The 58897-nt window shown below is 42.2% G+C and overlaps 2 protein-coding genes across 2 annotated transcripts; both read left to right on the top strand.

The window, feature by feature from the left end:
• The first annotated feature begins 20149 nt into the window (after positions 1-20149).
• LOC309877224 (p53 apoptosis effector related to PMP-22-like) lies at positions 20150-30577 on the top strand. The gene is made up of 3 exons (XM_082758450.1): positions 20150-20499; positions 27423-27566; positions 28207-30577. Exons 1-3 carry the CDS (start codon positions 20289-20291, stop codon positions 28440-28442), a joined length of 591 nt encoding a protein of 196 aa, XP_082614576.1. The 5' UTR covers positions 20150-20288; the 3' UTR covers positions 28443-30577.
• A 7101-nt stretch (positions 30578-37678) lies between these two features.
• LOC309877118 (p53 apoptosis effector related to PMP-22-like) lies at positions 37679-52434 on the top strand. The gene is made up of 3 exons (XM_082758218.1): positions 37679-37923; positions 51726-51869; positions 52137-52434. Exons 1-3 carry the CDS (start codon positions 37713-37715, stop codon positions 52349-52351), a joined length of 570 nt encoding a protein of 189 aa, XP_082614344.1. The 5' UTR covers positions 37679-37712; the 3' UTR covers positions 52352-52434.
• Positions 52435-58897: the final 6463 nt, after the last annotated feature.

Below are 58897 nucleotides of genomic sequence, written 5' to 3'. Positions count from 1 at the left end.
TGACACTTATACATGTAAGGCGTTCCATCTCCATGAACAGATCATCAGTCTTTGTTGTCTCTAGTAAGCACATGAATACACAGTAACCATGTTCTAGTAGAAGTCCAGGTACAGGGCAGGGAGAATGAAGCATGGTCACACTCTCGTAGCTCATAAATTCTCCTTGCCATGGCTTGGCTGTCAAAAGCCAGCAACCTTCTACAGTGGGAGAAGCTACATAGGATTCATCTCTAGCCCCTTGCACATCTCGAGGTTTGTCCAACTGGAAGTCAGAAGGATCTATGCAGATCTCATATCTGCAGGATGCGGTAGTTGTATATCACTAACTCGCAGAGGCAGGCATGCAGGCCATTTCCAGAACTCTCACTTGGCAGTGCTACTGATCTTTTGCATTACATGAATGCAGGTTATATTCCAGGATATATCTGTGACTGAAAACAGCTTGGAAGTGTGTAAGCAACACGATGCTACTCAACATACCTGAAGAGCTAGAGTTGTATTAGTGCAATTCTCCATATAGGCTTGTAAGCAGAGTTAAGGAGCAGCATATGCTTGCCTCTGTGCTACTACAGCTCTGCTGTTTCCAGTAGCCAAGGAAGGCTATGTGATGCTCGTTTAAATCTCTACAGCATATGGCTGTAACATCCATGCACCCACCTGCCCTGTCACTGTAGTCTTTGAGATCCTAAAAAAAGGACTAAATGTACAGTTGAAAAGCCAGGAAAAAAGCACGTTAGACTGAGATGATGACATGTTACCTGTGCTTTAGATAGTTTAACAACGTGCTTGATCAGGATCTCATTGTACACTAACAGACATTGGGCAGTATGAACTAAAGAGGTGGGCTGTGTTCCTAAAAAAATCCAGTCTAAGTAGGAAATGCAAATAAATATCCTCCAATGACACAAAAAAACCCCACCCAGTTCCGTGGCTCAAAAAGGGGACAGAGCCAGATTTCTCAGAATTAGTCCTCTCCGAGAGGTGCTGCCTCTCCCTCCCCTCCATTGACCAGAGTGACCAGACTTGCAAAAGATCCTTGGGCTCAGTTTTTCTCAGGAAGCTCTGCACATGTGGCTTCACTTATGCTGGACAAATTGCTCAAAAATGTGTAGTAAAATGGGTGTAGCTGGAACATGGGCTCACCCGCACCTTTGTGACACCTGATAACAGAGGAAGGTACCCTTCCTTCCCTCTCCTGAAAGGCAGTAAGACTTTGGCAAGCAAGACCTTTGTTGGGGTTTGCTTTTAGTCTTGGTTAAATAGACTTTAACCACGTCATTGATGATAGGGTGGCATCTGTCATTTTTTGCTTGATTACACAGTGAGTTACCAGAGGCTAGCTGAATGCTCAGTGAGGTTGTTCCTTGTCAGGTGCTGCTTTCTGCACTCTCTGCAGCATGACCTGGCTAAACAAAGGCAAAATACTACAAAGTGCAGTGGCAAAGGGTGCTGCTGAGAGCAGGGATTATAGAGTTAAGGAGAAAAACCCTCCAGGCTGGGAGCTGAGAATAAAGCTAGCATATATTCAGCAATGTCTGTTCAACATAACCTTACATTGTTTATTCTGTAAAGAACACTTGAAGCAAAAGTAAAGTCTTGAGATCCATGTCAGGAGAGAAATATGAGACTAGACTCTCTGGCTCTGCTGAGACATACTTTCTGCAAAGGCAAATTAAAAGCAAAAATCCCTTTAACTACCTTCAATCTACCATAATCTTCTCATCTCCCCATAGAATTGCAAAGGCAATCAACGAGGGTATCAAGAACACGAAAGAGCCATTCTGGGTCAGATCAAGGTCCTTTTTACCCAGGAGCTCATTTATGACAGAGGTTAGTTGGGATTCTTATCAGGGATAGAAGGAGTATCCCTTCCTCTGGTATCCTCTGGTAAATTCCCTCAGTTTCTATTAATTTGCAGACTGGGTACTTCCTGAGACAGGGCTTTTCTCTTTATCTGTTCAGTAATAGCTGACAGATTTTTCTTCTGTGAATGTGTCTAATCCCTTTGAACCTTTTTCATGCTTTTGACCTTTACAGACATCCTGTGGCAGCAAGCTGCATAGCTGAGTTGCACATAAACAAAATAAATTGTTTTTGTACGTTTTTTTTTTTTTTTTTTTTTTTATAAGCATTCCCTATTCACTTTCTCCACACCACTTACAATTCTTTATTCATTGAGCATGTATTTCCTCAGCTGCTCAGCCATTTTTATTCCAGCCCACAGTGCACTATTTTATTTAATCTTTTTTTCCTGTATGATCTTTGGTCATACTAATTGACCTTCCTACCATTTCCAATTCTGTTCTACTGTGAAATGAGAGAGTTTGGAAAAAAGAGTGAATATGTAGGATACAGTTAGCATGAAGATTTGAACTATAAAAGCTCTCTTTCTTTGGTCAGAGTCTACTGAAAAAACCTCAAGGGGAAAGAAAGTTAGAAATAACTATGGAGTTAATATCACAAGAGTTCCAAGTTGGCCAAAAGCTAAACTCCCATTTTTCTCACTTTAATCCAGAGGATTCCCATAGTCATAATCTATGGAAAGAGAGCTAAAAATGTGTAACTGCAGTACGTTCATGGGCTAAATGCAAAAGCAGGGATCGTACCATCTAGCTATCATATATTTACAACATCCAAAATGTTCAAAAATAATTGCCTTAAGCTGTGTCTAGAAAGAGACTGAACTGATAATTTGTCATATTGCCGTATGAAATGTAAGGCATTCAAAGTTACAAATGCATTAAACATATTTGGCGCCATATACTGTTGTGGCCTTTGGTGAAAGCATGACTCTCATTATGAGGAAACAAGGACATCATGGCATCTACATCTGTCAGATGCTTGTGAAGAACAGTTGAGAAAGGTCAGCGAGACCTGAGTGCATCTCTCTGCTGGCCAGGAAATGGATTGTGATTTACATACTCTGCTAGGTGTTAAGCGTATAAATAAATGTGTTGAAGTGCTAGAAATACAACCAGAAAGGCTCAGATTGTTTTAGCATTCAACCTATTTATTTTTTTTTTAAACAGATAAATAGATATTCATATCACTATTTCAAATTTTAATGTATGGCTCATCTGAGACAGATCCCTAAATTTGTTAAGTATAGTGAAAAGTAAATAGAATTACAAAGAGACAGGTTAAATAGAAGTTTATTTAATAGTGTTGATTTGCAGATTCTGTTCTGCCACAGACAGATCAGTTTAAAATTAATTTTCTGGTTTCAGGAGAATGTTGCCAGTTTTACAATGCAACAGCGATGAAATTCAAACCAGAGTCTTCATTGTATGCATTCATATATTATTCACATATGAAGATTAAACTTGAGAAAAATTTCTGTTTTCTTCTCTGTGCTACTCTCAGAATGCTCAGAGGTGTAGTTTGACTCTGGGAGTTGATGGTACTTATTTGGCCAACTTTGCAGACCAGCTTAGAAGATTTAAAAGCGAAAATGAGCAAGTTAGCTCCTGAACATACTTTAGCTCCAGTTTAGTATATTTTTTTTCTTCACAATAACATGTAGAAATTTATTTCAAGGAAGGTAAGCCTTGGACTCCAAAAGCTCTTCCAAAGGATCTGTTATTCCCCACTTGCTCTCACCCCTGCAGACACTACTTGTTATCTCAAAGCAGAGCATGTTCAATACTTCCAACATGCGTCAGACTATCAATTGCTTAAACATCTATTTCTGCCACATGACTAAGCTCAGGACTGAATTCCTGAATTTGACACTTATATCTGCATATTAGCAATAAAGTTGACCTGTGGTATAGCCATACGCTTGGAAATTTGTCTTGGAACATTCAATAAGAGTAGCAATAAAGCATCCGCTATAATCTGACCAATGAACTTGCACATTGAGTGATGCCCTTTTGTATTTCACTACTACTATTAACCAATGTGAGGTCAATGCTCAGATTGCTATTGGCATATCCTTTCTGGAACTGTAGTTGAGGCAATATAGCATTCAGCTTTCAGCTTGCTAAGAGTAAACAGTAATTGCCTTGAAGTCATGATCTGAAAATCCAATGCAAAGTGGCTATTGACAGACAAAAGCTCTTATTACAGCAATAGGCACACAAGCGCACAGACTTTTAGGGTTGGGGGAGAGCACTAGTATCCAAGTGTGTATTTTTAAACACTTTTGGAAATTCCTAATAGGTTAAATGGAGAATCTAGCAGAATGACATAGTGTTTTCCAATATCTATTTGAAAAAAAAAAAATAATAATAATAATAAAAATCTAAGAATGGCATTGCAGAGTTCTGTGTTTGGATTTCAGGAGCTTCCATCTCAAATATACTCTGTAATGAAAAACATTGGGGAAATAGGGATCAAATAAGGCTACAGATTCATCTAGTTTCTAGTAGTCAAACTGGATTTCTTGCTACCTATGGTATACTTGAGGGTAAGCAGAAATAAAAACAGACAAAAGTGGGAGATTATTAGAATGATGGTCCTCTAAAGCATGATGACTATTTATAGGGATACTGTCTGAATGTATTTAGTTGGCTTGATCTTAAATACACCTAGCAGAAGCCTTGCTTCCAGTGCTGTTGTGATGTAAGCATCACTGATTTCAGTGGTACATGATAGGACCAATGTTACTCTTTTCCTTGATGTCTTATTGTCACAATTGCAGCCAACAGAACTGTCTGATTTAAAGTCTTGATATGAAAAAAAGAGTGTTTTTGTTTTGTTTGTTTGTTTTTGTCATAGCTCTTTATCTTTGCAATCAACACAGAAGTTCTCCTGTGTAAAATTTAAACAACAATGAATGTTTGGACATGCACAACAATATTTGAGGTTTGGCTTGAATTAATGATGTTCTGAATTAATAACACCATGATTTGCTGATAGTTAAAGAATAGGTGACGATGACTCTGTCCTTCTTTCTTTTTCACGTCTTTTGCTACAAAGACCTACCTTCATAGATCTTTAAAGACAGATGACATATTCATGTGTGCAGGACAGTTCTACTCTCAATTTGGTTAGAATAACTTCAGTACTCTCCTATTAGGACAAGGCAACCAATTTATGTCTACCTTGTGCATTGCTCCATTACTTGGACACCATTATGGTATAAGATAAACAAGTCTACTTGCTCTCCTGTGTCACACACAGCCTGCAGGCGTGCAGATTTACAAATACAAGAAAATTGGTGTTTAGTCCCTTACAGTGTAGAGTATTAGCACATAACTATAAAAAGACTCTTCAGATATTTCAGCCAATAAAACATGTGTGAACTGTTTTTCTGAAATTTGGCAAGATTTGGGCAAGTTTTCAAAAATGCAGCAAAAAGCATAACTATGATACACAAGCCACTTGTACATTTTATTTTAATTCTTCATGCCAGCAAACAGTGACAGCACATCTTCTCATAGAAATGTTATCAAATTGTATTAATACTGGCAAAACATTATCTTCTTTCTTTCACCTGGAAACAGTGAAACTAATCTGATCGAAATGTAAAGCAGTCACTCCTGCTCCCATCCAGATGGGAGATTTCAGCCCCGGTTAGTGTTTGGCAAAGCAAGTGAAAATGAGATTGTACTCCGGCAGTTGCCAGGTAACCTTCAGATAGTCCCACCTATGATGCCAGCCAACTTCATACATGCATATATATTGCAGATACAATCTTTATTTCATACAGCCACAACATGTCGTTAGGAATAGCAATATTGTTCATTTCATATACTGTGGCTTTAATGATCTGTGTAGAAGATGAAAAAGTTATCTTCTTGAATACTAAGTGCCTAACTTGAATGATTGCTTCATTCGGGAGCAGATAGTCCAATAGTTGCCCATGTGAAGGGTGAGATAATTTTTATGGTGCAGAGGAGCAGAGCATTGTTGACTCACTAATGAATAGCAATGCAGATATCAGAATAAGAGGATTTGGGCATGTTGCATAGGGAAATATAAAGGCAATATATATGAAATATAAATCATTCTCTCTCTCTTATTTATTTTGTAATTAAGTTCCCAGGTTCTATTTGTTTCAGTTTAGCCTTGTACAAAATGTTGTTAACTAATTTGCTGTTGTTGGCCAGTGAATCAAGATCTCTTCCTGCAGCAAAGGCCAATCACCATTACAGCACCTCTCATCAGTAGTGGAAGTGAGTCCTGTAGTTGTTACAATCCTCCCCAATAACATGAGTTAACATACCTCACGTATTTCATGCAGTTGCTGGATGCTGTGGGGTATGTACATACACTCTACCTTCTGAGGAGGACAACAGTAATTCCTCTGTTCTCTGCCCTCATTCTCAAAGGCTGTTGCTTTAAATAGAGGTTAGCCACCGTATGTATTTGCAAGACTGTCTGTATGTATTCTGCATGTGCCTCATCATTGATCAAAATGTAGCTGTGAGACAGAAATTCAATGCATATCCCAGAACTGTATCATAGGCAATCAATCCCTCGGATGCTGTGGTTGACACAGGGCCTTCAAAGTCACAGAAGATGGTCCAGTGGAGTTACACCAGCAGAAGAGGTAGGCTTGCATTTTTTTAAGCTGCAGCATATGCATACCACATTTTAAAGCCTCTAGTTTCATAATCCAAAGAGAAAACCAAACGCCTTGATGCTTTCTGTTTTATTAAAAACAAAAACAAAAACAAACAAACAAACAAAAAAAAAAAAACAAAAAACAAAAAAACCCTCAGAAATTCAAGGAATATCTATTTATATATTGCTTGTTAATCTTTTTATTAATGATCTTTCCCCATTACAAGCAATATACATCTAGTTCTGCAGGAATCTGCATTCCACAGATGAGCGCAACACATTAGATTATAATTTCATTTCTTGATGGAAAACCCTTAAGTGGGCATTACAGTGATTCAGATTATGCTGTATGGATGATTCACATCTTTTTCTTTGTGTTTGACAAAGCAGCAAGAATACCATAGTGGTGGGTGCACTCTACTCCAGCACTTCACACAAGTCTTGCTTAGGCTCATGAGCCATAGTATGCCTTGATGTGACTGTTCCTTGGACTGGCAAAGCCATGACCACGAACAAAGAGAGGCACTGTCTAAAGCAGGTACATGTTGAAATCCCTCATGGGAAAATGATGGATTACACCAGAGTCCAAGAACAGCGTGGTAAGGAATCTGAGTTTGACTACAAGTTGGTCACTTAGATCCCCCTGTGAGCTGGGACGAAGCTCAGGAAACCCCTGAGGTGCACCTCAGGGCTGACCCCTCAGGGAACAAGCTTATCTGTGGACAAATGCTAACAAGAAAATAGGGTGAGTAGTTCACCTTAGGGAGTATTTTGGAAGCATGCAACTGGAATTAGAACCTGGAGTAAATCTCATGTGAGCCTTGCCATTCTCAGACCTCTAACTAAATCGCTGTTTCTACTGTAGCAAATCCTGTTGAGATTGTTGTGTTAAATTGGCTGATGATTACATGCTGATTAAGTGCTGTTAAAATCATACAATCTAGCCTTGTTATTTACAATGAAAGTAAAAAATAAATCCTAAATTGCTGCTACATTAAAGTCGTGTAAAATCTAATTCCAAACAACCATGTGACAAAGCTGCATGTCATTATATGGATTTATCTCAGAGTGCAAAATGTAAGATTCCCATGGATGATACATCTCCATTGACATCTGCATGGCTGAAACTCATCAGTTATTTTTTTTTCCACTCCTAATTATTTGCTCCATTAATCTGTTCACCTCAGTGCTCAGTGCTTTCTGATGGTTGCTCACTAACAAGCCAGCTGAATAAATTTCCCAAGTCCTCATAAGGCCAGAAAGCCACATTTGTATTTGTTTAACTTTTTCCTTGTTGAACATGGCACTGGGACATATTTTCAACAAATAAATGCCTTCTGTGCTTCTCAGATAACTCGCGGCCTTGCTGTGGTGTTCATTTACCTACAAAAGCCATTTATTGCCTCATGCATTCCTCCAACATGGGCATTATCCCTTAAATAATTCACACTCCATTGTGCCTTACTGCCTGAGCTGCAACCAATATAAAAGATATTTAAGGACCGTCTTTACATAAAGCTCACATAATTTCATATAAGCACAGTTGAACCCTCTTGTGGAGTCAGGTTGGCTTCAAGAAAACTCCAGCTAAGCAGGAAATTTACAGTGTCATGTGTGAACTGTTTTCCTCATGATTTGTTTCCGAATCATGAGGAAGAACATCTTCACTGCAAGCTGCATTGTTAGAGGAGCATATACAGGCAGTTAAATCACATTTATCTCCTTGATGCTCTTGTGATTTGTTTTCGTGTTCCCCCCCCCCTTTTTTTTTTCTTTTCTTTTTTTTTTTTTTGCATTTACAATTGGGGCAGAACAGATGGCAATGGCTCAGCTTGCTGTAATACACCCATAAAATAAGCAAAACTGTCAGTGAGCCTTCTCTCCATCAGGAGTTTATTTCACTTTCAGGAGGATTTTTCTTTGACTGGAATGAACCTCAAAAACTGTGTCTTTAGGAAACAATGAATAGAATTTAATGATTCTGCAGTTCTCTTTGAGTTCTCTGTAGAGCTTCTCGTTTAGGGGAGGAAGGTGGTACTTTGGGATTTTCTCCTCTACAGGCATTGCATTCTGACAAAACTTGTAGAAATTCCTCAGTTTTGCTGCTTTTGCTCTTTTGTCATTAAAAATGTTTTTGGAAAGTATGGAGTGGCAGGAAGCTATCATAGAGACATCAGAAGTGCATACATTTGAGACTTGACAGAGCCAATGACATAAGGAACTGTAATCTCATTAAGTTCTTCTCATCAAGTTCCAAAACAAACCAGCACACCAAACAAACAAACAAATAATCTGAGGTAATTCCTAATTATCTTATGAAATTGTAACTAAGACCTAGAGATGATGGAGATTTGTTATTTCTGCTACCAGAAGTGCCCAGAATGTGCCAACATAAACAACCCTTTACAGATAGACAGTAAGGACAGGCTTTGCCCCCAAACATGATCTAAACAGAAAGGACAGGTTAACCACATTTTAATTTTGCTTTTTTCTTCCCTAAAGAAACTATGGCATAAACTGCTGAAATGATTTGCCTGAAGCCACACACACAGACTGAGGAAGAGCTGTGTCTGAAGCAGAGCTGCAGGCAGAAAACCTCCTGAGCCACAGTTCAATGCATCACCCACAGTTCATCCTTCCTTTTCAGAGCACTACCATGTAATAACATATTATTCAAAGTTGCTGACAAGTCTGAATAGCTCTTTTTCTTACAAATGGAGGAGTGGCCATTGGCAAAAGGTAGTAATAGCACTGGGCAGCAAAGATTATAACTGGCCATGCCGTGCACTGTGCTACATATTTTGTCTTAAAAGCTCCCTTGGAGAAACACGTACAAGAATACAAAGGAAGCTGAAATCTGACCTGTCTATAATTTATAGTACTCATTATATTTTTGGGACAGCCATCTCTTGGTAAAGGTAAGTTCTTTTATTTATAGGCAGAGGCTGCTCATGATTTGCATGCTAATGCATTCACATCTGCAAAGCCTATAAATTAGCCTCCAGCTCATTATGGCAATGCCATTGTCCTACTTGCCAGTATGTAATCTGATCCCAAATGTTTCATATGACCGCAAAATAAAACCAGCCTGAGGGAAGAGCTTCACTCTTGCAGTAGTAGCACACAAAAAATGTCTCCCCTTCCCTTCGTGGGGAGACACCCCCCCCCCCCAAAAAAAAAAAAAAAAAAATTTCACCATAAAATTACTGGAGGAGAGGAAACCACTAAGTGTTTCAGAAAGATGAGCACAAAAGCCTAACACTCTAAAACTCAAGAAAATGGAATGCTGTTGCTACGTTTTGAGGTGCTAATGCATCAGTTCAAACAAAAGGATGAATTTATGGCAGCTTTTTAATGGGCTCCCAAATAAAAGTATCTTCATAAAAGATTAAGTTGCTTGGTTGTCAAACTGGTTGCATCCTAATGTGTCATACAGGAACACCCCTGTTATTATTAATGTTTAACTTCTGCCTGAGCCTAGCTATCTGGAACAGACACTGAGGTCCTTTTTCTGTGCACTTGATAAAAGCACTTTCATAGTCAAGAGTTTAGAATTATGTCAAGATTTTGCTCCTTCATTAAGCTGGCAAAAAAAACAATGTGCAGTGCAGACAAAATAGGCACACGTGCATGGCTCACACTCCTGTCCGGAGGTGTGGATGCCTCCTATATCAATTCACTTTGTCAACGTTAACTGGATGGTACAAGACCACTTGCTTCATGCTAAATGTTCAGCTGCTGAAGGCTCTGCAGGCTCAGCTTTGCTGCTGCAGGTAAGGTGAAGAGTAGTTTCACCTGATCTCAAACACACTTCCACCTACTCTTGTAATTTCCATTTGGTTATTTTTAACTGTGCTGAGGCACACACATGTGCCCATCCTTTAAAAAGAGAAAAGTGAAACCCTTATAAACAAACCCTAAACCCTTCCCATATCATTGGAAAGATCTTAAACAGGGTGCAGTGATAGAGCTGCTGTCAGCAAGCTCTTACCCACTGCCCAGACTTGCCTCTGCATTTCCCTACTGCACGCATCACATGGCCTTTTCATCTCTTTCTCCTAATCTCTCTACCTACTCTTCCCTGGCTGTAGATTCCCTAGAAACGTCCATTCTTCACTGGCCTATCGCTAGAGGTAGACAACCATATATGAGAAGAAGGCCTGAAAAAGGAGAACTTTGACTGAGCCTTCAGAGCAAGAGGGGGCAAGGCTTCAGGTCATGGCACAGATGTGATGTTGGATTCAGGATCCAGATGTACCTGCATGGAAGAGATGTGCTAGTACCTTAAATTAATTTCTTTGTTGAATTCTGGTTCATAATAAGAGCTGGTTATTTATTTATTTACCTGTAAATCTCTTGTTTGTCACGGTAGGTTGCAGAGTACTGGAAAAGTAGGGCTCTGCATGAGTCACAACCCAGAAAAAAGCTCAGCCAAGAACACAAATCACAGCACTTTGCAGCCTAGCCCAGGTGATAAGCATCAGTGTTGTTGTCTTCATGTTGTCAGCCTTATACTGCCATGAATGACAAGATTCACTGTGATGTATTCAAAAGGAGCTGTAGGTAGGGATATATCTTCATTTAATTTTCCTATATATGTCTTTTCCATACTACCATAAGAAAGGGGAAATATAGCATAAAGAGAAATAACTACTTGTTTAAAACAGACATAGGAATATAGAATTATTATTTTTTTGCTTTTAAATTCAGGGTTTTCAGCTCAGTTCTGTTCAACTCTACTTTTGATCTTACAGAGAACTGCACAAGACTAGATCCAGCTCTGAGGCCCAGAGGTTTATACATCTGTTGCTTAGCCTGTTTCGTGGGTGGGCAGTGCTCATGTTCAAGCCACAGCCCTGTCACCCTCTGCAATGCTGGCAGCTGGCAGATAACTCCCAGCTCTATCTTTTACAAGCAGGACAATCCCACTGAGCTCTGTGGGACCTTGCTAGCTAAGCTACTCGTATGAATCATGGAATTCATTGGACCTCACTGTTTGGCCTCCACTGAGTATAGTACCAGTGCTCACACAAGACAATTCCCCTCTGGCTTCTAATTGCATTCACTTTCTATAAATGGCACTAGCCCCTTTACAACAGTGTGTGGGAAGAAAAGATCTCAGTTGCATTTTTTATTCAGATCAGCCGTAATAAAGCCTCTTTCCCTCTCTCTTCTATCTATTGTGCTTTTCTTTAAGCTTTTGCTGAACCTACATTTTGGACCTAGCTCCTGCATGCTTTGTACTACAGACATCCAAGGAATTGTTTCTTCACAAATGATGGCAAGTAAAAGCATGCAAAAGCTAGAAACAAGCATTCTGCAATGACGGTTTAAAAACAAACATTTTCCTCTGTGTGTATTTAACACTTTACATCTCAGCCATATGTTCCTCCCCTCATCAATTTGCCTTTTAGATTGTTCTTTAACACTTGCCTATTTTCTTGCTCCTGCAACAGAAGGGAAGTTGATCTTTCATTTGTTCCGCAAATATCCCTTATTGTCCCGGGTTTTATTACCCCATCTGTTATTGTGTGATCACTTGAAATCTCCTGTGGTCTCACTTTTCCAACCGATCACATGGTACTGCAGGTTATATTTCAATTTAATTGCTATCTACTGTATGATGTGTAAACTAAAAAGAGAGGAGCAGAAAGATGAGGATGTTTTTCCCCTGTCTACCATTCCTCTCGTCCTGTGTAAGCATACATCGTCAGTGCTTGCTTATTATTGGTGACAACGTTTAAGCCAAATCCCCCATCTCCACTCTTCTACTCAAAACTGATAGTTCCAGCTCAGTGTTTACTACTTTAAAAAGCAAAAGTGTTTACAGAATACACTCACCAACACTTGAGAGAAATGAGCTCACTTCATGAGCTAAAGAAACACTTCCCTGCAGCACACTTGTCAAGATGGAAACTTTCCCTCCAGGCATGGTGTTTCCTTTCTCCTTCATCTCCCCATCTCCAAGCCTTCTCCTACTGCTCCTAACACTTTTACTCTTGCTCATGCACGGTTGTGTTAACTCTGCGTATCTGTGTATTTTTAAAATTATTTTTCTTCCCATTCATTTAGATATTTACAGATACTATCTTCTGCAATGCCCTCTTTCATCTTCCTGCACTCAGATACTTCTATCAGAGCAATACGTTCTAGAAAGATGCTTTTCAGATTTCAAGAGGTACAGTGCTGTTTCTGCACGGGGAAGTAGATCCTGTAAGTGTGATTAAGCTGAAATGAAGAAAGTTTTGGAGCTGAATGAATAGAGAGTTCTGCTATCTGTCCAGTGCTATGGGAGAGAAAAATCAGCATTATTTATAAACATTGTTTTGCATAATAGAATAGCAAAATGAGTCAATGCCAGGAAGGAACAGAGGCATCTCCTGATGCAACAAAGCTTGGGAGAGAGTGCGTAAGAGACGGCACCCCTGACTTGCCCCTGCAAATAATGACTCAAAATCTTGACGTTCATGCATGACGAGTGAATCCAGTGCCACATCCACATGTGCTGCTAATTTGGTTTCGTGATCCCTCATTTGAGAATGTACTTAAAGACCAGACTGTCTCTTAGAAATCAGGCCTCAGTGGACTGAGCTATTGGATGAGTCATTTATAAAAGCTAAACAGGGTCTTTAATGTGGAGCTGTGCAATGAAATGTACCCTGTCTGGTTCTCGATATGCACATGGAGATTAAATTTATCCCAAAAGCTCCTGCTGCTGCTGCTGGGAACCAGGACAGCAGTTTACAAGAGCTGCCTGTGCTGAGGCTAAAAAGAGTGAAAAAAGATGACTGTCTTCTACAGTGCTGTGTGGGTAGACTTGAGATGTGCGTGGCTTTACAAAGGGGAAGGAAAAACCAAAGACAGTAAATATGGGTTAATGCAAGGAAATGCAAATATCAGTAAAATAGAAAGCTTCTGTAAATTTATTTTTCCTCAAAATATTTGAATGATACACTCTTTCTGGATTTGACTTGATCTTTCCTCAAAGATATCAATTTAAACACGTATATTAAAAGTCTTGGTGACAAGAATGGACTGCAGAATAGCAGCTTCCAGCTCCCTGATCAAACTTGTATCCACAATCACAAGAAAGTGCAGATTTCCCAGTGGAAGGTATAAAGGCACAAACATCATGTGAGTGTCCAGACAGGAGCAGGCCACGCAGCCCTGTCACCATCAGGGGGACAGACTGACAGATACTGCTCTTCACTGCACCCTAAGCCTGAAATGTGAGGCGAATTCCAGTTTAGGTTTGAGGTCTGCAGTTTTGGGGGAATTAAGTCGGGATGACCGACTTCGCGGCAAAGGGCAGGCCAGGAGGGCTCCTCCGGGCTTTGTGGAGCTGCCTGGGAGGCCCCGAGGAGCCCAGCAGGCTGCCATGCCTGGGGGGGATTTAGGCATTAGGTCAGGGACGCTTCAGGACGGCCGAGGCTGCCCTCCCGGCCCCCAGCCCCCAGGTTTTGGAGGTGTTTCCTGCCCTCTGGTGGTAGCAGACATCCCTGAAGCACGAACCCCGATTCCCCCAGGCTTGTAGTAGGTAGTCAGCACCATGTGCATAGCCTCTTCTGTTAACATTAACATGGGAGCCGCAGGGAAAATCCCAGGTCTCACTTAAACAGAGTTTCAGATTCGAAGCCAGCTCCCAGAATGACACAGAGACCTGACGGTGTCCCCATACATCAAGCTGAGCTGCAATATTTGCATTTCCATGTTTGTGTTTGATATTGCACAAACATGACATTTTCCAGAAAAATCTTCTCTCAACTTAGTTGAAGCGAATACATAATTCAGAACAAATATGAGCGTGCTGCTCTCCAAGAATGAGTAAGCCTTCCCTGGACCTCCGTGAATAAATAGGAAATGTTAAAAAATAAACAAACAAACAAACCTAAAATCAATGAAAACCTGCAAACCCACACATATAGGAATACATTGAACCATGGGTTTTCTTTGAAGGGGAATTCATAAAGAAACATTAGCAACTCTGGAAAATAATTTTCTCATGCTGGACCAAGTTCCCATTCCTGAAGCAATAGTTCCAGTGTCAGCTGGGCAATTCCTAGGACTTCATTGCCACATTTTAGCATCATGCACAAAGATGGTCAGTTTGCAGCCTTGGAAAAGGACTTACAGACAAAACCTAAATTAGCATGCAGGTCAAAGGTGATACAGCTATTTATTTTATGCTTTCCTCTTTTGTGTTTTGCAAATACAAATGAAAGGATGAGTTAAAGGAGGAAAAGTTGCAGTGACAAGTCTGTAGACCTTGGATATTGTGTGGACATGATCCAAGTGAACCTGAGGCCTCTAGAGAGCTCTGGGGTAAAATCCCAGCCACCAGGGATTCTGTCATTTCCTTTAATAGAGGCAGAATTTCATCTAACTGCAACACAGAGCGTAAGTGCAGAAAACTTGTTGCTGAGTCAGTGACCTCACAGGCATCTCTCTGACCATCTGCATGGCAACTAGAGGCACAGTCTGTGCAGAAAGAGGAGGGCTCTTTACTGTCCTTGTATTTATATGATTTTAGGTCTTCCCAGGCAGTTGGAATCACCTAAGATGTCTCAGGCTGGAATGAGAGAGTTAGTCAGCCTCTGTGGGCCGTGCTGATATTCTTGTGCTGCTCATCCAACCTGGTATTTTCACAATGTGTTTGAAGCAGTTTCAGTGGCACATCAATTGCACAGAGCCAGTTTATTTCAGTAGTGCCATCCCCAGATGAGTTTCTAATGTAAGCTGAATTCAACCAAGAGCTACTGACAAAATCTGTTCAGAAAAATTGCTTTCTTTTAAATTCAGATAATGGCAAAGTCTCTGCACAGATAAGGAAGGAGAAATTTGATTTGGAAATACTGCTGGAGCTGTTGGTATGGGTTACACTACCTCGCATCCTTATCCTGTTTTATGGCTTGAATGACTACCTTGTTTTGGTGATGCTAATTAGTGTCTAAATAGAGGTCTTACCGCTGTGATGCCTGAAGAAAGATTAAGTAGAATTAGGGCACTTGAACATTGAGGAAAGTGAGCATAAGACGCTGGTGAAGGACAACACCCATGAATTATAAAATAATTGTATTTACAACAGGTATTCAGTCTGTGGACATTACTTTTTTCCTAAAGGCTTTAGCTGAGAAGTAAACAGGCTGGAAAAACTGTCTTCAGATAAAATGGGAAAAGAAAGGGAACCCCAGCCCTGAAGGGACTCTGCTGTGCCCCACAGCTGTGATATGGGACAGAGCAGTGACCTCAGCACTGTGCCACCCACCAAGTCCTCCCCAAATGCACCCTTGGGAACCAACCTGCAGATTCCCACCGCCCCACTTCAAAGCCGTACCCATGAGAACCTGTCTGGACTGGAGCTGATCTCTGACCTTCACTCAGCTCTGCCTGGTTTTCTTTGATAGCTTGGTGAATGATTGCCAGCAGTAGTAAATGATTTACTCTGTGCACAGCACCATCTACTAGAGGGGCACATCCCTTGTTATGCTGCAGAGAAAAGTATTGCTATATAGTCCCAAAGATTATGAAATTATCTGATGACTTGCATAATAAATGACTAAATGTACGGATAGTGGCTGTGAAACAGGCTTATGAATCCTGTTTTCCGTGCTAAAAAAAAATATTAAATAAATAATAAAAAAAAAGAGACAAGTATTTAGATTTTCATAATAACTACAGAACATGTAACTATCTTCGTAGCTGAAGGTAACATATATTTGACAGAGAAGCTTGATCTAGAGTGCCCAGATAGAATCAGGCATTTCTAGTCATTTAGTAAAGGAAACCTTCAGTTTGTTTTGATACGTATTGGGCATCTTTTCCTTGTGATCATAGTAGTATGTGCTTTTCATGCATGTATCTGCAGCACCATGGAACTGACTACAACCATCTGGTCTCTGTGCTTATGCTGGCTACACAAGCTGGAGGTGACAAAAACTACATATGCTGCTGGAGCTGCTTATTTTGCTGCAGGAGGCATGGCTTTATTAATTTGCTAGATTTTCTCACTACTAAATCGAAGTAACATTGGAACCAACTGCAGATAACTGCTGACTGTGTTGTAAGCCCTTGGTAAACACAAAAAGAAATCTTTCGTATGCTGTCTTTCAGCTTCAGATGGATTTGCTAGTTGGCTTTTCTGTTCCTTATATGTCATCTTCATAGCCTGGTGGTAATGCCTCCTCACATGGAGCAACACTTCCATCAGTAGTACCCAGAAATGTGAAGAAGTGTAAGGGAAATTTTCACCTTAAGCTGTTCCCGCTCTGTAAATGGTCAGTGCTGTGCTTAACCGCAGGCTTTAGTGGCATACAGAGGGCAGTGCCACTAAAAGGCAGGACATGAAGCATGGGTAAGAGGGTAAGAGGACTATACTCTGGTCTCCAGTGAAAAAGCCAGATATTTGCAACCAAAAAGGAACGCTGATTGCATTTCCCTCCTCATGGGGTCACTGGGGAGAGGCAGGACAGGCCATGGTGGCTGCTGATGCCAGAGGAGGGCTTGGTGGGCTCAGTGTGATGTGACACAGCGGGGCCAGGCTGCACTCAGCACCCAGTGGGAGTCTCATCGTGACCCTCCGGACACCACTGCAGGGCCATATGCTGTCTTGGGGAGCCAATTAATGCTACTAATAAACCTGGCAACCAGCTCTACATGCATTTCTGAATCGGGGAAACTCTCTAACTTCTGACCTTGTAACAAAGCGGGCAGTTTCCTGAGCAGTGCATTCCTGCTCTATTTCTCACAAAATGGATGAAATTTAACCTTGCTTCTCTTCCAGCTGTAGAGAACAGCTCTTATTTTTTGTACTAAAGAAAAAAACTTCTGTACCTGCTTCTGAGTGCTGCTGATAGTGAGCTGCCTGAAAATCACCTGTCAGCACTGAACAAATACAGTTCTGCTATAGTTACAAAAAAACCTAGTTCTGCCTTTCTCCTCTATGCAAACATTATGTGTTGAAGAATTATGCACGCTGGTAGATTAAGTAAAATTTATTTACAGCTCTATTTGGAATGAACAGTGAGCATGGATGTCAGGAACAGACGAGGAAGACTATTTTGGTTGCTGTGTGCTGCCAATGATGCAGTTGGATTTGAGAAGGACCAAGTTGTGGTAATCAGGGCTTCAAGAACAATACACAGGTAGTTATGATTTGAATTGGTATTGTATAGAAACAGTGGTAGGAACTGAAGGGTGAATGAGGAGTTATGAACAAAAAGTACAAAGGTGACAAAAGTACAAAAGAACAAAAGTGTTTTTGTGCATATATATGTACACAAATGCACACATTATATGTACATATATACATATGTGCATGTTAATCAACCTTCATGTACATATGTATGCATATATGCATATGTTTATCTATGTATGTATATGTATGTATGTATATTAAACAGTAAATTGATCCCTTGTCACAATTCAAGTTAGTATGCAGGTACAAGCAGGCCATTACATTTTTCCAGATAGGTGACTCAAAGACAGATTGGATTTTAACACTAGCCCTTCATTATTTTGCCAGACAATATGAACTTGACAGCAAAAGTCCTTGAGACAGTGAAGCAGTAAGTGGTCCTTCAACAGTATTCAGAAATGGAAATTCTTAAAACCATCAACTTAAAAATAACCTTCTTCAGTTTTCAGCAAAACAATAGCTCATAGCTATACCCTTTTATTTGTACACTTTGGAAAGCCACATGCTGTGCAACAAATATGCAAATAATCTTTAAAGCTACTTTTAAATATAAATTATGTACTTTAATTATCATTGACAGAATTAATACTTCTCACTGTCTGATTTTTCTCTCACATTGTTTTAACAAGTACATACAAGTACATACCTTTTAGGTATGCATAGTTCTTTTTGGATTTTTCTGGTAGGAACTTTGAAGAAAATGCTGAGGGGGTTGGTGAAACTTCTTATGGTTTGAGCTAACCTGCTTGAGATTTTTGCAGCTTCCCTATGGTGATATCATCTAGTTGTTTTGTTTCCAGCATCACAATCCACTCCCTGGCATTTGCCAGAAATCAATACTCATATGAGGTTCACCAGCCCTCCCCACAAGACAACTCCTCTGAGTATCTTCTGAGGAATTGACATGGGTCACAGTTTGAGCATGTTTGACATGACCATAACAAAATTTGATGCAGTGCAATAAGACCTTAGCGCTCTGCATCTTCCTTGAAAGCCATGTAATCCACCCTACCCAGTAATCTTTTTCAGCCCTTCAGACCTCAAATATTTGCTGTCCTACTGACCTCTTTGCTGAAGCCTTGAAGCTGCTCTAAGGCTCAACCAAATGTATGTGAGTTATGTGCCAAAAACACATGCATCCTGAATCCCCTGTTTGGCACCTGTCTGCTCATATGACAAGAGTTTGCATTGGAGCTGGGCAATGGGATAACATGATGAGATGTGTGTAGATATTACTGTGGAGAAATGTTTCTCCCATGATCAAAATATTGAGTCTGCATTTATGTCATGTGGTGCGGAAACCTTTGTTTTGGTCACCTCTGGGGTGCATTTCCAGAATAGGACGCGGAAATATCAGGGCATAGGGTACAGGGGTCCTGAGTACGGCTCGCAGACTGTGTCTGGCACAGCCTGGTTGAAAGTCAAAGCACAATTGCAATCAAGCACTTGTTAGATGGCCATTAGGAATCAGGCATTTATTTAATGCTAAGTTTAATGCCAGACAAGTGTTGTTAGCTATGATGAGCTGTTTCCTTGTCAATAATGTCATGTTCCTATCCTCAAATAACACCTCTCTTTCTTCTTCTCATTTGCATTAAAATTGTCCAAAAACTGGGCAAGGAACTGACTACTTGAACTGTTAAGCAACATACTGTATGTGTTCAGTACCTAAAATGGCTAACACTATTAGTATTATTAACATTAGGTAACGATGATCTGTCTTTATCCAGTGAGCAGAGAGGAGAAAAATGAGTTTAACTACCTGGAGAGAGGACAGGGCTTGTGAAATACAGCAAGAACCTGAAGCTGTGGCTATTTACAGCTACCAAGAAGACACATGCAGAGGTGGTGAGAAAGATAGAGAGACAGCCTTTTGGGAGGGTCTGCTGGGTGTAATGTAGGGGTATCAAGCAGAGGTCAGGTATAAGGTAAGTGACCCACCATGTAACACTGACAGCAGTCAAAACAAAAGTCAAAACAAGGCTTACATATAGTGGGAACCTGAAAAGCAGAATCTGTTTTTGAACATGTCCCTGGCCAAAATGCAGCACTACACGTTTTAGGACACCAATTCAGATCAGGCATATTGATGTGCCCTGACTCTAGAGCCATCTGAGGTGTCCATCCAAGTGGTTCAAGTGCCTCGTGAGAGTCTTGGCTTTCCCTGTGCCCTGGTGAAAGGCCAGCAGGACACAGGACTGTGCCACTGACCACGACCAAAAAGTGGGGTTGGACATGGGAGGGAAGCAGATAGCAAGGAGTTAAGTGTGGGACAGGGAGCGTAGAGGACGGTGGTTTGCTCCTCACTGCACCGAGGGAGCAGGGGCATGGTGAGGAGCAGGACCCAGCCCTGCGTTCTCCTCTCTTCTCCTCTCCTCTCCATTCCTCCAGCTCCACAGGTTGCCGCCGCCACGCTTAGTCACAGGAATGTGGGTGGGACTCCCTCCTCCCCCGGCGCGCATTAAAACCCAGCTCAGACGGACAGACCGGCAGTCTCTCTTCTCAGAGGAGCGTCCCTACGACACCCCACCCTGCCCTACCGGCGAAGCTCGGGCTCTCCAGGTGCCCCCGATAGCCAGGCAGGATGGTGGTGTGCAGCCTCGCCTGCTGGAGGTGCCGGTGGCTCCTGCCCCTGCTGCTGGGCCTGGCCATCATCATGGGCATCATCGCGCTGGCGGGCAGGGGCTGGCTGGAGTCGGAGTCGGAGCCCTACGTGCACCAAGCGTCGCTGTGGGAGAGCTGCACACGGAGCGAGCAGGACATCAACTGGAACTGTGAATCCCTCATGGACTATGGTAAGCGGGGGGCCCGCAAGGGGCCCTCCCCTGCATGGGACCTCTGCAGCCGGGCTCCCGGGGGAGCTTTGGCTGCAAAAAGTGTTGGTTCAGCAGATGGTAGCAAAACCCATGGTCCCAACACTTCCATGGTGGTGCAGCTGCTCGCTGGGATGGGGTTTTCCAGGCAGAACTAGTACCAGAGCTTAAACAAGCAAAGAAACACAGGTCCTCAGACTGCTTCAGAGCAGGCTTTTCTGTCAGTAAGGAGACTTTATTTTTTTTTTTTTCTCCTTAAGTTCTTTTATAATCAAAGTAAGGGAGCCAACTGGCCACGGGTTTGCTTTCTATCAGTTATTTGCAGGCTGCGGTGCCAGCAGCCTCGCCCTGCAGTAAGCAGCTCCCTCTCAGCCTTGCTGATCGAACGGAAAGGGAAGAAGTGTTTATGCAGGGCTTCCTGCGCACCTGGGCAGTAGCAAAGGTGCCTTTCCCTGCCTCCAGAGAGAGGACCTTAACCCTGCCTAGCTGAGGGATGGATGCCTCCCGACCTGCAGCTTGAAATGGCCCAGTATGGCTTTGCAGACAGAAAAAATACCATTTTCTGTATATACCTCTCCATTGCACTGGGACCTAAATCAGGGAATAATTGTGCCGCTGTTTTAACTTGCTTAGCTGCTTTTCTATCTGACATCGCACATTCTTACCACATACGGATTCTGTTTCCTGGGGACTTTCTTCCCCCCCCCCCCCCCGCCTTTCTTTTTTTCTTTTCATAGCTGTGGTCTGATTACGTCTGCTTTTCTCTCAAACAAAGTATTTCTGGACAAATAAGCAGACCCGCCTTAAGATCCTGGAGGAGGGTACCTTGGGGACTGCAGCTGGAGAGCTGGAAGGGAGCGTTGCAGCCTGCGCGAGTGCAGGCAGGGAGGCTTCCCTGCACAGATCCCCTGCCACCCGTGCACAGAAGGCTGCCGTTGCCACACTCGTGCCTCTGCTAAGTCCTGAATGTTTTGCAAAAGCACTGGCTTCATTTTAAGTCCAGGTAATGGCTGTACGTTTAACTGAAGGTGAAAGAAATCTGGCTGGTGTGATGAAAATACCCATCTCCCCCACTACCCAGAGCAGAAAAGCTTGTGCGGGAGCGTGGCTGAAATCTGCACTGCACGGAAAAGAACTGCTAGTGCAGAGGAGCTGCTGAGGTTTGCTTTCTCCGGCAGTGACCCTGCCTCACGTCCCCGAGTGCCGATGGGTGTGTGCTTCGCTTCAGTCCCGAGCGGCAAAGTGACTTTCTGCAGTTTTCTCTAGTTAGCAGGAGAATAGTATCCTTGACTTTGCTTATTTAACCTTAAGCCAAAGCTTATTTATATCCCTGGCTTATTGAGACCAATTTGACTTTGCCTCTACTGTAATTTTGAGGAAATCAATGCCACTGTCTTCTCAAACACTATTTACATCTGGAGACAGGATGTAACATATGAGTTCAGGTTTGATTTATTTTGTTTCCTTTTTTCTATGCTAATGCAATTAGGCTCAAAGTAGGTGAGGGCATTTACAAAGGAAAAAATGCCTAGCAGGCGTTTACAGCACTGCTGCAGGAAAATAAAAGCAAATTAATTGAGATGCATAACTTGTGTTTTGCATATGATAACTACTGTACTCTAACTAGCCTGCTAACTCTCCTGATGAGAAGAAGACTTCAGAGTGAATCTCCATTAGTAGAAAACTGCATTAGACATTCTCTTAATTGAGCTGTGGCATGTATGCTAAAAAGAGAAAGAGAAAAAGCAGTTCGGTCACTTGTTTTAAATGGGGAAAAGGAGGCAGGAACAGACAAACAAAGTTTTGCAAATAGGAATGTCTCCTAAACTGAACAGCTTCTTAATGCATATTTACAGTCCGCATAAGAGGGAAGAAGTGGCAAGGGAAAAAGAAGAGTAAAGTATCATTCAGTAGGGAGGTGGGGAAGGGATTTTGATTTAAGCTCTGTACTGGTTTGCATCTGGGTAGTACCTGCCTGGCAGCATCTGTGTATTTATCAATATGTTGCAATGCATGGCTGCCGTACTGCACATAATATGACTCAAGATGACTTAGTTTGGGCCATGGCAGGATAAAACTGTTGACTGTGTGTTTGAAACATATCAGCAAGCCATCAGATATGACGAGGATTGTTGGCAGCGTGGATACTTGGAGAGGGTGTTTGCCTGTGTCTTTACAGTGATGAGCCTGTAAGGTCAGGAACAGTAATTGTGGGTGTAAACGTCCTCCCAGTCCTAAACGCCTGTTCCCAGTGACTTTGTCTTGAATTGTCACTATAAAAGATGGGTGTGTTTGTGTGCAGTTAAGGTGATCCCGAGGTGGTGAGCTCTTTCATATTACTAACAGCTGGCTGGTGTTCATGAAGTATGCAATAGACAACTTAGAAAAATGGAGGCATTCACCTGGAGCCTTAACAAGTGCTGAAAGGGAAGAAAAAAAAAAAGGTGGGACTTAGAGGTAGGAGCCCAGCCTCTGTGAATCATGTTTCCCTGCCACTGTGCCCCTGTTGCCAGGGGACTGGACTTTGATACCACAGATTATTGGTGAAACAGCAAGCATGTACCAAACTTGGCTGAGGGGCCAGGCAAAAAAGGAACATTATGGGTACACTCATTGCACCCTCACCTCTTTTCAGGCATGGGTTCTGTCTGATTTATGTTGCCAGGATGTGTTCCAGACAAACAAACTTAGAGTATCAGCGGGGTGAAGGCACTCGGAGAATGCTAATAGAAAAGAGATAGCAGTCAGCATGCCTGGCTACACCCAGAAGACGCGTCCTGAGACTCCCCGGTGAAAGATCCCAGCGAGCAGGACAGGCTTACTTCTGCTGTAAGCAACAGGGAGGCATTAGAAGCTGGAATCATGTGGGATTTTGCCTCTCCTGACTTCTGACTGGTGTCAAATGTCAGAAACCAGGCTTTTGTTTAAGTTCGGTTAGAAAACAATTGCTTTTTCTGGACTGCTAAAAACAAGGGAGAGCTGGGATCCCTAGTGTTAATTCCCAGCCAGCTCTCCTGGCAAGCCTGCAGTTCTGGGCTGCCCTGTGCTCTCGGTGGGTGTGCACATACCTCTCCTTCAGCACGCATGTCGTCATGGAAATTCGCACATTATGTGAGCAAGAAAATATTACTCTCAGTGCTCTCGTTCTCTCAGTCCACTGTTGTTTTGTCAACAAAAGCATATTTTTTTGGGGCATTCAGTGCTATGAGCTCTCAACGCCAAGCAAAAATTGTCACAGTGATTTATATACAGAAAACTGTTATAATTACAATGTAAAACTGCATCTCTTCTAAGCATGTCACAGTAAAAGCTTCCACCCTAATATTCTAGTTATTCACAAGCTGACAAACTAGCTTCTGGTTTTGTAAATAAATGAACAAAGACAAGAAGGGCTTGTTACTTCAAATCTGTACCGGTCCATCTTCCTGCTAGACTATTTTCTCAGTCCTTTTATTTGTTTCTATAGGGAAATGTAGATGTAAATGTCCTACCCTGTAGAGCTTCCATCTCTTCCCTGTCGAGGCTGAGGCCCAGCCATATAAAATCAGGAAGTACAGCTAACACTAAGGCTCTTGTTTTATTTATTTTTTTATTTTTTCCCTTTATTTCATCCTTTTACTGATGCTCACCATTAACTTTAAACATTCTGACCCCTCCTAGTTATTCACATGGCAATATTTGCAGCTTAGTTCTTTTGCATAGTCACCATTGATCAAGCTGAATAATAAAACTCTTAACCCTTCCCAATAATTATAGCCCTTCAGCTCATGTACAGTTTTTTAATGTTCTGTAAACACCGCCTAATTGATAATAGATACTTTTCTGCCCATTAGATGCAAAGAGCTCAACTCTGCTTTGAGGCAAAGCTGACCTGGGGAATAGTAACACCTCAAACTGTGCCACTCTTCTGTTCTCCCATTCTTCTGTCCTGCTATTTATGCAGCCCCAAATTACTTTGGCATTATTGTTTGATTTCATAAACAGATGTCATATTTATGCTTGGGTTGAGTAAGAAATTGTCTCTCTGCCCAATGAAGGGACTTTCTATTTCTATGGAAAACAAATTCTGGTGAAATCTCTAGTGATTACAAGGCTCTTCTGAGCACAAACCAGCTGGACGTTGGGGCTGATCTGTCTTTCTCAGACTGCAAGCAGATCTCTGCAGCTCTTAGGAGAGCAAAACCAGTGGGAGACAAAATACACAAAATACACACCTCTCCCCCCAACAGCCCAGAGCCGCAGGACAGAGGCTGGGTGCCTGCAGAGCCAGGACAGCCTGTCTTAATAGGTGTGGGGATGATGAGGTTAATTTGGGGAGATTTCTCTTACACTGTGCATAGCAACACTTGGCTACTCTTGCTGTTTTCCCACCAGTGCTAATGTGGCAGGCTGGCCGTTCGATAGCTGTTATCTAGTCCTGCTGAGAGCAGATCCCATCCATCACCATGGCCAGCACCAATGGCTCGGTCTTATCAGCTCTTGTCAACATCATGCCGCTGATAACTGCTGCTGGAGAAGATAATCCAGCAGGAGAAGGAGGGAAGAGGCAGGCTCACCAACACTACACTTCACTCCATGTGAGCAGAAAAAATGTGGTGAATTACATAGTGGTGGTGCCTGCTACTGCCCTGTTTCTGAAGATGTACAGAAGCTGGGTTTGATATCAATCTTCCTGACTGGATATCTCCTACAGCGAAGTGTGTTGTCGCTCATTTTGCCAGAGACGAGCTAATAATTCACTGTGAGTGGAGCCAAGGCTGAGCTGTGTCAAAAATCTCTTTACCCTTGTAAACTAAGCACATAGGGTCTGGAAATAACGGAGATAGCACTGAGGGCTTTCCAGCCTGTATCTCTTGCAGGCTTGTTTGTGTTGCAGCAGACTTCAAGGTGTCTAGCCTGATGGTGTATTTGAGTTTGCAATCTATCCTGTATCGGGCAGATGCCAGGCTTGGCTTCCTGCACTGTGCTAGCATATGTAATGCACCGTGGGGGAAGGTACTTTGGTAACTGAAAGTGTTTCTTGCTGTTGTCACTGTTTTTGTTAGGTTGGTTTTTATTTTTTTTCCCTTAATAGGGCAGATATTGATAAACAGCATTCCTCATTTGTTCAGTCTGAATCACTTTTCCTGGGCTGGCTCTGTGTAATGGCTAAATGCCCTTTAATATTCTTTATCCCTAAATAAATCCTGATGTGGAGACAATGCCCAATACCTGCATTAGGTATGTCAGAGAAGATTTTGAAGGAAAAGATGGTATCGGACCAGTGACATAGCTGTGATGTCCAAACACCTGTGGGGTGTACTCCTTCCCTCCTGCCCCTGCAGCACTCCGCTAGGCAAGGGGCATGAATCACACAGAGATGCCTGCAGGAGGTACGGAGGCTGAGGAGAGCTGGTTTAAAAACATTTCACTGTCTCGAGTCTTGTTCCTCACAATAGCTCCAAGAAAAGCCTTTTCTTTGCCCTCTCTGTGCCAACCTGACTGTCTTCAGGTGGTGGTGGTGTTGCATTCTCTGTCTCAAATTACTTTTTTCTTTTTATGTCACAGTAGAGCACAGAGGTAAAGGCAGGGGACTTTAACTCCTCAGGAAAATGTTCGCTGTCTCACTGTCTTTTCCTTAGATTTTACACAAACAAGGACTTGTTTGACAGAGGTTACGTAAAAAAAAAAGGTGTCTCCTTGTTTTTGTCACTCCAGGTGTGCTGGGACATGAAAGATTTTTTTTTTGGAAAATATTCTGGCCCAGACCTCACTGCTCCCTTTAAACCTACGTTAGAGGGAGCTCGGGATCTGGCCCTGTGTGCATCTGAACGCATGCATGTCGAAACCCATGCTATGCAGACACAGAGAGCAAGCTGTGATGACAGCTCACTGAAACCCAAGCACTGGAGGTACAGTTTAGGCCATGTGGGTAGGTATCCTGCCTGCAGGCAGGAACACCTTTGCTGTTATTTGCATTGGACTCGCTCAAACTTCTGTCTAGTTTTTAAAGAGAATGAGGCCTGGCTGTAACGGGTGCCTTTTCAGAAGCCTGTGTCACTGTGAAATGGGAATTACCCTTGCCGTGCTGGTGCGTGGCAGGTGAGTTGTGAGCTTGGCTGGGATCAGGCCCCTCTCTCCCCCTCTGAGCCTCCCCAGCCTGCAGCTGCCTGATCTGTTGCTGAACCTGGGCATCTGTGTGGTGCCCGGTCCCACCAAACCTCAAAGTAATGACTCTTTCACTTTACCTCTGACTCTGCTATTTCTTCTCCACCCACAGGTTTTAGCTTTTTCTAAATATTTGTGGCTGTGAAGAGATACTTATCTTCGAAATTATTCTCTTCCTCTTCGTCATCTCTCAGCTTGGCTATCCCAAATCTATTTCTTTTTGGTCATGCTAATTTTACTTCATATCCATTATTCTTATCGGAAACAAGCAGACAGGAAGCTGTATGCTGACTGCATTTTTATTTCCCAGCAGTTGTGGCTGTGCTTGTGGTTGTACCTTCCTGTCCGCTCTCATACTGCCCCGTGTGTGGAAGTGGTTTTGTATATTTGTATGTCAAACAGGGCTGATAATGATAAAGTACATTCTCAGAGGTATGTGCCCTATCTGCTCAGATGGCTGTGGGTCTCTTACAGATACTGACTTTGGAGATGTTATCTCCATTATCATGCTATAAGATATCCCTCTTTTAAGCAGGACAAATCAGTGGGCAGAGAGTTCAGCACTGCTTGTCCAGTGATGGTGCCTTGCTGCTCTGCAGCTGTGTGCTTTGGAGAAACCCAGGATTGCTTTGACACAGGGCACGCTTCTTACAGTAAAGCATTTCAACAAAGAAATGAGTAAAGGAAACAGAAGAGCTGCAGTGACCTACAGTTCGGTGCACTGCTGTGTGTGACACCTTTCTTCTTTTCTTTACTAGGATGGGGGAGAGCAGCAGCTGCCACGTACCTCGTTGGCTTTGTGATCCTGGTCATCTGCTTCGCCCTCGCAGTCATCGCGTTCTCCGTGGAAATACTCCGCTTCAACTTCGTGCGGGGAATTGGAGGCTTGCTCTTTGTTGTCGGTAAGGCTGGGTGCAAAGACAAGGCTGTCCTAGATGTAAAACGGACATCAGCAGAAAAGCATGCTAGATGGAGCCTTCCTCATGAAATAAGATGCCTTTGTCTGGTTTATGACTCGTTTTCATGGGAAAAAAAGGGAAGTTTGACATATGCTGAGAGGAAAATGATTAGGGAAGCTTCAGCAGCCTTTCTCAGTGATCGCTTTCCCAAAATTAGTGCATGGGAGCAAAACCCAGCTTTGGCCCTGCATGTCACATGCTAAGACTTCAGAGCCGAGAACGCCAGGTGCTTCCCACCTTCCTGGGGAGAGGAGCAACTGGGAGGCTGTGGTACAAGCCGGAGGTAACTGGCTCCACGAGGACCAGGGTGCCTGGCAGCAGGACAGGGCTGGTCTGGGCGTGCAGCTGAGTGCCTGAGCCAGGTGGCAATGTCAGCTGTAGCTGCTGCTGCCAGGTAAGTGGGGATCTGCCTCGACCACAAGTCAGGCACCTCTGCAAGAATGCAGGTGTGATCGCAGGGCTGGAGCTAATCCTTATATATCGGGGAGGGCAACGCGGTTATCTCCAGGTACCGTTGTTTAGTGGGAAAAGTAACAACATTCACTGTCATTTACTCTTGGTTTTCTTTTCTTTCTCTCCTCAGCTGCATTCCAGATCATAGGCTTGGTCATCTATCCAGTGAAATTCACAGAAGAAATTCCACTGATAGGAGATAATATGTTCAGCTGGGCCTATGGTTTTGGTTGGGCCAGCACTGTTGTTGTGATAGGTTGCGCTTTCTTTTTCTGCTGCCTCCCCAACTGGGAAGATGAAGTTCTGGGAAACATCAAGCCAACCTATTACTACTCCTCCCCAGAGAGAGCACCATACTTAAATTGAAAGATTAACTCCAACTACAATCAACCATCAGAGCAACATTACAGCACCTCTGCTGTGAATTTTGGTGAGATTAAAAGAGACTGAAAAAAAAACACACCTTATTTCTTCAGAGTATTTCTTACTAGCACTGGTAAAAAAATAGTAAAAACATTGGCATCTCTAAGCAAATAGCTTTTACCTAAAGTATTATTTATGTATTCTCATGTCAGTTCTGTTAGGTGGTTTACTTGCTCCTTTCCCTCCTAATTAATTGAGTCACCCTTATTTTATGCAAACATTTGCTTGCAAATAAAGACATAGGGTTTCAAGTCCAGAAAGGAGGGAGAGAGATTTTAAACAACCCACAAGGGGGACCTGCAAAATATTTTTTTTTTAATTATTTTTTTATCTCTAACAAAATTGTCTTATATAAAACTAGGAAAAAAATGCAACCCTTCTAAAGAATGCTTTTTCTTCCACCAAAGTCAGTCCTAAAGAAGGAACTTTACTGAATCTATTACAGTCACATGCTGCCTAAGAATCTCTTCTCATTCCTGTTACTGGACTTTATTGACTATTAACTGTATGAACTAAGGGGAAAATACAAATATTTTTTTCCTCCATCTGTTGCAGTTGGATGGAGATTTTCTCTAAAGCATGGAGCTAGTGTGTGTAATGGTGGCTAGTGTAACACTTATTGGTGTTTTTGTGGCCACTGCTGTGCTTGTGATGGAGGCACATATAATTAAACATTAATTGTCACAGAGAGAACCAATAAATCTTCAGATGTTAAAGCATGTACATTTTTACACAATATTTGACAGATGCTGATTTAGAAAATGCTTTTCAGAAGAAACACACACTGTTCTTTATGTCTGCCCTTTAAAAACTGCAGTATTTTAATTATCAGACATGCTTTGGAGGGAAACCTTAGCATAAGGTGTTGAAAACCTCCAAAAGTTTCTAAAACACACTGTAGGTACTCCAGGGATTGGTAAGCTTGGGAATGTTTTGTGAGTCACTAGGGATAGCAGGTATACATAGGAAAGCAGTCTGTGAACAATATATACATGCAAATTTCATATGGACATGTCTCAGGGAGTAACCTGCTGGGCTCCCAGCTTGTCTTTCTGGAGCTGGCGACTGTTTTCCAGTGAGACAGAGCTGCGTCTGTGTCTGTCATGGACCAAAGCAGCTTACAGCGCATTTAGTTAAGGTCTATTATCTTTGTCAGGGATTTCTTCAGCTGGGGAAGAAAGACTGCTTTCCCCTTATCATGAACCCAGCACTCAGGAGATGGCAAATGTCTGAGTATATGTATTCATGCACATGTACAACACAGAGCTACAATGCATTAATCAGTATCCTGTGAAACGAAAGGGGTGTAGATCTAAGCTTTTTCAGTGCCTGATGTATCTTGTATTATACGTTGTATATCATTCTGTTTTGTAAAACCTCTTCTAATTGGGTAACTCTGTATTTTGGGTGTGTTCCTGTTTTGGAAAGGCCAGGTGATGTCTTAACACCCCTCGCAGGCCTATATTTTATAATTTTACAGAGTATAAACATCTGCAGACTTCAGAACGGTGTTACAAGCTCAGTCAGTCATGGCATATACAATCAACTGTATTTCTGATTCTTGCTGAAGAAGACAACTCATGACAAACGTGTCTTTAAGAACACACTTTTTTTTTTTTCTGTACAGTACTGGTGGGGGCGGGGGTATACTGTGTAGACATATCTGCATTTTGAGTAACGTTAGTACGTTTCTAGTGAATTCAATACACAGAAGAGAATCTCAAGTCTGGAAAATCCTTGCACAGCAAAAGCTGGGAAGGAGAAAAGACATAAGAAAATGAACACCCTTCCTAATGAAAGGGAGGATGGTATGGTAATAGGGTTTAGCATAACTTAAGTCTTTTGTATGTTTTTTATAAGCACTGTCATAACTTGTCAAAAAAAGCACAGATGTAAAATAAATGTGGTTCTGAATATACTGGGTAGGTGGAAGCATAAGCAGCATGTTACACAATTAAGATGTCTGGGAGAAAGCTGTTGCAAATTGTCATTAATTACTCTCAAGTGATACTAATGTATGTGGCACTCCTTTCAAATGTGGTGGCTTAATTAAAATTTTTAATTGATAGTTGTAGAAACTTGGTGTCATTTGTGTTTCATGGATTCGATTCATAAACTCAAGAAAATAGCCATTCTTTTCCTCTCTTAATGTGAGCATCAGTATCTGTGAACTGTTGGGTTCATAAAATGAAGTCAAAGACCTCATCTATCCAGGAGGCACCAACTGCATTTTCCAGTCCAATAAGCTTGAGTATACACTGTGAAACACATCTGCCTGCTTTGATCAGAAGCACCGGGCACTGCAAACTCTTGGCTAAGCCAAAACCTCCTAAATGCATCACGACTTCAGGAGGAACCCCAAACATTGTAAGTACATTGTGGTCTACAGGAGGTCTCAGATGTGGGAAATGTGTTCTTTGTAACCAAAACTGCCAAATAACTTCCCTATACTGATCAAGCACCTTCAGTAGGGAGACAAAGATCAAGTACTCACCTGGCAGTTTCAGTGGAAGCCTGCACTTCTCCAGTGATTAAAAACCTTCTCATTTTTAACCTTAGTTATGTGTGGCCTGTAAAGAGTCCTATGTTACTGGCATTCTTTATTTTGAACAACTCTTTCTGACTTTATACAGGCACCAAATCCAGTGTTGGCCACCACTGCATCAGACCAGCCTGGAGGTTCTAATTTCTGGAAAGACAGGTTCACTATTTTCCCAGTCTCTTTAGCTGCCCTTTTTCTTAAATGTCTCAGTTTTAAAACATACTTACCACCCTGGATTCTGGCTACTTGTTTGCTTTTTTCTTGTTTTGTGTTTTCTTTGAATACACAATTAGGGAAAATATTGTTCACTTAGATTTTCCCAAATGCTCTGAAAACAGTTGGAGGGTTTTTTGTGATGCTGTGATGCCCGTTTTTTAACACGAAAAACATCTGTACTACTGCTTACCTAGCAGTCTTTATTCAGCTACAGCCTAATTCTGTAAAACTGAAAGACCCCACTGAGCTTCAGGCTGTACGCAGGCTGAAACCCAGCCCTGGTGCAGAGAGAGATGCTCAGAGAAGCCGAGCACACACGGCTCTCTGCTCAGGGCAGCAAAGAGCACTCGGCTCGTGGGACTGGGTGCCAGAGAAGGCTAACTCACCTGAGTGGGGTGACCGAATGATTAAACCTCATGGACATGGGAAACAGTTGCCACACCCCACTGAGATTTTGTGTTTTCCGTGACTCACTTTTTAGACAATTCCTTCATGAGGCAGAATTCCTAAGAAATATTCATAAGGCCTTTACTTCCTGCATCTAAGGACTTTTGGACCCAGAATACACATATAAGTCAATACAGTATAGTCCAGATAATTTGAGATAACTTCTGTGTGTGTGCTTTAGGATATTCACAACAGGCAAAAGGGCTGAGTACTGGTGCCACAATGCAGAGCAGTGGAGGGTACTGGCAATAAGGAACAGCAGTCTGAAAAAATGGGATTTGCAGTACCAGGAGGTGAGGCGGCACAGATATTGAAATGAAATTGGGAGTTAATACAGCAAGAATGAAAAGTAATCAGATGTGGAGGATGTGTTTCCCAAAGGCAAATACTGTAAAAGGTAGTCCAAGGCATCCCCTGTTCAGGTCTGCACCAGTGCAGCAAGCAGCATTTGTCTGGGGTTTGCTGGCACACAGAGGTGTGGGCCGATCTGCTCCAGCTACGGAGCTTGACATCCAGCAATTCCAAGCAAAAAGCCAAAATTGCCCTCAAATTTTGCCTGTACATAATTATATTTAAATGACTTGGGAGTTGTTAGAATAGTCCAAAGATAAATTTTATTATTATGATGAATTTTGAATACCTAAATTTAATAAGGCTGAATTTGTAATAAACACTGTTGTGGAAAACATGTAGGTGTGTCTAAAGCTTTACAATATAAATAATAAAACTGCAAATAATATAAATAAATTATAATGTATGATAAGCAATATGCATTATGTGATATAAATAATGAATATGAACTTTTCCATGAATTATATTCCTCATGGGTATGTCTCTGCAGGATTGGATAATATCTACCATAAGGATTGCTACGACTGCTGCTTTTTATTTATTTAAGGCATTGTGGCCAACACATACCATTTTCCACAGCACTCTTCAAGAATACAGAAATGTCTTATAAATATTGAAAATTGCAGAACATCGAGGGCGCACATTGGAAATCAGGGATCCATGAGACAGGGACAGCAGAGATGGCTCAGGGAGGTTCAAGGCATGCACTCATATGCAGAACTGTGAGCCCAAGAGCCTGTACTTGGTTATGTCTGGAGCAGCTGAAGTGTGAAATCCCTCAGCAGTGCGAGGCATGGCTCTTCCTTTGCTCCGATTTGCTACAGAAAGTCACAAAAAAAAGCAAAGCAAAACTCAGGATAACCATAACTGCATTTTGTATCAAGACAGCATGAAAATTTGGAAATGTTGGTAGGAGAGCACTGCTTTCTTTTCAGCCTACTTCCTAAATCCATTCCAAACCAAACACATAAAAGCGAAACAGTCATTTTTCACGTACCATTTTGGTTTCAGTAAAACCCTACTTTTGTCTGGACAATTTCAAAGTGAAAATTCCTGGCTGAAACTCTCACAGGTATGCTCGGTATGCATGCCTTATCTGTAAATCTCAGAGCACTTACAGAAGTAGCTGGTGCTGCTCCCAGCTGACCCATAAGGCACAGTAAATGAAGCGGTTTCTTTGACAGAGAATTGTAAGCAATAAGGGTGTAGCACCTGGGAATTGCCTGTGTAAGGCAGTTTTTACCCCTCTCCTGAGGCAGCTGACCTGCATGTTTTACAAGGAGTCGCTGTTAAGATCTACTGTGCTGGGAAAAGCATTTAGTGCCCCTCGCTATGCCACAGGGAAGCTGTGGGCCCTAAAGCATTTCGCTTATGTAAAATCATCATTGTTAAAGGGCTGGTGCTCCTGACAGCCACGCAAGGAAGATGCAGATCCCCCAGATGGTCACAAATCTTCAGGACTTGACTGTGGCTGTTTTATAGCACACGCTTGGCTTCAGCTGCTTGTGTGATTGGAAGGCTGAATGAATCAAACGTCTGCAGAGCATCAGTAAGAAGTAACTGTGGGTTAAGCCTTGTTCCAGCAAAGAGCTTGTCCTAAAGAAGCCATGTCTTTTAGCAAAAACTAGCTGAAAACAAAATCCACGCTCAGGCACATGGAGATTTTCCTTTTGTGTTTTCCTCATACAGCCTTGAACTGCCCACGTAAATAACAAACGTGGGAGCAGCCTCATGTTCGCTACTCTGCAGTTAAAACCTGCTATTATGATAATCTTCTGTTTTTGCACATACAACCTCACTAAGGGAAAGAAGAGTCTCTTAAGCTTGTACATCTGCCATGTTGAGGGAAGCCTGTTTTACTGACAAGTCACTGAGCGCCACGTGTGGGGCAGGCTTGGGAGGTTGGACAGCATGCTAGTCCTAGATGGCTCTTGCTAAAAGTCTTAACAAAACCCCGTGGAGGTTTTCCTCTAAGCTCAGCAGACAGTGGAGGTCTCAAGCCTCTTCAGAGCCTTCCTGTGCTGCCTGTGGGAGCGGGGAGGGACTTTCCAAGATGTGTGGCAGCAGGACCCACCACCAACCACTGCGGGGCCACCACAAGCACCACCTAATAGCTCCTGTGTGTCCAGCCACCGCAGGAGACTCCTTTGAAATGCCCAGCAAGTGGGAAAGGAAAAACCCACTCCTGAGGCTTCAGGGGCTTGGCTCAGTGAGGCAAAAACCTGGGAGAGCAGCAACCTGTGGCCTCTTCCCCCAGAAGGGCAGTCGAGAGAGTGGACATGAACCTCTCCTTGCTGGAGGCTCAGTAATTTCCCCAACCTTCTTCTTCCAGATTGAGCCCTGTGTACGTAAACAACAAGTGCTAGCCTTCAGGCAGCACCTTCAAAACTGTAAGATCTATCTGTAATAGTTAAGGCAGAAAATGTTTCTCAGTTGCTCAGAGTGACTTCTCAGATGTAAGAGAATGGATCGTAAAATAATGTTAGCAAAGTTTTAAAGAGAAACAACTCTGGAGGCTTCTTGTTCACAAGAAGTATGAACATCATGGAATGAAGATGCTCTTTCTGTAAAACTCATGAATGTGCACTGCAGTTGGTCAACCCATGTCAATCTGCAGTCATACATACAGTTCACATGATAGGGTCAGCAGACTAAGGGTGGATGAAAATGTGCTACCAATTATTTGTTACCTTCTCCATCAAGAGAAAACTATTTGTGTCTTGGCTGAAGGGGGAAGATTGATGTTTTTAGCTCTAATGTCTTAAAATTGTTTGTTTTATCAACATCCTACTGATTACTGATTACTTAAGTAGCAATGAAAATTCATTAGGAATATTTTGAGATGCAGTAAGTGCACTAAAGTCTAAACAGTTTAACATTGACAGTGTATCTTCATTTTCAACAGATGATGCTGGTGTTTACTCTGAGGGGCTATCTACAAACATGGGGAAAAGCAGAAGAACCAGTTGCTTTCACACAGCTCATACACTGCAAAATACAAAGCCCACTGTGGGTATGTCATCACTTCAGATCGCAGACTTTGTAACAGAAGTTTTCAGTCATTTTTCCCCGTTTGCCACAGGAGTATCAGAATTACACATGATACTTCATTTTGTCAGCTTTGAATACATCTTCCTCTCTGCTGTCCCAGATACCACAAATTACCCTTGTATTGAGAGTCAGAATTGCTTGTCATTTGAAGTTACTTAAGGATGACAAAGATGAGCAAGATGCAGAAACACCTGCTGTGACTGAACACTACTCATCTTTCTTTCAGTGTGATAAATGCGTTTCGCGGTATCATCCTGCAAATGCTAACATTTGTGACAGTATGCATTCATTCAAAGGTGAGTTATGACAAAAACTGATGACAAATCCTTCAGTCATATATGGCTACCTAAAACAGGGATGAGCATTCCACAGGAAAGGGAAGATAATTTTATTCTTCGGCAAACACTGGCTTTCAAATATCTGACAGTGCTTGACTTCATAGTGGATTTCATCTACAAAATTGCTTTGATTTGGTTGTTTTCTGTGAGAACAAAAAAGCCAAGTGTTTAGAGAACTGCAACTGTTCTTGAAGGACTGAGAACTGAGAAGAGACCAGGTATAGACAGTTGAGTGAGGGCTACAGTCTACTGCCACGTGCATCAGTGTTTTTGAGGTCATTGTTTAAAAAACATCTCATATCCAAATCCAAACTTCTTTTGTCTCAGTCTTTGGGATATTTTTTGATCATCTTTACCTCAGCTGTGGCAACAGAAAGAGTATGTGTAAACAGATGTGAAAAGGTTGCAGGTACCAATATGTTGCAATAAGAGTGAGCTTCAAATAATATTTGTTTTAATGTAAATATAAGAACTCATTGTGTAAAAAAGATATATTACAGTGTGTTAGAATTGATAATTAAACTTTTAAGCATTATATTTAGGTTACAGATAACTGAATTTGTGGCTAGTACAAATGTGACCTACCAGAGCTCCCTAAAATGTCCTTTACAAAATATGGTTTCATTTTTCTTGAGGTTGCCTCTTATTTTCATCCTCAAAACAGCAGTTGAGATGTGTTGTTGGTTGGCTTTTGTTCTAAGTGATGCTCAGTTCCAAGGCCAAGTCTGTACAGATGTGTCCTGCTCTAGCGGAGGTCTGTTGAATGCTGTTGATGGACCTCTCACAACCTCAGGAAAATGGGCCATGACCATACTAAAGGAGAGTTGCTGCCAGAAGGCTTCAGCTAGCCAGAATTGCTCCAGCTGGAGGGTGAGGGACCAAGCAGCCACACCACTGCTAATCTACCACCAGGCTAACAAGTAATGTCTGCTTAGAGGTAAGGCACAGTGTCACATTAATCCATACAAATTGCTCTCATGGTGTAGATAATGGCTCTTCACTGTGCTGCAGCTCACTGGTGTGGATGTTCCAGTTTGGGTCTACATGAGCTCAAGAACTCCCGGTGCACAGTCCTGTACAGTGTATTAATTCTATGTAATGTATGAATTTATTTTATATTAGCTATATTATGGAATTATGAAAATTAATTTGGCAAAAAGCTGAGGAGCTTGCCATTCAGTATGGATGCTGCATTTCACCATAAAAACTGCAGTATAGTTGAAAATCCCTCTGAGTACATCAGGACCAGGCTTGGATGCAGACCTGACTGACAAAACCCACCATGGCAGCAAAGGATTCTTAGCATCCTGTGAGCTTCACCATGTTTCAGAGAAAACAACTTAAATCTGCAAATGGTGCAGCTGATTCCAGACGTGCAGACAACTGAAATACCGGGTTGAGGCACACGTTAGTTCAAAGGGAGAGCCCTACGAGCATGGCTGGGTTGTTTCCAAGCTGGCTGGCAGATCAACCCGCAGCCAGGAGGCCGTGGTTTGTCTCTTCTGCGTCACGCTCGCAGCACATTGCAGGCAGGCTCTGGCAGGCCCTGAGCCTTATATGCACAGCCAGATCCACATGTAGGGAGGCTTCGCAAGGCACAGTCAAACCCAACCCTAGTTTTCATTCTCTCACAGAGGCTATAACCTGAATATACTACATTTTTAAGGATAAACTCTTGTATTTTCTCCCCCCTGCAGCTATGTGTTAGCTTAATAACAGCTAGAGCATTTTTTTTTTCATTGATTGCCAAAGATAGGGTATCATTTCCTTTTTAAACGGAGTCCAAGAAAGGCATCTTTCAACCTGCAGGTGTCAAGTTTCAGGAGCAACCACCACCCTCCAAAGCAAACAGCTGCCTGGGCTGCCTCCTGCATTTACCTGCCCCATGCGAATCCCAGGGGAGATGCGAAGCTGCAAGCACAGCAGTGAGTTGCTCCTTTCCCTGGGGAGCGGCAGGAAGGAAAGCGTTAAATGCCGAGGGTAAACATCACCCTCTTTGTTACCGAGTCAGCAGAGCAGAGAGGATCCCACTGACAAACCCAGCCTGGCAACCTCTCCCTAGCCAGACTGGTTATTGCTCCGGAGGCTCTTACTCATTTGAATTTAGGAGGAGCTGCCTCCCTCCCTCCCTCCCATGTGTGTCCCGATTAAAAAGCTTTTCTCAGACACTTGCAGACCGGCTGGCAGGTACGGGTGCTCCCTTAGCTCAGCTGGGTCGGTAGCAGAGACAGCTCTCCTCGCCCCGCCAGCCTCCTGCGGCCCTGCACGATGGTGAAGTACGGCCTCGACTACACGCGGTGCAGATGGATCCTACCCCTGCTCCTGGGCATCGGCGTCATCTTCGGCATCATCGCGCTGGCGGGCAGGGGCTGGCTGGAGTCGCAGACCTTGCCCTACGTGCACCAAGCGTCGCTATGGGAGAGTTGCAGGAAGCCTTTTGAGGGTGGGGAATGGAGGTGCGAGTCCCTCATGGGTTACGGTAAGCATCAGCAGGGGCGACAGGGAGGGCTCTGAAGCAGTGGGTCACCTCTCCGAGCTCTTCTTCCCTCAGCTCTCCTCGCCGTATCTCCTTATATCTGACCTTCATGTAAGAAGCTATGGAAGATAGGGACCGACACCGAAATACATCAAGGTTTTTGAGAAACAGAATGAAGGTGCCCTCAACCCTGTGCAGGAAGAAACCTGGGTGCTTTAGGAAATGGCATGCATGGTACAAAGAAAAAGCCACAAGTGCAGAAAATATCACAGCACTTAAGACTTTTTTTCCTCTTTTAGAAAAAGCTGGTAAACTTTTCTCACTAATCACAGCTTTCCAGAACTTAAAAGATACTGTTGATCAAATGTCCAAGAAGCAAGTTGTGGGGGTAAGCCTGGAATGAGTGTGATAAGCCAAGTGGGGAGGTAGAAATGTACAAGTGGGGAGCTAGAGATGATACAAAGATATCCCCAGGGAGTGTCAGACTGCAGGATGCTGCTCCGGTAGGTGAGTCGTGTGAAGGAGCCTTCGTGTGATTATGAAAGAAAGCTTTAAGAGAAGAAAGCATTTATGTTTGTGTTGAATTTTGCTTAAGTGTGCTATTAAACAAGCTGTCCCAGCTTGAAGAGGTTTAAATGACTAAGTCTGGGAGGGTAGGCCAAGAGAAGGATCACTGTAAATGTGTGCTGTTTCTTAGATTTTTTCTGTATGTCAGGTATGGGCCACAGTCTGAAGCGAGTTATTGGGAGTGATGGACTGTTAGCCTAAGCCAGAAGGTTCAAGCTTTCTTGTGATTTATGCTGATGCTCACTCAAATTTTACAGAAGAACATTTTCTCTAAGGTTCAAATTCCAGCTGTTTTAGTTGAAAATGAGAGCTTGCAGAAGCAGTCTCAGAGGTCATTTATTACAGCTTTTCAAAAGTACTCCTGAAAGTATATCATCCATGGCCAAACTCTACCTCCTGTGCTCAGAATTAATCTGTAAAGAGTTAACTGTAGCCCTGTAGTGCAGGGCTGTGAGACAAGGCCAGCTCCATTCAGCCACATGCCCAGTCCTGCTCTCGGAGCTCCTGTGTCAGCTATTTGGCTGGGCATGGATCGAGCCAATTTGCTGCCTCTGGCACGTGGCATTGGAGGGCAGGAGAGAGACTGTGATGCTCAGCTGCAAGTATGTGTGCATACTGTGGGTAGAGGGACGGTGAGAAATGCCTGGCCTTCCTTGGTTAGAGTTCGCAAAGGGCTTCCCAGTCCTGAGGTTCAATGAAAAGTTAGGTGCTCCAGTTAGGCACTGTCTGTGTCATGAATGCCCATTTTGCCCGAACAGAGAATTTCAGAGGTTTCACCATGCTTCTCTTGATGTTACAAATGCTTCCAGGTCCTACGTGCTTGTTTGGCATTTCACTTCCTTCCTTACCCTGCCTCTCTCTTTCAAGCTTAAATTCTGCAGTTGTATGCACAGTTTCCCACTGGGAAGCATCTACAGGCAAACCAGGGAGGTCGTCCTCCTCTGGACTATCCCACAACATGTCATGTTATCTTGAATTACATCCTCAGTAAGTGCCACACGTCTAACGTGTTGGTCTTAGTACACACATATTCTCCAGAACATGCATTGGAGAGTCATCTGGCACTTTTGAAAGCGTTAGAAATGCTGTTCAAATGCTGCATGACTGCAGTACTCTCAGTGGACATATATCTAACAGTTAACTTCTGCAAATTTACTAAATACACAGAAAGCTTGAGCAAATCCTCCTGGACAACATTCCCAGGTGGAAAAGGATATGTCTGAGACAATGGAGTCATTTAGTCAATGGGACAATACGTAAAAGCAGAATGCAACAAATAAGCGCATAAGCCAAATGACGGTGGATTTTGCTGCCAGACCTTTGGCTTTGCAAGATTAATCCATTGCAGTGTAAATCTGGGCCTGTGCAAAACACAGGGGTGGGCCCCCCAGGGGGGTAGGAAGGCTGTAGACCTATCATGGTGCAAAGTCACGTCACTATCCTGCTCCTTTCCAGCCCCGTAGATGTAGATACCCACTCTCCCCTAATGCAAGTGGGGTATCTGCAGCACTACGCAGCAGAGCTGTGGTCCTCCTTGCTCTTTGTACTTCTGGTTTTGTGATTTTCCTACCCATTGCCAGGGTACCAGGACCAGGATCTATTACAGGAAGACCTGGGCTGAGCCCACAGCCTGATCTGGACTCAGGTCCCACCCTTTCCAGGCGAGCCTGCTAACAGTTCAGGTGTTACCTAGAGGTGGCCTGCAATGGAGGCAGCAGGAAACACCATTTTCTCTGCTATTTATGAAACACAGAAGAGGAAGGAAGGATTCCAGTCTGTTTTTTGTTTGTTTGTTTGTTTGTTTGTTTGTTTTGGAAGAGCAAATGAGCAATCTGTCACAGAGGACTGGTCTCAGCTCTCAGCCCTGAGGAGATGGAGGTGCTTTCTGGTCAGATTTCCTTCAGGCACCATGAATTCAGAGGTGGGATGTGTTTGGAGACAACCCTGTCCTCTGTACTTCCTATCATTCCATTCTTGCTCAGTCGGTGTGGCCTACTGAGGATGTACTGAGGTGTGGCTTGGGATGTCTCTTTTGGTGCTCCTGTCTTTCCTCATGCGGGGTGCAGGTGCCTGATGCTGGTGCCTTGGATTCCACCCAAAAAGCAAGCCCTGTAACAGCATCTCAGTTGCAAGCAACTGCAGGTCTTGCATTGAGTCTGATTTTACCCACCTCAGTGCTAGAACATGGGTTTTTAATAGTTCTGGGATTATGTTTATCCATCCTGCTCCAGCAAGGTCACAGAAAACAATCATTCAGTGTCTTGTGCCAAGCTAAACACCATGCTTGACAAACAGAGTGCAATTACTTGCCTTCCTGGGTGCAGAGATAAAAGACATGGTGTAAATAGAAAGGACAGAAACATTTTACATTTTTCCAGAGATTAATTCTTTCTTTCCCCCTCTATTCCACAGTTCCTATTTCCTTTCTTCTGGGCTTTATTCTCAGCTTCCCAGGCTGGGTACGTTCTGAAATTCAGTCTTCCTTTGGGGCTAGTTTCACTGACATGCATGATATGCACATCTACCCCAGCGGCTGCCATTGAATATGCTCAACGTGGCTTGGACAGTGTAGATGTCTTAATCCATTTCAGACATCTTCATCCTATTATAAATAGATCCAACTATAAAGATCTTGCAAGTTGTTCAATATAGACTGCAAATTCAGATCACGTTCTCCACCCGCAATGTTTGTAATTCACCTTGCATCTCTGCTGGTCTTTTGCAAGTGTATGAAGACAGTGGAAAGTGAGAACATGAGGAGTTTATGTACTCTACTAACTTCTCCAAGAGTCCAGATCTTCTGTTTTAACAATATGACACTAATACAGACATTACCAGAAGTCTTTTGCTTTCCAAGCACGTCTAGCTCAAACAAACAGAACTTTATAGGGAAAAATATCTAGTGCCTTAAGACACATTAGAAATGAATGGAGTTTAAGATGAGGGACTGAGAAATGCAAACTGTAGCTATACCATTTTCTGCTATTTGGAACAAGTACAGGTTTCAAGCTCATAACATGACTGAACCATTACAAAGACAGAGACAAATACTTAAGAGGTGGATAATGAGCACAATATGGAAAGTATCTAGCAGGGACATGGCTGAGCTTGCAAAGAAAACACAGAGGTTAAATCCCTTCATGAAGCTGGCATGGTATTCCTTTGTTTTTCTGGATTTTTTTGGCTGTATAACCTCTCCTGAACAAGGTGTGTCTCAGACCTGAGACAATTTTTAGTGTGTGATTTATTCCATTGCAGGCTCTGAAGATGTTTAAATGTGTGTCCTTGGCTAGGACGAATATCTGATTCTATTTGATTCGTTTCAATACACAATAAGATGTATAACTCAGGGGTACTTGTCCCATCTTATGTTCCACCTGGCCCTGCAGCCTTTCCATGTGCAGATGTTGCCATCAAAATATCTTCAAGCTTAAGCCTAGGTTGAAGTTGTTGGGTCATTTGCACGGTGCAAACAGAAATATTGGAAAAAAAAAGTCAAGAAAAGGTATTTTCATGTGACAGAATCCAGACTATCAGTTATTTTCACATCATAGTATTCAAATCCAGCCTTTTTCTAGGATGTCCGGAGAGTATTGCCTGTGGAGATTAGTGGCGGGATGAATGATTTTGCCATCTGGAGAGGACACATTTCTCCATCTTGTCTTCCCATGTCGTGGATCACTATCTTCTATCTCATTCCAGTATTATTTTGGACCGCGAATGTTAGTTCAATACTACAGGATGGGATGGCTAGTATAGTATGATTATAATGGAAAAAAACAGCTCAGGAATGATAGCAGATGAGTGTCTAAAGCATAAGTAAACAAAGGGAATGCTGCAAAAGGCAATAGCCTGTCAGGACATGAAATAGTCTACTTTATTCTCCTAAGAACCCCATTGGTGAGAAAATTTTCTTCCCTGGTTTCTTTTTTTTTTATCTTTTTAATTCTTTTCCTGTATGGAACTGTGGGTCCAGGAAACCTTTTGCAGTGATGAAGCCCCATTTATTATTATGGAGGAAGCATGTATGAATGGAAATCACTTGCCACTTGCCCCCTCCCCCCCCCAGGTAATGATACAACAGTGAGGTCCTGGCTCCACATCTCCTTCTGGAAAATTGCCTTCTCCAGCCAGACCACTGACTCATCACACCTAGGGCACAGGGCAGACTACACACCTCATTTTCCCGCTGCCACACTGCCTACATGAAATTGTTTAGCCTTCCCCCATGTTGCAATCACTCTGACAGTCAGGCATGGGAAAGCCTTCTCTTGCCTCAGGCAAGCGCCCTGAGCAGAACAACACAGGGATATTTCCAGAGGGCTAGACTGGGAGACAGTCCCCTTCAGCAGGGCCTGGGAGGAGAAGCAGCCAGTCCCGACTGCTCCTTAGCATATGAGGGTGTGTGCATGTAGGAAGAGAAATGGAGAAGGAGTGTAATTGTCCTTTGAAGGAGGGCTTCTCTCAAGTCACAGGGCCATTCTTGCAGGCTTTTCCTGAAGCCAAGCTTCTGCACCTAAACTTTTCCAGATAATGGTGATGTTCAGGTAGATTTGGAGATGTGTCCCTAAATATGGGAAACAAAGGCTGAGGAGGCTTCTGAGAAGTCCAAGGAAGGCTGTGTGGGAGCTCAGAGTGGAGCCAGATCCATGCTCCCTGCCTTACCTGCATTACAAGGCAAAGCACTGAATCCTTTGATACAGGGTGAAGTGAAAACAAAACCTTTTTGCTGTTCCTGTTGCATCAAAACCTGAAACAATTACATTTATATACCGTAATTTCCAGCAGTGTTAATGACAGTGCGTAGGGTAGCACATCATTGCCTAAGTCATCAGTCTCCTGAAAGTGTAACATTACTGAGGACTAACCAGTGAGAAATAGGATGACAAGATTAGTTACTTAATAACTTAGAATATTCAATAGGTATTCAAAATGTAGAATGCTAGAAAATACAGGCTTAATTGCATGTATTAAACTATATTAATGAAAATATCACAACAGCAATATATTTAAGGAACTCTAATGCAAGAGAGAATGATTTTTCCCCCCCTGAGTTTGTAGGAGAGACTCCATTGCTACTATAGAGGTAAGAGAAGAGATACAAGCCCAGAGCATTTAATTAGCATGGCAATTTTCATTCCTCATCTGCAATTGCAAATATGCTTTCCCTTGTAATTTTAGGGTTTGTCCTTTTTTATGTTTAGTGGCAGATTCATTTAATCAGACTCTTTTCTAAATAATAGTTACGTTATTCAGCAATTAACTCCACAGAGAGCAATTGCAGATGGCATCCCACTGTTTATCATCCAACATCCCTTTCAACAATTACAGTTAAATCACATGGAAAAATATCATCCGTGTGAAGGGTTCTCATCTCCCTGTGAGGATACGAACTGCTGGTGTCAAGGACTTTGCAAAGATCCTCAGTGCTTTGAATTCTCAGGATCTGAAGTCCTTGAGTGCATACCTTCGCTCACACACACCGGAGGCACCTCTACTGAAAATTTATGGAAACTTGTGGTTATATTCTCATTTCTCTTCACCTCATATCTTCCCCTAGTTTATTGAGGTAATCTGATACAACAGGGCTATAGTACTCTCTCCCTAGTCTGAATGGTGATAAGGTCTGCAAGGCTGATTTTGAATTCCACAGTAAGGTTAAACAGCCAGATTACTTAAGCAGAAAATCACTTACTCAGGAAAAGAAACACTCCTCTCAAAATACTATTATCTATTAGCTTTACATTTCCATATTACTTCTCACTGACAGCTTGTGTTGTTCTGAGCAACTCTGAACATGGCGAGTCGGCACATTTTTAATGCTATGTTTCTTCTTTGTCAAGCGCTGTTACAAGATCTCTCATCAATCAAAAATTCCTGGGAACTCAAGTTAGTTTGTGAAGTGAGGATGTTTACATCTGTGTCAGATGTTTCTGACTATGTCCCAAAGGCTTCTGTCTTCCTATTGGTACGAAACAGCACTTCAGCTCACAAACAGCTCTGCTGGAGTAGTAGTCTGCAATGGAACACACATAATGTCATGAATTATGTTGAATATGCACAATGTGTTTAAATCTGGACCCCAAAATAGGATATCTCAGTGTAGCTCCTATTTGTTCATTAACAACCCTATCAGCAGCAAGCAGGAAACGCTGAAGAATTTTAAGATGTATTGTCAAAGATGTCATTTTCATTCACAAGAAGAGTAAATAAGGCTTGCAAGATATTTTATGAACACAGAGTACCATCTGTTTGTATGTATTATTTTTTTCAAATGATAATTTTTTGCTTCTAACAGGAAATTAGATCCAGATTTATAGCTGCTCTCTGTTGGAGAGAAACTCCCTAGTGCAAGAGGCTACTTGCAGCAAGGTTTCAGAACACAGTTTGCTCACAGCATGAAAAATGCAGGTCAAGAGTAAGGAGAACAATACTTGGTGCATATGGAAATGAGATGTAAATTCAGTATTCTTCAGCCTCAGATGGCCCTAGGAAAATCAAACTTAAAAGGAGCTTTTTGGAAAGGTTCCACTCTGCTGTTTCAATTACAAGTTCTAGTTCATAGGCTGTGTTGTCGTGGAAGTTTATTCTGTTTAACTCACATTATATATTTTAACCAATTTTTAGCACAGAAGTAGTTAAGAAGCAGGTACATCTTGCCACTGTGTGATTAACTGAATTTATGTATATGTACTGATTCATCAATACCTTACCTGAATTATTTATCTGACCTTGCCCACCCCTATACACCCATTCAAGTTTAAGTCATCCTCTTTTAGCGTAAAATGAGTAGGAAAAATAGGAGGAAAAATGTTGTAGTATTACAACAAAACTAAATTTTGATCCCAAGATGTTTGCAGCATATGCAACTGCTTCTGAAGATAATGTGGGCTAGGGATATTCCCTAATTCTCTCCTGGTCAAACCTTTAATTCTGAGGCACAGTGCACACATTATTTTTAATAGCTAACTTACTCCCTTGGTGATCCCTTTGATGATGGCTCTACACGCTCTGCCACTTCTGCCTCCCTAGTGCAAAGTAAGCATCAAGGAGAAGCCCTCATTAATACAGGATTTGCAGAAGCCAGCTTCTAAGTCAAGCTTATACATGTCTGGGCTTTTGGTGAAATTAATTTGAACCACTCCCTCAAGACGTCACTGCTCCTCCCCTCAAAATGCAAGTCAGGATAGCTCCTAAGCTGGGTTGCTTTCCTCAGTAAGAGAAGGGGTTTTCAGAAGCCTTGGATGCAGGTGTTGCCTGTATAGGTTCACGACTAAAGTCAGTGGTTGGGAGTTCATAGTAATTTGCTTTAAATGAGTTAAAGTCCACCAAGCTGAATGAACCATCATCTTAGCATTAAGGCTAGACACTGTTTTCTGCTAATGCATATTATGTTTTACTCATAGATGGTCTATGCATAAGGGTTCTTTTCATTACTGTTGTAATTTAAAGACTTTATTATGGGGTAATCGGAAGTCATGATCCTTTCCCATTTATACTGGACCTGCTACTAATCACGGAGAAACTTTAGAATGCCAGTACTTAGTGTGAACCTAAGTAGGTTGTTCTCTGCCACAGTGGTTGTCTCTTTAGTAGCGACAAGCTAAATACTGGTTCCTGCCCACATAAAAATGGCCTGCATGTTATGAGGTAATACTCGGTTATTAATTGAGAAACACCTATTGACTGCCAATGAATTCTGAAGTAATGCTAAGGAAAAGAGAACAAAGTCACCAAAAAGAAGAACCAAAAATGTGTATTTTTTATTCCATTTCAAATTATATAAACTCACACGAGAAACAGGTAAGCAACCAGCATCAACTTCCCAAGGAAAATATATCCAGAAAACATAGATGTTTTAAGAACAATCCAGATACAATGAAGAGCACTGGAGGATAGAAGCTCAGAGAATAATACACATCCAGTCATGCCTTTGAATTTTTTTCTCCATTTTATTCTGTTCGTAAATTATCCGTGACTAATATGTGATTTTCCTCATTTTTATAGCCTTTCTGATACATTATTTTCAGTCAATAGCTTTCAGTCTGCATATACTGTTTATTCATAAGAAGCTGCTTTTAATAGTTTCTGATTTATTTCAGCTGTAAATGAATAAATGAAGTCAGGTATTTTAAAGACAGCTCTGTGATCAGCAAACAATTGCAGAGATTTTAATGTTCTCTCATTTCCAAAAAGATCGCAGAAATTTCTTGTAGTTTGGTTGGTAGAGGGTCGTGATTTTCAGAAGACAAGATTTTGCCCTGTCCAGCGTTAAAAGGAAATCCTGACTATGTCACTTACCTTGAGTCCTGGATATCAGTGGCTTATATATACACCAGCAGTTTGTAACCTTTCAGCTGATAAATCAAGCTTAGTGTTAATGAGTTTGATGGGTCCATGTAAAATGCAAGCTAAGGGGATATAAATTAGGAAAACCACCTTCAATTTAATTTCTTTCCAAAGGATACAAATCAAGGAGTCTTACTGTAAACACATGCACAAATTCAAAGCTGCAGACATGTTTTTCTACAGACATTTTTGCTTTCACATGGAAATGTTCTCGGTGAGAACAAAACAAAATGAAATGGATAAAACCTGGCTAAAGCAGTTCCTTTTCATAGTGAATTGTGTGCTCTGCAGAGTGTGCCACACCCTGGTGAAGAACGTCAGGTTGAGAAATCTGAGTTCAGCTTTGTTTCCAAAATAATGCTCTTTCCCTTTAATCAGAGAGTCATAAAACAGGTTGAGCTCTGCAAACTCAGTCTAGAAACATGCTCATTACGTACAACACAGAGATGAATCACCACCAAGGCAGATTTCAGCTCTTGTAAGAATTGCTATGTAAGACTGGAGCTAGAACAGCAGGATTTGTGTTTGTCTCCCTTGTTGGTATGAGGGATAACAAAGTAAACATTATTGTCTTTCCAAGACAGTTCTGCATTTCCCCCCTTTCTGTATTGAAACTCTCCTTAAAATTGCTGCATAATTTGCTGCAGTGGCTGATGTGATAAAATGATCAGCTGGTGAAAAGGCATAGATAATTTGTTGATGTCTGTGAGCTGACAACAACCATTTATTTTTCTTTCCAGTGCTAGTTGTATGTCAGCTTCAAGACAGGAGGAAAAGTGGATGAAGCATATTCTTATTGGTTAGAGCAGAAGTACTCCTGAACTCTCTGGTGTTCATTTCAGAAAATATGACTCAGAGACACTCTGGAGTTCGTGTGGTTTTGGGGGTACCACAGCAAGAAAGGCATGAGAAGATCACTGTGAACGTTTCTGTGTTTTGAACCAGATACACCAGGGACTCGGCTTACTGCTGTGCAAGGAAGTTTGCCTCCTTGTGTGTGAAGCACAAGCAGTGCTTGCACTTTTGCAAACTGGAGAACACATGAGGGAGTGAAATCAGGAAGGCAGGAAAACGGGGACATTCTTAGTCCTGGGTTTCTAATAAAGCCGATCAGCTTCCATATGGCTGCAGTCAGCAAGAGGATGTTCAGAATATGTTCAGATGGAGCAATACAAGAGGTAGTCATGCTACCTCCAAACTAACTTAGCTTTAATAGCACAGTAATAAAGCTGTTATTATTGTACACTGTCAGCTAATTACCTTGCTCAGAAGCTACAGTGAGCTCTGCAAGGGTATGGGTAGACTCTTTCTGTTCTCTAAATTAGCTCTGGGTCTCCTCACATGGCAGTGGGTTTCAGAAGGCAGGCACTTATTTTCACTTTCCAGTAGTCCCATATGGCTGCAATCACAGTGGGTAGTCTGGGCTCGATGACTACAAGTCATCGCTGACTTCTGCACAAGACACTGTAAATAGAAGCACTCCGTGCTCTGCTTAAGATAGGCATGAAAATTTTGCCTGTGTGAGATAGCAAGGTCTTGCTGTAAGGTTTTTGCTGTAAGATAAAGTCGCTCAGAAAATTGCCAGCTAAAAGGAGTTGAAGGGAGGGTGGTGTGTAGCTTCCTGCAAAGCCTCTCATAGTGCTTGTTGATTGGCTTTTTTTCAGCTGACAGAGGAGGTGAAAAGGGAGAAGTAGGACTGACATGCAGTGTTACAGGATCCTGCTGGTATTCCAGGACACTCTTGCATAAACACATATTTCTTTTCTAACAAGCAGATTTTAACTATTAAACAGCCAAAACATCACTGCCATGTGCGGGGACTGAGAAAACAGATCTCACGTACTGCTGTGCATTTTTACAGACTCAGCTTGATGTCCTGCAAGCTGCTGCTCCCTCCGTCCCTATTTCTCATTTTATGATGGGAGAACTTCCAGCTGCTTCTCTCTAGAGTCAAGTGTTCATTGAGTTGGTGTTGCACCAGCCATGGTGTTACATTCTTTGGACTGCATTACTTTTTTAATTGTTATGAAAAAACTTCTCAGTTAGGAAAAAAATATATTTATGTTATAATGTTTCCTTTATGTTAAAGACAAAAAAAAAAGGAAAATAAGAAAGTATTTGGGATCAGCTTAGCCACTTGGTTGCAACTAAATAATTTCCTAAAACCATTCAGAAGTGTTTCCCAATAAAACACCTATTCTGAAATGGTACTTTCAACAAAGCGTTTTGCAGCCTGTGGAGAAAAGAGCCCGTGGGAAGGGTGTTGCTGCTCAACATCACAGGGACTCTGCATTTGTGCCAAGCCTTTGAGAATCTGCTCTAGAGGTGCAGAAGACATTTGCAGTTGTAATGGCTGAGGTTATACATTCTCCCTCTGTTTTCTGACCCGTTTAATTCTTCTAATTCTTCTATTTCTGACCTTTTTGAGGAATTGTAAGTACTAGTCATATTTGTAAGGACACTAAGCTTCTCTAGTTATTCTGACACAAGGAAAAATTAATACCTCAGATACAGAAACAGTTGCAATTATCACCACATAATCTTTTACCCCAGAATGTAAGCCATTTACACGCTGTGGTCTTAGGCTCCTGAAAACTACTGTTTGTGAAGGACAGGTGGCAAAGTCAGGGTACTGTTCCTCAAAAAAAAACATGGTGGCTCTCCCATGGAAGCCTATTGCCGTACTGCAGCTGCGCATTGGTTTTCTCCCAACTTTGGGGTACATTTTTTTTATCTTTTTAGAAGCGAGTGTCACAAAATCGGCTGTTCGGTGATTAAGCAACGCATCCTAAATATGTAAGCATCCTGCAGCAAGCATGTCTCTTCTTGCCACGCATCCAGTGCCCTGCAGGCCGGGTGTACGCCCAACCTGCTTTCACACAGTCACCATACTTGTAACACTACTTTGGTAGAAACACCTGGGCGAGCCCCGAGGAGGATGGAGATGGCAGTAGGGGCATGGTGCCACGCACATGGCTGTGGCCATCAGGCACCCACTGGGCTCCTTCGTGGGTGATGTTTCCAGCCAAGGGGTGGTGATCGGCCACCAGCTCCTCCGGGCACACTAGGCTTTGGCAGACCTGCTGAGGTGCTCCCCGCCCATGCTGGACCCTGCATCTCCACAATTCTCTATCTCCATGCCTCCTGTAAACTTCTTAAGAGAAGAGTCTAGGCAAAAACACTGGGCTAGATGGTGAGACGCATCTTTGCTGTCCCTTCAGTTTTTCTCAGGAAGATGCCTGTTTACATGAGGAATAGTACAGTTGGGAAGTCCTCTAAAGGAGACAGAAACTCTTTGGCATAAGGAAGAAAACGGACAGGACATAAAATGGAAAGTGTAGTGCAATGATTAGACTGGATCAAGGGTCAAAAAGCAGGGGTGGATAGTGAAAAGTAAACAGAAAGGGAAATTGGTTTTGATGGGCTGAAGGGTTAAAAGTAAAGCTGACTCATAATCCTGACCCATTTTCCTAGTCCGATATCAGAGGGCTGGGGAAGAGCCAGAGGCAGAGCAGTGGCTGAACCCAGAGGGCTTTCACGCCAACACAACACTGGGGATGCTTTGCATTTTATTGCTTTAATTCTCTTATATGTGACCGTCCTTTAAGCCTTGGGCTACTACAGCAGCAGGAAAAGGGAGCTGAGATGAAGGTCATTTTCTGGTTCTACCTGCACAGGCACGCAAGCCATAGAGTGCGTAGGTCACCAACGTATACGATGGTTGTGTGGAAAAGCATAATAAATCCAAGCTATTTGGTGAACTGTGTCCTCCTCCTGGTTTGTCTGTCTGATGGTGCCTGTCCAGCTGCTGATGGACGGCACTTCAATGCAAAAAGGCCTTTACTGAACAACGCGCACCACGTTTGAGTTGAGTTCTAATCATCACCAGGCTTGTTTGGGCTGTGGTAATTTTACAGCACTGTTGCTCTATGTCTTTGGTTAGAAGCCAACACCTTGCAAACACACAGTGTAGGCGAGGGGGTGAAGTCTGTAAATGCCCAGCAGATTTAACTGCCTACTCTATCTACACACACAATTTTAAAAGTGTCAAAGCAGGCTTTTTACACTGAAAGGAGGAGGCACTTTGATCTCTTGGAGCAGTCATTGTGCTTAAAATATTGAGTAAATAATATTTTTTCTGTTGTTATAACAACACAATATGCTTAGCTCTGACATGTTATAACGTAAAGTTACATAATTTGGATATGAAAGTATTACTATCCTGAACAAGTTTTTCAAAATAAAACACTTCTGATTTTGGATCAAAAGGAGAGGTCAAATTTCATTACAGAATAGACACCAAATCTTTAGTTCCACTTAGGACACAGGGCTAAACAAAGGATAAAAAAAGTGGAAATTGCTGAATTTTGACATTAGTGGAGTATTGCCATGTTTTTACATTTGCATGCCAGAGTGGTAGTGCTTGTACAAACTTTTGTTTTGTTTTTGTTTAAGGAAGAGTTTGATTGGTTTCAGGGATAGTCCAGTTCTCCTTGCCCATGCAGAATGCTGCTGGTTTTACAGCATCTGCTGAGGTATTGATGTTTGTTAGTGAAGTAGAGTGTCCATTGTTAAATCTTTAGAGTCACTTTTTCTCTTGATTCTTAATTGTTAAACCTAAACAGGAAGCATGTATGCAAGTCCCATTGCATTCTGTAGGAGAGGTCTAAGCTGGTGTCCTTACACACTCTGCACTTAATGAATGATTTCTGGTGGCATTCAGATGCTCAGCTACAAGAGGAAAGAGAGCTCCCTGCTTTTCTTCTTGAGAGATGACCTTCTTTCCATGATTGTTTAAAATTAGCTGTTCACTATAAACCAGAGAAAAATTATTATTATTTTATTTTATTTTATTTTTTTTTTCTAATTTGCCTTCCTTCTGATTTCAGCTTGGGGAAGAGCTGCAGCTGCCACATACCTTGTTGGATTTATACTCCTCGTCATCTGTTTTGCTCTGGCCATCATAGCATTTGCCATTGATACGCTTCGGTTCAACTTCATAAGAGGGATTGGAGGCTTGCTTTTTGTGGCTGGTAAGAAAATATGTGAAACAAAGTTTAACTTGTGCAGGAATATCCATACTAGAACTGGCGTTTCTCCCAGCTGCTTCTATACTTGGTTTTATGCCTGTATGCACCTGAACTCTCAGTGAAAAAGAATGTAAAATCTGTCATGGCAGTGGATCTATTTCCAAATCCTCCAAAATATGGTTGGATTTAGCTATAGGTATTATGGAGACGGGCAATGTGATGAGTGTTAGTTTAATCATTTTTTTGTTTTGTTTTCTCCTGTTTCTTCAGCTGTGTTCTCCATCATGGGCTTGGTTATTTACCCAGTAAAGTTCTCCAGTGAAATTGAAATGACAGGAATCAATATGTTCAGCTGGGCTTACGGCTTTGGCTGGACCACTGCCATTATGGAAATATGCTTGGGATTCTTCTTCTGCTGCCTTCCTAACTATGAAGACCAAATCTTGGGTAATGTGAAGCCCACATATTTTTACTCTTCCCCGTAAACACCAGGAAAAATGCATTCATATTCCAGAGATATCTGACAGGCTATCTATGTTTTTCAGAATATTGTCATCAGATGCTAGTAGGAAAGTCTGGAAACTTTACAATACATGTAGAAAAACAGTACTGGCATTTTACAATAAAGTTATCTACTCTTTTGTGGACCTTCATATCTGATGTGGGTTGCTTAGGTTAAGTCTAAATGTTAAAAAAAACTTGCGTTTCCTCATTCATTCTGATGAGTGGGGGTGCATATGGATTTTACTAAATTTTATGTGCCTTCATATTTCTAATTAAATTCAGAAAAGAATTTATTAGCAGACAATGACAACAAAAAATGTATATCATCTTTCTGAAGGGAAGTGGCTTGCAGAAGTCCCACTTCATGTGTGTTAGTTTCCTTTAACCTGAAGATTTTGTGCATTTTCAGAAAGCCAAATGCCTTTATCCACTGACTGCCAGAGCAGCAAATCAGTCAGCCAGGACTTCATGGCTTTGCTTCCAATTTTCTATTCATTCAACTTAAGCCATAGGGCTACAGTAAGAAAAGGGCAAGAGAACCGCCCCTACCAAAGCCAGCACCCAGACTTCCACCCATCTATTTGGAGGGTAGGCTTTTATTACTGAGTATCAGTAAGAGTAAGCAAGGACCATTAGTAATCCAAACACCCTTAAAAATCCTGGGATGCCATTGCTGCAGCCAGCACAGAGCAGGCAGAGGGGATTTCCAGCCATCCTTGCAACCTACAGACCTGGTTTGAAGAGGCTCCTGGTTTGGCTTTCTCCATGGGCCTCTGCCCCTTTAATTGCCTGTATCAACATCTATCTTTAGAAAGCTCTGTTTTACTGTTCCAGTTGTTTTATCCAGGATAAAAGGGTCAGAAAGGAGTTAAACAGAGGTATGACTCCCCTTAGAATTTGGCTCGCAGGAGTGGACTTGGAGCAGTGTGGATCTAGGTATCAAACTTTGGTCAAAACGCCCTTTAAAATTAATTTGCTTGTTTTAAATATTCTAAAAGTGGAAAGTATGTACTGTAAAATGTGTAAATACCCCCTACCATCTCACAGTAAGACTTTCAGTGAGAGAAATCTTCATGAAACACTCTTTGGTATCTTATGCTCCACAGTGCTTCAGAGCTGGCAATATTGCAAGCAATGAAGTATACTCAACACTATTGGTTTCTGCATTGCAAACCCTCGCTTTATAATGTTGTTTTTCTTCTCTTACATAAAAAAAGGAATAATTCTACTGTGTGTAAAAAGGAGTCCCACTGAAATCCTTAAACAGAGTTGATTATTATCTTGTAATATATCTGCAATTTTTAAACAATCTGTACTCTATGAAAAGAGCCTTGCCAAGTATTCTTTACTGCAAAGAATGAGAGGTAGGAACATTATTTTAATAAAACCTCTGAGTAGCTAAAATTAATAAAGACACAGGCCTTAACTTTTTTTTTTTTTTTTTTTTTTTTTTTTTTTTTTTTTGAAACAGTTAATCCCTTTCACTTTTATAGATTAACTTCTAACTTAGATCAATAAACATGAGAATTGTATCAGGCCAGTGTGGAGTGTCTATGCAACAGGGACTGGCTAGACAAGAACTTGCAAATGCATTAAGAAGCTATTTCCTAGTCGGAAGTAAATGAAAATAAAATAAACACACATGGAAAAGCAATTTGTATAAAATGGCTTGCAATTTTTTATGTAATGTTATCTGTTTAGGGAAAAAAAAAATCGTAACTCTTTTCATTCTGCTTATAACACCTAATAAATGATGGTATCTGTGTATTGTTTAAAAACTGAGTCTTAGATTTTGTTCTCTATCAAGAGCAGGGAAGTGTGAAGACCCCAGAGTATTCTCTTCTAAGGCACCATGTTGGAGCGTATGGGTGTGTTGTCTGGATTTAAAGGGTGAGAGAAGTTTACAAATATAACATCAAAACAGCTTGTACTCAAGTGTTCCTCAGTGGACCACATCCTGGGACCTCGTTCACATCTACATGAATACTGAACTTGCTCTGTTGAGCTTATGGTCCACGTGGACTCAAGTAACCATCTGCATGGTTGTGTATTGTAGTGTGTTACAGCTCGCTTTCACAAGGAGGACAACCAGGCTCACCAAATAGGAAGCCGGTGTGGTCCTGCTCCATGCTTTTGCTCCAATGGATGCGTCAATCCCTTGAGGACGCAAAGGGGGACTCAAGCAACCACTGACTGTATTTGCAGCCTCTTTGCCATTATCTGAATGGTGACCCAACATCTGGAGGTGGAAAGGTGCACAGAACAGAGCAGCATCAGGGCTGGTGGTGGTGGCATTGCAGGACACAGCCCCGGTACCCATTCCTTGCTGCCACCTTCCCCTTCCTGGGAGGGAGGAAAGGTGAAGTGGCATCACTGACCCCAGCACAGCCACAGGGAACCCAGACCAGCTCCTCTCCATGAGCCCCCATGTCACACAGGGAAAGGCTTCTCTAAAGGAAGGCCAGCAGGCAGGTATCCAACACACAGAAGCATCACAGGTGCCAGAGCTCGAGTGTCCATACTTAAGGTAGCTTGTTTCCAGTCATAGAACAACCCAGGTTGGAAGGGACATCAAAAACACCATCATTTCCAAGATGCCATGGGAAAAGGGAGTCTATTATCTAGCACTCTGTCCAATGCCCCCCTGCCACAACAGGGCAACCAGCTACTCAAGACAGCATGGCAAAAGCAGAATGCAAAATGCAATGTTTTAACTGAAAAGGTGATGAATTCCTTGCCTAAAGGGACCTACAGGGAGGGACTCTTTGCCAGGGAGTGGGGTGATAGGACAAGGTGTAATGGCTTTAAAAGAGGGTAGGTTTAGGTTAGACATAAGGCAGAAATCATTTACTCTTAGGGTGGTGAGGCACTGGCACAGGCTGCCCAGAGAAGCTGTGGATGCCCCATCCCTGGAAGTGCTCAAGGCCAGGTCAGATGGAGATTTGAGCAACCTGGTCTGGTGGGAGGTGTCCCTGCCCACAGCAAGGGGTTGGAACTGGATGGTCTTCAAGGTCCCTGCCAACCCAAACCATTCTGCAATTCTACGGTTCTTTGACGAAAACTTAATGACTAAAAGAAACAAAATAAGACTTAAAGTTTTTTTGTGCCCAATGGCAATGCTAAAGAGATACCAGGTAAGAACAGATATCTGCAGGATTTGGCTTTTGAGAACATGAGGTCTGCTACAACAACAAAGTATTGGGGAACATCCTCCAACAAACGCATTGCATAATTCAAGTATATTACTGAAAAACAAAAGAAAGAATGTGCTGAGAACAAACAGACTGTTAAGCAGCCTTACTGATACAAACCAAAGCAGAAGAAGTAAATGAATCCTTTTATCGGTAAGTTAATATTCTGAATTTAATTTCTGGGGTTTCTGCCAGGGCTTGTGTAACATGTTGATGCCTTGGTCTTTCCAATTCCCTTTGCAAATATTTCCATCTTTCACTATGCATTTTTCAGGCACCTGCCATGTTGTCCTGTAATGTAGCCTGCCTAATCAATAATTCAAATGTAATCTAGTTTGCAACTGTATTAAAGTTGTGCATATTTTGCTGTATGAACTAATGCTATGAGTGAAATTTTGACCCCATTGACATCACTTGTAAATCCATTATTGATTTTCTTGAAGCTGACATTTCATTCTTGAAGAGCAAACACTTTTTCCTACATGTGCTCAGAATCAATATCATCTCTGTGCGTAGCTCCATTGATTTCAGCAACTCTCTTTACTTCTGGAGTAGGACTGTAGTCCGTATGAGGTAAGGAGCCACAATTACAGAAGACAGGATGGTTCCCAGAAAAAAAAAAAAAAAAAAAAAAAAAGGACAATTCAATCTGTGCAAAGATAAGAAATATCTGTATCCCAGTTGCATGACACTTTGTTAAGACACAGCATGGTCACAGGAAAAAGATGGATCTTCCCTTTTGGCACATCTCAGCTGTACAATTATTATTTATTATAATGCAGTTTCTTGGAATCCTTGCTTGTATGCTTTTATATTCAATGGACTTCTCTGTTCTCTGAAGATGAGTAATTTTAAGAAAAGATTGAAACAATTAAGCTTGTGATAAGGGAGAAGAGAATTAACCTATTTTTACACTCTGTCAGGAAGCAGGAATCAAACTGTCTTGCTTGAGGGGTATTGAAATGAACTACCAAAGAGTTACTTCAGAGTTGTAATGGAAAGTCAACTAAGAAAAAAGAATTAAAAGACTGCTACATAGCTAATAATGGAGAAAGAGGGAACAAGTCATATGGATTTTCCCTTGACTTTTTCCCACTGTCAAAATATTGCTATTGCTAGAGGACTGTGATTCAAAAATAAACAAATAAACAATAAAAGCAAAACAACAACAACAACAAACTATTTGGGTGCAGCTCTGTAATAATGACTAGGTCTAAATTTTATGTCCTAAATTTTTCATTGCCAAGTACCATAATCTGGAAAAGCACAGATAAGGTTACAGATGGTTTTGGTAGGGTCATCAGAGCTGTTTACATAGATGGTTCCTTAAGTACTTAGGGATTTGGGCCCATATGCCTGTTTATACACACTGGTTAGCTCCACAGATTTCCTGCATGTGAAATGGTGTAGTGATTTTTATTCTTATTTTACATAATAATGTAAAATGTGAAAATGTGGATGCATCACAGAATTTTGCACATGACTTTTGGGTGTGAATTTATAGGAACATCTTCCAAAATAGCCTTACTGCTTATGATAAATGTAGTAAGATTGGATCAAAACGTCCTTTCCTGGACAGCTTTAAGGCACATCCTTTTACTTGAGCTCCTGTTTGACTGAGCCATCTGTTTTTCTGTAAAAACAGTTTTGCACAAGCCTACTCTAATGAGCCTATTATGCTGAACAGAAATTATATTAGATATCCATGGAGAACCCATCATAGATCACTCTAAATAGCCCTTTACTGTTCACATGTGTTTCAAGCAGAGAGAGAGCTGTTGCTGAAAGGATTTTTCTGGAGAATAGTGTAAAGCCAGGAGAAGGAAATTCACTCAATTAGCAGTTGTTGGCCTGGGTTACATCCCCAGCTCCCAATTTCTTAGAAAGGAACTAGGTAAGGAAAAATATTACATAAAGACTTACACATATATACATATATATCAGCAGTTTGTCTAAAATCGACCTCAGTGTGAGGTATATAAACACATTTGGGCTTGCACTGTTATTTCGAGGTTTTTGTTCTCTTTCTCTCCATGCAGAAATTTTCTCACCTCAGTTCTGTAAGGCTTTCCTGCTCCTTGGTATGCTGCCCCAGTTTTACCACACCGGGTCCTGGCAAGCACACCCCTTCTTACCACACTCCTATCCAGTATTAATACAGCTAGGTTTTATGCCCTAACCCTCTCTCTTTCCTGCTTAAATAAAATACTCCCATGTATAACACATGGAAAAAGACAGGGAACAGATGCACCTATTTATCTTCATAATCGCACACAATTTCTGAGTCACAGCACAGGTAAGGGACCATCTGAGTCACGGAGGAGTGCTGTCCCTGGCTGTCAGAGAAAATTTCTTATCTCCTTGTTCGCTGTCTGTTGAGCTCTGCTTGCCATCCACTGCTTTCCGAGGAGGCTGCACTGGGAGCAGGCCCCCGCCTTGCAGCTGACACGTACCAGAAGCCAGGTGACAAGAGCTCCTCTCCTGCTGACAGGGCCTGTGACTATATCCAGGCCTCACCCTGGGGCAGTGCCTCTGGCCCTGAGCTCTTCTCAAGCAGAAACTCTTGCTTTGGCAGCAAGATGTCCCATTTTGTCTGTTCTAGCCCCTTCAACACACCCTTCCCCAGGCCGCACGCAGCCTTTGACATCTGTGTCCCTGTCATGACTGCTGCTCCCTGCTCAGGTTGCTGCTCTGCGTGATTGCGGTAATTCAGAGCAGTGCCCCGGGCAGGCCCCTGGGTTTCTCCTTTTCCTTGCCCAGTCTAGAGCACAGTTACTGAGAACTGGCCACGAAGTGGCCAGGTGAGGAGCAGCCACCAGCAGGCTGGTGGGGAGCTTTGCTCCCCTCCGTGAATGTGTGCGGTTAAACAGCAGCTAGGCCAGCATGAGGGAGCTTTGAAAAAAATAATATTGTGAAGAATGAGGTGAAAACAAACTTACACAGGTCTCCATCTGTTCGGTTAAGACAAATAAGGACAAGGGAACTGTTTGCCCGCACGCCTTTTGCAGGGGTGGACTTGAAAGGACATGCTCTGCCTTCACCTCCCAAAGCCTCCAGGGCCCTTGGGAACCATGGTGCTGGCAAGGATGGGTCCTCCAGAAGTTCAAAGAGAGCAGGGGGGGTTCTTCTCCACACACATTTCCACCTCTTCTTGGCGATACAACTGCAAGATTGCAATGGGAGTGTAAGTAACATGAAGCAACCAAACCAAAATATCTCCGAGGAGGAAAGATCGCTTCAGGCAGCGTAGTGGGCTATCCCCTCCTATGTATAAACATTATTTTGCATAGAATAATATAAAGATCACATGCAGATCTTACACAGTGCCTGTTTTGG

This window comes from Aythya marila (genome assembly GCF_965140915.1).
Source record: "Aythya marila genome assembly, chromosome: 3".
NCBI lineage: Eukaryota > Metazoa > Chordata > Aves > Anseriformes > Anatidae > Aythya > Aythya marila.
This window is presented reverse-complemented; position numbering and strand designations above follow the sequence as displayed.

Excerpts from the sequence above, each read along its gene's own strand:
- LOC309877224 (XM_082758450.1), top strand. The coding sequence starts at position 20,289 with ATGGTGGTGTGCAGCCTCGCCTGCTGGAGGTGCCGGTGGCTCCTGCCC. Across the intron at positions 20,500-27,422 it reads TGAATCCCTCATGGACTATG|GATGGGGGAGAGCAGCAGCT; the intron begins GTAAGCGGGGGG and ends TTTCTTTACTAG. Across the intron at positions 27,567-28,206 it reads AGGCTTGCTCTTTGTTGTCG|CTGCATTCCAGATCATAGGC; the intron begins GTAAGGCTGGGT and ends TTCTCTCCTCAG.
- LOC309877118 (XM_082758218.1), top strand. The coding sequence starts at position 37,713 with ATGGTGAAGTACGGCCTCGACTACACGCGGTGCAGATGGATCCTACCC. Across the intron at positions 37,924-51,725 it reads CGAGTCCCTCATGGGTTACG|CTTGGGGAAGAGCTGCAGCT; the intron begins GTAAGCATCAGC and ends TTCTGATTTCAG. Across the intron at positions 51,870-52,136 it reads AGGCTTGCTTTTTGTGGCTG|CTGTGTTCTCCATCATGGGC; the intron begins GTAAGAAAATAT and ends CTGTTTCTTCAG.